We start from the raw sequence: 72,089 nt of genomic DNA on the forward strand, positions 1-72,089 counted from the left end.
ATGTATATGCACATATTTATGTTATAAATTTATAGTTAAATATCTTTATGTTTAATAATTAAAGAGATTAAAATGATGCATTAAAACCAATTATTTAGACGAAAATAATAATAATAATAATAATAATAATAATAATAATAATAATATACATTTCCATGTACCGCATTCATTTGAAACTCACACTACAACTTAAGAGTTTTCTAATTTATGTATATTTATTAGTTACAACTCAAGATTTTTTAACTTAAGATTATTAATTAGTAAGCACTAATAACTTTTCATTTTCCTTTCTTTTATAAGGTTGTAAAATTTTTCTCATTAAAAACATTAATGTATTTGAAGAGATTTGTGATTTAAATATGAAGAGTTAATATAAATGTTATAATAGATGTTTTAGTGTTTTTATATTATTAAAAGTTATAGTGTTTATTTTTCATATTTTTTATTATTCGTTGTATATATATCTTTTTTAATACAAATGTTATAATAGATGTTTTTCTATTTTTATGTTACTAAAAGTTGCAGTTCATATTTTTGTTCATACGTTTTGTTACCCGTTATATTATCAGTCGTTTAATATATAATTTACACAATTTTAAACGGTTTGTAAAATTATCAAATAATTGTATATATCACAATGACTTAAAAATGAAACTATAATGTTTAATAAAAATAATATGTTAACTATATGTTTGCTTTACTAGTAACATTTTGTTTCCAAGTAGAATTATTAATTAATAATTTGGTAAAAGTTATTATTTTAACTATATAATTCTATTCTCGCGCAACGCATAGGGATTCACGTAGTATACTTATAAATGAAACATTTTTCCTTTCACCACATTCATTTGCAACTCCCATGTATTTTTCCTTTCACCACATTCATTTGAAAGTCCCGTGACTTTCCAATTTCTTCGTAATATTAATTATAATTTATTTAATTAGGTTAAATAAATATCAAACCTAAAGTGTAATCATATATAAACTAAATTTCAATATTAAAATAATATTTTTACTTCTACTTATAAGGTTATGTTTTTTTAACTTATAACATATTATACTTGATTTATTAGTTTTAATATATTGTTGGGTGTAAACTCTTATCATTTTAAAGATACAATTTTGGAACAATTTGTAAAAAATAGTTCAATTATTAATTTAAATATAACATTGCAGGGTCAACAAAAATATAAATTTTAGTTTAACTTAAACAACCCAAAGAATATTTTGTAAATAGTTAAAAGTGATAAATTGTATTGTCTTTCTAATAATGATTATGAATTGGTTAATAAGCTTAAATAAATATCAAACCTAAAGTGTAATCATAAATAAACTAAATTTCAATTTTAAAATAATATATTTACTTTTACTTATAAAGTTATGTCTTTAACTTTTAATATATTACACTTAATTTATTAGATTTATATGTTATTATATGTAAACCATTATCAGTTTAAAGCTACAACTTTTAAACAGTTTTGACAAATTACTTAAATTGTTAAGTTAAATATAACATTACAATGTCAACTTAAATATGAATTTCAGTTCAACCTAAAAAACCACAGAATATTTTGTAAATAGTTAAAAGTGATAAATGCAAAAACTAAATTGTAATCTCAATTTAACTAAAATATTTCATAAACATATTTTTATAATCGTTAAAAGTTTTCAAATAAGTAGCTTAAGATAACTTACAATAACAATAGTTAAAAATAACTCTATATAAATGATTATATTGTTATCTTTAAAATCAAAAATAATGTTTGATGTTTTAAATAATTATAATGGTAGAAATTAAAACATTAAACAAATAAACTTAAAAAAAACTAACAATAACAACTATAAATAACATTAAACAATATATTATATTTAATTTTATTCATGCGTAACTCGCAGGTAGAAGTCATTCAAACGACTAAGATTATGAAGTTATAATAGATGTATATATTATCATATAATTAAAATAATTAATATATTATATCAGTTTAGTATACAAATAATTATATCAAATTTAACAACAATATTATTGTTATATTTAAAAAAAACATATATTTGTAAAGACTTCAACTATATATGTGTTTATGTGCATTACAATGTCAACTTAAATAAAAATTTCAGTTCCACTTAAAAAACTAAAGAATATTATGTAAATAATTAAAAGTGATAAATTGTAGTGATAAATGCAAAAACTAAATTGTAATCTCAATTTAACTAAAATATTTCCTAAAGATATTTTTATAATCGTAAAAAGTTTCCAAATAAGTTGCTTCAAATTACTTACAATAACAATAGTTAAAAATAACTTTATATAAACGATAATATTGTTACCTTTAAAAAAACGAATAATGTTTGATGTTTTAAATAATTATAATGATAGAAACTAAAACAATAATCAAATAAATTTTAAAAAATTAATTAACAATAACAACAACTATAAATAACATTAAACCATATATTATATTTAATTTTATTCACGTGTTACTCGCGGGTAGAAGTCATTCAAACAATTAAGATTATGAAGTTATAATAGATGTATATATTATCATATAATTCAAAATAATCAATATATTATATCAATTTAGTATACAAATTATTATATCAAATTTAACAACAACGTTACTATTATATTTAGAAAAAAAACATATATTTATAAATATTTCAACTATATAGGTATTTCTGTGCAACGCGTATGTATCATACTATCCTTATAAATGAAGCATTTTTCCTTACACCAATAAATTTGAAACTTTCAACTTTTCATATTTCTCTATAATATACTTTCTAATTTAAATTTGTTATTAAATATAAATATTATCATAAATGGAAGACTTCTTGAAATATCAATAACTTCAATATAATGTTAAATGCATAACCGAAATTAATATATCAAACAAACTTAAAAATATAGTATAAAATTTAAAACCTTAAGTAAAATATCAAATAAAGTTTTAAAAAAACTCAATGTATATTTTCTAAAAGAGTTAAAAGGAAAATATTAAATATAATAAACATAAAAGAACATAAATCTAAAAGAAAAATTAACTAATAGATCTCAAAAAACTATTTTTTATAATAACTGAAATTTTGTTAGTTTTTTTTTAAAATTAATTTATATTAATAATAATATTTAAAATAACATAAAGTTATAAATTAAATGTTCAATGCATAACCTAAATTAATATATCAAACAAACTTAAAATATAGTGTAAAATTTAAAACCTAAAGTAAAATATCAAATAAAGTTTTTTAAAAAACTCAATGTATATTTTTTGCAAGAGTTAAAAGTAAAATATTAAATATAATAAACATAAAAAAACATAAATCTAAAAGCAAATTAACTAAAAGATCTTCAAAAACTATTTTTTATAATACCTGAAATTCTGTTAAATTTTTATTAAAATTAATTTATAATAATAATAATATTTAAAATAACATGAAGTTATAAATTAAATTATATTACATCACAAACAATCATCATCATGAAATTAAAATGTTGCATTAGTTAATTAAAATAGATAATAAATATAACTAATTTTATACACACGTAAAATATTTTTCCTTTCACCACATCAATTTCAAACTCTAAACTTTTCATATTTTCTTACAATATACTTTCTCACTTAAATATTTTATTAATTATAAATATTATAATATATGGAAGACTTTTTGAAATATCAATAACTTCTTTATAGTGTTAAATGCATAACCTAAAATAATATATCAAACAAATTTAAAAATATAGTGTAAAATTTAAAACCTAAAGTAAAATATCAAATAAGATTGTAAAAAAACTCAATGTATATTTTTTACAAGAGTTAAAAGGAAAGTATTAAATATAATAAACGTAAAAGAACATAAATCTAAAAGTAAAATTAACTAAAAGATCTCTAAAAACTATTTTTTATAATAACTAAAATTACGTTAAGTTTTTTTAAAAATTAATTTATAATAATAATATTTTAAAAAAACATAAAGTTATAAATTAAGTTATATTACATCACAAACAATGATTGATAATTTAAATAATCATCAGGATGCAATTAAAATGTCGTCAATTTTTTTAAAGTTAATGAATCATTACATTAGTTAATTAAGATGGATAAGAAATATAACTAATTATATACACACGTAAAGCGTGAGTAGATATCATTAAATGATTCGATTTTAGTAAATGTTATATTATCTATTGTTCAAATTAGTTATAATGTTACATTAACTAATTGTCTAAATGTAATAATAATTATTTTTAGTTAATACAAATGACAAAAATATTTTCAATGACATATGATTACTAAATGGTTAACTTTATAATTTTATTTCGCGCAACGCGCGAATATTCGCCTAGTAAAAATTTAAACCTGTCTTGTAATTAACAATATATTTATCAAACCAGACCTAAAACCCTGGTGTCGTCTCTATATAGCTTTCAACCAATTGGAACTTGGAAGCAACCACCTTTCTTATTCTACGTGGTCCATTTTTTTATTAAAGGAAAATCTTCGGAAAGGTCATAATATTTCACCATAATTTACGAAAAAATTTCAAAGTAAAATTTGTTTACAAAAAAGTCCTAATTACCGGTAAAAATGACGATTTGACAATTTTTTCCGGTTTATCGGTTTCAATACTTATCCGTGTCATTAAAATCCCATTATTTTACCATAATTTCATTAAAGTCCCATTATTTTACCAAAATTTGGGACTTATTCGTAAATTATGGTAAAATAATGGGACTTTAATAAAACCGGGTAAGTAATGAAACCGGTAAATCGGGAAAAATTGGTTAAATCGTCGTTTTTACCGGTAATTGAGATTTTTTCGTAAATTAGGGTAAAATATTGAGATTTTTCCGAAGATTTCCCTTTATAAAAAAAAAGTGGTAATGCTTAGACTTTGTTTCAAGATGATAGTTTAATAAACACCTCTCTATCATCATCTTTAATAGCAAAAACATCTTTAATAGCAAAAAAGATGACCCATTTAATTAGGTTAAGTGTATGGTTATTACAGTCTCATTCAGAAAATGACATCACATCTACGCCACATCATCTTCATTACATTCTTACTACCACACCACTAACATTTGAAAATGGTTACCACTACACATCATTTATACTTTTTATTTATTATTTGTTTTTTAATATTAGATTAAATAAAAAACATAATTTAAACTTAGATAAACATTTTACTAATAAAAAAATTACATTAAAAATTAAAGCCTACATTACTAGTAAAAAACATAGAAATTAAAACATACATTACTAATAAAAACATTGAAATTAAACTAGAAAATAGAAAATACTACTCGTCGTCGTCATCCCCGTTGTAACACCCGGTTCTTGGTACGTATTTAATTCCAATTATTATTGTATTTTACTCTGGGACTCAGCGGGTTGAACGCCCGACTCATCAAGTAGACTCGACATTATGCGCGGATGTTAAGTGACCAACTTGATGAGTCGGGAGACCGACTCGATGAGTAGGAACAGTCTAGACAAAACCCTAATATTTAAGGTTTGCGTCCTATTTAAACACCTTAAGTGGTTCCCTTCACAGCCTCCAACACCCTCACACCATCCCTACGAAACCCTAACCGTTTTTGAGTAATTTTAAGCTCTTTGTGCCATTTTGTGCAAGTTAGAAGGTTGAAGAGAAGAAGAAGGAGCTTAGGATTTCAGAAGGAGCAAGGAGATCCAGAGATTTTGCTTCATTTCCTATTTGTTGGAGGTAAAGAGTCCAGACCTTGCTTCTCCTTTCATTAGATACTCTTTTTGGAGTAACTTAGGGTTCTTGGATGCCATTTTGGAGCCATTCTTGGATGCAACCACAATTTTAGGATAAGGACATATGTGACATCCCCAAATTTCACGGCCAGAAAAGATCGATTTGTTTATGCTTTATTTTTAAAATCAGAGTAATCGTTTAAAGAAAATTATTGCGGAATTTGTTCCCAAAAACAAAAATATGATAACCATTTATCAAAACATTTCTCAAAGAGAATGTATTTTCATTAAATAATAAAACCTCGGGATGTCATGTTCGATACAGACCAAAATCATAAACAATATAAAATAAACCTTACAACAGTTATTTATAACTACTGATCTATAATCCAAAATCTCTCGTCAAGTCCGCCAACTTATACCCTTGTGCCATTACCTGTAATGCAAAGAAAACTGAGTGGGTCAGGCTTGGGAGCCTGGTGAGCATATAGGGTTTTCAACCCACAATAATACATTTATTATATTCAATTATCAAACAATCAACCTAAATACCCATCCCCATATCTCCTTTATTTTCTCAAGGGTTTACCCTAAGAATCCACTATCCTTCATTCATTCATTCCTAAGGATTTACCTAAGGAATTGGCACAAGGTCCATTTGCTTCCACGGTTTATACAACAGGCACTACGTCACATAGTCACCAAGGTTTATATAATAGACACTACATCTCATAGTCACTAAGGTTTACACAACATGCACGAAGTCACATCATCACCAAGGTTTATCAAAGTGACACGAAGTCGCATCGTCACCAAAGCTTACTCAATAGGCACGAAGTCGTATCGTCACCAAAGCTTTACTTAATAGGCACGAAGTCGCATCGTCACCAAAGCTTACTCAATAGGCACGAAGTCGCATCGTCACCAAAGCTTTACTTAATAGGCACGAAGTCGCATCATCACCAAAGCTTTACTTAATAGGCATGAAGTCGCATCGTCACCAACTTTTCCATCTACCCATGTTCTACCCAACATTTTTGTAGATATAAAAGCAAGCACAATTTAAATCATTTAACACCCGTATAAAAACATCAATTCCAAGTCCATCTCAAATAGACAATTTAATATATAACACATAACACGTATTTCATAGCTAATACTTTATATTTATGTGTTAGAAGAAAGTAACTATACACTCACTTGATCAGAAGATGATCGGACAACACTACGGCTTGTAAAAGTAGTATTCTTCGGTAGATCTGGAAGATCTTCACAAAAACCGGGCTCCTTGCGGGCAGAGCTTCGGCTCGGGAATTTCACTTCTCGGGATCTTCGGGGGCTCGGGAATGATACCAGGGCTTCGGGATAATTCTTGCACGAAAAACGATGCAAAAACGCGAGATAAAGAAGAGAAATGAGCAAATGAATCGGCTGCACTCGACTCCCTTTTATAGGATCTGGATTCATGATTTACGCTGGGCGTAATCTTAGGTTACGCTGGGCGTAACCTGGATAAGCCCGGTGACTCCCCCCTTGGATAATATCAAAAATATTTAATAAACTTCAAAAATTCATATCTTCCTCATACGAACTCCATTTTCGACGTTCTTTATATCCCCGCGTAGGTGAGACTACGCTCTACAACTTTCATTTAGACTCCGTCGGCTAATTTTGATTTATTTTTATTATTTATTTTTAGTAAGCCGGGACAGGAAAACTCCGTTATAAATTCATAACTTCATCATCCGACGTCCGTTTTCGCCTATCTTTTTATCGTTTCACTACAATTAACGACATCTTCGATTCTCGTTTAGATTGTTTTGGCTTAAAACCGCTCGGTCTCAAATCGAGTATTCGGGCTGCATACTGCTAAGTCGAAACTTAGAAAAATCATAACTTCCTCATACGAAGTCAGATTTGGACGTTCTTTTTATGCACGCTCACGGTTTAACGTATTCTACGACTTTCATTTAGATTGCTAAGGCTAAATATCGCTCTAACGTAAATTCACTTTTTACGTCACGTTGTGTCGTGCCGGTTCTGTCGCGAAACTTCGACATGTCATAACTTCTTCGTTATAACTCGGATTTCGGCGTTCTTTATATGTACGGAATCCTTGTAACATATACTACAAATTAGTTAAGATTATTCATTCTAAATAATCTTCTATAAAAAAGACATTTTTGACGCTTATCGTCTCTAAATTGACTAGCCCTGATCTACAGGCGTTACAACTTCAGATTTGGAACCATTGAGGGTTCCCATGGCATAAAGGTGCCAAATTTATGGCCATGGGATACCCATGCTTCATATAAACCCCTTTTTATGGATTTTTGAGCCAAAAGCCCCATGTATGGACATCAAGTTTTGATGCGTTAAGACCCATTATAATCGACTGTATAGTTTTGGACAAAGAGGGACTCGACGAGTCACTTGGGTGACTCGGCGAGTCGGGACGCTTTTTCCCCCAACTCGTCTTCTGGAAATGGTTTTGGTTGAGTGGAAGGAACACTCAACCTGCTAGGGGTTTGTTTTGGACCTGGAAATCATAGGACTCGGCGAGTGTATGAGCATATTCGGCGAGTCCAAGGCAATGTCCCAACGTCATGAAGATGGACTCGACGAGTTCATGGAGAACTCGGCGATTCAGAGGCTACATTCATTCGGATGAAGATGAACTCGGTGAGTTAAAGAACGAACTCGGCGAGTCAATTGAAGATAGTCAAAAGGTGTTGTTGAAGGTGAATTCGTCGAGCTTTTGCTAGACTCAGCGAGTAAGGACGGGATTATGGAAGTAAGGGGACGAGGGGACTCGACGAGTTGAGTCAATCAGAAGTTGAATTTGACCATGACTTTGACTTGGATTTGGGTTGACCCTTGTAAGGGTTATGAGTATGTAATAGTAATCGAGAAAGGTTGTTGTGTAGGGATTGAGGAGTAGAGACGAGTTGATTTCCGTGCCGAGGACTGTGTAGATACTACACTACATCGAGGTGAGTTACCTTCTAGTAGAAATGGGTCTAAGGCCATAATGCTGACCCATCATCAAGAGTTGCTTGATAGATGATTGTCTGTGTGATAATTATCTAGGTTTGCTATTATTTGTTATGATTTATGTGCTAGCATGATATGACGTTATGTGATAGTGGTAGTAGGGGGAATAGTCCTCGGCTACCGGTCGATAGAGAAAAAGGGGTAGCCTAGTACCTAGCTATGCTAGACAGTATGTTTATGCTATGTGATGTTATTATGTGGTGGTGGTTGGAGGTGAAATAGTCCTCGTAACCAGTTAAGATACACTGGAGGGTAGGTCGGGCACCCAGATATGCCTGATAGGGTAGGTCGGGCACCCAGATATGCCTGACAGTATGTGATTTGTATAGTATGTGGTATGATGGAGGAACTTACTAAGCTTCGTGCTTACAGTTTTTAGTTTTATTTCAGGTACCTCTTCAGCAAAGGGGAAAGAGTCGGCGTGGTAGTTGCACATCAACTTTCCGCACTGTGTGATTCATGGGATTGTACTCTGATTTTTTTACTGATCGATGTTTTGATTTTGAGACATGTTCATGATGGTTTATGGATTGATATGATATCGAAAATGTTTTCTGTAAACGATTTTATAAACTACTTAATTAAAAACGAAATTTTTGGACTCGAAATTTGGGATGTTACACCCGTCCTCATCATCTTCGTCGGCATTGTTATTGTTGTGTTTGATGTTTTTCTCATATATGTTCAGTCAAATCGTAACTTGTATTAGTGCAGGTGGATTAAGTATATCGTTCGGACTATACATACAAATAGCCAGGGGCGGATGCATGATTTCGTAGTAAGTGTTGCTAGTGGCATATTTTTTTTACGTAGTGACACAATAGCAAAAAAAAAAAAAAAACGAAAAATTCAAAAATTTTACATTGCGTCTGAAAAAAGTAGGGTTGTCGGTGCCACTATAGGTACCATAGTGAAACCGCCCCTGCAAATAGCCCTACTATCTCGTCTATTATAATGTTATGTAAAATAACACAAGCGGTCAACACCTTCGTTAATTTTTGCCATATCCCATGATCGTGTCGAGTATTTGATTATGTGTAACTTGCTTTTGAGGACTTAAAACGTCCGTTCCACATCATTCGTTGTTGATTCCTTTACTAACTTGAATAATTTTTATTTATCATTGGTCGAATATTAGTATGACTTGAGAAATGTAGTGTGCTTTGGATATATCCCATCACCAAGGTAATACCCAAAATTATAATCATGTCTATTCACAACATATAACACGTTTGGAGCTTTACCCAGCAAAATGTCGTTAAATATCAGAGACGCTCCAAGCACATTCGGTTCGTTGTTTGACCCCACTATACCAAAGAATGAATGCCAAAATCATATGTCTTGTGAAGCAACTGCTTCTAGTATACTAGTCAGCACGTCATGATCACCTCGCGTGAATTGACCTCGTCATGCATTGGAATAATTTGACCACTCCTAAAGTGCACAATCAATGTTACCAAACATTCTTGTAAACCGTGTTTAGCTTGATGTGCGACATACAATTGTTCGACGTCACTTCTAGTTGGCTTCCGCAAATATATGTCACCGTAAAGTTCTACAACATACTCACAAAAAATGTGCACATTTTCGACCCGTCCTCTCATAAATTTTGAAATACTTATATGATGCGTCTGCAGTTATGTCGAATGTCAATTGTCTAAGTACGACTATGTATTTTTGTATTGCAGTAAAATCATGTGTACCTAATCTCAATTGAGAAAAGTCATTTTTCTAATCTCTAGCTATACATAGGAATAGTTTTCTACTAATACGAAAACATTCAAATTTCGATAGGTTGTATAAACTATCAGAAGTAAAGTCATCACGTACCAAAAGTTCGTTTGATGCGATACGATCCCTGTTGATCGAATTTCTTCTCATCGTTTTGACATTTGAACTTCTGGCTTCTTGACGCAACATTTCGCTTGCCGTTAGCATGAACGTGTGCATAAACAGAGTTCATCATCATCGGATCGGATGAAGAAGAAAAACTTGACAATAAACAATTATTCATGTTTAAAGAATATGTTTGTAGTGTGAAAAAATATATATATAAGTGCTGGTATTTCTAAATAAATGAGGTTTGCTTTTTATTTTAAAGCATAATAACATTATTTTTTTCATTGCCCAACGGTCCTTTCAAACAGTCACAAAACTCCACCAATCACATTGCCTGTAATCGTCCGTCAAGATAACCAATCCACAACACACCTACTAGACTAGGATTTCACGCGTAGAAATCCCACCTATACCGAGGAGTCTTATTGTAAATAAGCTTAGGGGTGACAATAGATAATACGATACGACAAAAATACGTGACACGAAACGAAATTAGGACGAAACTGAAATTCGAATTCATGTTCGTGTCAAGCGTAAAAAACACGATGTCGTGTTCTTGTTCAAAATTCGAAACAAAATTGACACAATTTAGCATTCGTTTATCGTATTTTTCGTGTTTATCGTATTATGTATGATTAAATATTAATTAAATAAACTAATTATTATGTTATGTAATCTTTGTCATGTTGCGTTGTTTTTGTCATTTTTTAATTGATTCGTTTTCGTGTTAGTTAAAAAAAACGTAACATCGTGTCGTGTCGTGTTTGTGTTATATAAAAATATGTTGTGTCGTGTCAGACAAAAACACGAAACAATTCCCGATTTACCACCTCTAAATAAACTCTTTCCATGGATCTCGATGACAAGTTGACCATAAATACCAAAGTGCATAATTTATAAAGCAATAATTTAGTTTATCTTTCATAACATTTTTTTCGATTGTATTAAAAAGAATATATTTTAAAAACTAACCCATCAAATTATCATGCCCAAAATTTTCAAAGAAGACAAATATCAAGTTCTGTTGTTTTATGATTTGTATATTTAATAATCTAACTAAAATATGCCAAAAGAAATTAAAAATAGTAAATTAGATTTTCAACTTTTAAGAAAAACAATATTTAATCAAACTAAGAAGAAAATAAAATATTACAAATGTAAAAGCAAACCTTATTCTAGTTCTCGTGGTTGAAAATCAATATTGATAAAGGTAAGATATTAAACAACGAAATAGATGATGGAGGACTAAAGATGCAACCAGACGAAAAATGTAGGGTTTGCTTGGATAATTAAGTATAAATATTGACTTGGACGAATATGATGTGTGTCTGTGTGGAGTCCACATGGAATGATGACTAGTTCTCCGATTGGAATCCAGCACACAGAGAGTGACACCGTGGGGTTGAACCGGTAGACGTGGCTGCACCTGATGCTGACTTGTGTCCTAATCACCATCCTCCTGGGTGGACTCAGTTCACCATTATCCATCCACATAAACACCACCTCGGAATTTTATTTTTATACAAACATTTCACTTTCTATATACATATTTACCATTTAATAAACATCCGGAAACCTAAATTTTGATTTCATATTGTAATTTATCAGCATAAATTCACAATATGATGGACACGTAAGTGACATAAAACACGTGACGTCATACTCGCTTTATGTCGGAAGTTGTGCTTTACCAATGTGATCCTTGAGTTGTACGTGAAAATTTCCATTGAGGTCTTTCGGTATACGTGGAATGAGGTGGCTGGTGGACCACGATCACGGTCGTGCACACCATCCTGGCCGGTCGTGGTCGTTATGGTCCGTGTTCCCGAAGACAAATAAAACGCCTAATCAAATCGTTTTCCTTTCTTTTGACCGTTCAACGGTCAATTTGTTAAGTTAAATTTTTTTTTTGATTTTTTAATTTATTTTTCAAAAACTTAATAACTATATAAATCTAATAAAATCCTTACATTTTACTCTCATTCTAAACGAAAAAACACATGGGGGATTTGGAAGTGTTAAATTTTTTTGACTTGGATGATGACGGAGAATTCATTTCGATCTTGTTCAAAGTTATGCAATACATTCACGATGAAGAAACTTCGAATGTTGCTCGTATAAGGACGGTTGTCAATCATGATCGTCAAGCTGCGCACGACTTACTGGTACGTGATTACTTCGCCGATAATTGTCTTTACAATGATGATGTATTCGAACGTCGTTTCCGTCTAAATAATGCGATATTTTTACGTATTAATAATGCTTTAGATGCCCGTTATGATTTTCCAAACAAAAACCCGAAGCTAGAGGAAAAATAAGTTTTAGTAGTATATGCGGCTGCGCTTAGGTATTTGGGATATGGTATAACATTTGATTCATCTGACGAATACTTCAAAATATCCGAGAGGACCGCAATTGATTGTGTAGATTGGTTTTGCCCATGTGTGTATGAGGTTTTTCATTAAGACTATTTGCGTAAACCAACTTCACGTGATATTGAGAGATTATATTCGACTCATGAAGAGAGACATGTATTTTCGGGTATGCTTGGTAGTCTAGATTGTACGCATGTGGCTTTGAAAAAATGTCCAAATGCATGGCATGGTCAATTCACTCGAGGAGATATAGGTGGCCCAAGTATAATCCTAGAAGCTGTCGCATCTTAGGCTTTATGGATATGGCATTCTTTTTTTTTTGGAGTCGCGGGATCTACAACGACATTAACGTTCTTGGCCAGTCTCCACTTTTTAACGATCTTTGGACCGGCAAAGCACCTAATATGACGTTCACGGTGAATGGACATTCGTACAAATACGATTACTACCTTTGTGATGAGATATATCCGGATTATTCTACACTTATGAAGGCATATTCGGTTCCTCGAAGTGAAAATGCAAAGTTGTTCACAAAGAGACAGGAATCAACGAGGAAGGATATCGAGAGGGCATTTGGAGTCCTCAAGCAGACGTGACGTGTAGTGAAATACGAACCGGACGATGTCGTCATCCCGCTTGAAGAGTCCGTACCCGAAACGGATGATTTTTTATCACGAGTTGTTGAAATTCATAACAGCAAAACGTGTTTCAATCTTCGAGAAGATGTCGCAGATCATTTGTACCAACTCAACATGAACGAATGTTAGAATTTTTTTATTTTATTTTATTTTATTTTTTTACTTATGTTTGTTTGTTTTTTTTTTTTTAATTTGGGTTATGTAAGTTATTGTAATGTTTTTTTATTCGAGGTTAATTAAGTAATGTAGTTTGAAGTTGTATTTTTATTTTTTGTATTTTAATTAATGTAATTTGGTATTTTAAATTAATGAAAATTAGTATTTTAAACAATTATATGATTTTTTATGTATTTTTTTATTTAAATTTAATTAAAAGGAGTGATGTGTTTAGTGGTAGGTATCCCATGGTTAGTGGTAGAAAATGTGGTAATGATGTGGCACCCACCACTATAATGGTTAGTGGTGGGTATAAGGGATGACTTAATAGGAGCACCACCACAACATGCTATGGTTCTATGATCTGTGATACTGTGGTGAAAACCGTCCCTACCAATGTGTGGTGATGCGGTATCTACCTCTGGCATGAGACGGTTTTACCCCATGTGCTGCTCCTCACAAATGATCAATCTTCTAACCCTTCAAACATGGCTTCAGCCATTTGTACATCTATCAATAAAACTTGTATAATCTCTCTTTTTGACTCATAATAAATAAATAAAGTGAGAGATAATGATGGGTGACCAGAAATGTGGTAAAGTAAATTTTTTTGGAAAAACGACCATACTTTAAAAAAATGCCCCAGTCGAGCAAGAAACTAGACAGGGGCAAAAATGGGAAAACATTACAAGAACGTCCAAGAGATGTTTACATAACAGAAAAAGGAGACAATCTCCACTCGTCCCAATTGCAAAGATTACCGGAACCTCTCACTTTGATCCATAGGAACGACATTGACTTGATAATTTCCACTCCCTTGCTTGGTGTTGTGAATGTGCCATTGAATATTCTGTCATTCCTAAATTTCCAAATCCCCCATAATAGTCCATAACATATGACTATGAATCTCCTTCTTTGCTTCATACAGTTTCCCCATGTGCCTGCAAATTGAATTAATTCACCTACGCCTGTAATTGTAGGGGGGCAAATTCCACACCAGGTAAAAATCATCTATCGCACATAAGTAGCAAAAGGACAGTTAACTAACAGGTGATCAACCTGTTCGTCAGCACCAACACAAGATCCACATAGAGAGGATGGAATGTTGATACCCCGACTCATTAAAGCTGATGATGTAGGAATCCGACCCAAAGAAGCTCTCCATATAAATGCTACTACCTTAATTGGTGCAAGTTTGCACCAAATGATCGAAGGTTGTGAAGTATGATGAGATGTAAGATCAATTTTTTTACGAAGTGACTCCACAGTATACACTCCATCTGTTGTCAATTTGCATCTCCAATGATCGTCACCTGGTGTAAGGGGGCTGGAAAACAAGTCGCTATATAACGAACTAAGATCTTGTGCGAGGCCTAATGACAAAGGGCATGATTTCCACTGCCATGCATTATGATTACTTGCAGTCTTTTGGGCTACAGAACAGTTTTTGTTTGGTTCGATAGCATACAGGTTTGGATATTTGTGTCTAAAATTGTCAGATCCTATCCAAGTATCATTCCAGAATGAGGTTTTGTCTCCTGATCTTACTACATATTTGAAGATGTTGTCGATATTGATATTCTGTTTGCTGATTTGAGAGCTATGTTTAGACCTTCCATCGCAATAAAATGACATCTTATATGTAAGTTTTGCTATTTTTGTACCTTTATGTACAATTGATGTATGAGGCTTTTTAAATAATAAGTATATATAAATCACATAACTATAAGATTATTGGGTATGACTATTTACTTTACCATATTTCGGTCTGGCACATCATTGATCATATGACAATGAGTTGTGAAATAAATAATATAAATCAATGTTTTTAGTTGTAAATAGACCATTTAGTTATTAATACATTTAAATTAATAGTGAATAATAACTTTTATTTATTTTTCATATTTAAACATAATGTTTAATATAATAACTCATTGTTTTATATAATTTATTTTATATAACTAATACACATAAATATTAAAGACTTATAATTAAATATCATAAATATCAATTAAGTATCATAAATAGAAAAACTTTTTAGTTATAATGGTTTAATTCTATGTAACCTTTATTTAAAATTAAAAAAGTAGTATATTATTAAAACTTCGATGTAGTAGCACATTAATACTCATATATAGTTTTAACAAAAATTTGGTTTTACTAAAAGTTTTAGTTTTGGCAAAATAGTATGACTTTTTTTTGAAAAAGAAAATAAAAAATATTAAAGTAAAATACAAAAGATTTTTTTGGCAATGAGTAATAAAATAAACTAGATTATAGCCCGCGTTAAACGCGGGAAACGCATAAAAAACATATAACCGTTTATAGATATTGTATAATGATTATAAAAAAATATATGGTTATTGGTATTATTGAAATGTGTAGAAAATACATTGAAAACGATATATATATATATATATATATATATATATATATATATATATATATAATCATTGAAAGATCTCTTTGTAGACATTATTTTTTGTTTTATTAGTTGAACGACTTTTCTCGTCTCATATAGTTATGATATTTATATATTTATAAGCATTTTAATTAGACGTTCCTTGCATAATAATGTTACTTAATTTAAACATATATTAATAATCAATATACCGTTTTTTCTATTGCATTAAATATTAACAACTATTTTATTTATTCAAATAAAGTTATGTAATATAATTTATAAAATGTTAAATGTTATATATATTTAATTTTAGTATGTCATCAATGGAGATTCTTTTCTAAATCATGATTGGTTTATTTTAAATTGATTATAAATATAAATGCTAGCTTTTATGTTTGTTCTTATTTATTTAGTGTTCGCAAGAACTTTGCATTAGTTTTGGCGCAACTTTGAATAATTTTAGTATATCATCAATGTAATTTGATATAGCTGTCAATTATATGAAATATCAAATAATGACATTTCATTACTATTATGATAATTTAGTGTATATGTTGTATTTTCACTAATCTTAACGGTCTTATTTTTTCTAATAACCGTAACGCTTTTACTAAATGTACTTTTTACAAATCTCCTACTATTTTATAATTTTTATCTTACTTTATAATTTTTTCATAACTATGTTATTTTCAAGATTGACTGCTTTAATAGTGTTTTTTTTTTTCAGTCTATTCAATTTTATATTTCATTGTACAACATCATCGTTTGTATGTATTCTGAAATTTCACTTTAAAAATGCTTAATGTTTACACCTTGATATTAGTTTTTTTAATAAACTAATGTAATAATTATGGAATATATATCCCATTTTAATTAACATTCACTTCCTTTATTATATCAAATTCTTCATTAAACGGATAAACTTTTGGAAAATAATAATTATAATAGGGCAGCATTATCTAAGACGTAAATGTTTGATATACTTTTGGAGAAAAAAAATCATGATCATTAAAAAAATTTATATAAAGAAAATACAAATTTAAATTTATTGAAATTATGGATGAAATTACCGGCGAAAATTTATTTTGGAGGGAGTTGTATTTTGTAAGGTATAATAATATTACAAAATTTGAAATATATATATTTGTTGTGTAAATTAATAAATTTTATTGTTACTATACGAAAATAAAAAAAGTAGGTTGATATGATATACAAAAACATAATAATTTCAATGATATTTTAAAATCATGTCAAAATTAACCGGATTCTTATGACATAAAAATTAAAAAAAAAAGCATAATCATCTCTAATATATAAAAGTAACATTTTCGTAATTAATGTCAGTTCCCAAGATAGTTAATTTTTGTTTTGTTAAAAGTACCAAATATCTTTTCATGTTTATTTGAAAAGTTTCAGAAAAGTAGTTAACTGATTTCATGTAATTTTTACAAAGAAAATCGAAATATATGAATACATACATTTGATATATGAACAAAAAATAATCGAAAAAAATATAAAAAAGCGAAAGAAGGTACTGACCTTCTAGCGCACAAGAGCGAATGTTTATAGCAGAGATTGATGATGAAAGTTATAATCAATATTAACGATGTTGTAGGAGAAGGTTTGAAGAAAAGAAACGATTGAAAATAAATGTGAGTCGTGGATTCAATGATGAATCGTATATGTATGTGATAATTTGAATATGATTTTCGGTATTAATGATTTCCTAATAAAAAAGATTTTATATTAATGGTTTACTAATATAAACAGATTTATATTAATGGTTGATATTAAGACCTTGATTGAAATGATTTGTTAGTAACATGTTTTTAAAATTGACCATATTAAAATCTTTATAACTGAAAATTCAAGATGTGAAATATGGAAAGCTTTTATTGGAATTAAATAAATTCCATTTCAACGAATGTAAGTTATTGATTGATGATTGGAAAGCATTTATTGGAATTTAATACATTCCATATAGGGAAGATGATGTCAGCAGTTTGATCTAAGGGTAGAAAAAATAAGATTGAAATACAATCAATGGTCCAGATTATTTAAGATGATGTCATAAGGTTTCTCTTTTAGTAATATTTAAGATAGTCAAAGGGAATGTTTTAGTTACAAATACATCACTTGTTTATTAATTTAGTCGGTTAATAGAAAATCAATATTTTTATTTATTTTAGATTTAAACTAGAATGTATTATATAACAACACATAATCATATAAAAATTATTTTATATAAATAATAGGTTGACACATTCCCACGTCATGGCAGAGTTTTTCATCGCAATGGTGGATTCCTATACGAGACGGTGTGACATGATCGACACTTTCCCATGTCATGACTACTGTTAATTTCAATTTTTTCCAATCTTTTGCGCCATATTTCAGAAGTTGGTGATTTTGATCATTTTCCGGCATATTAAGAAGCAGAAAAATTCAGTTTCCAGCTTACAAATTTGAGATGTCAACGTTTTCCCCACAACAATCAAGTAGATCTCGCCATTACTAACATAGGGGAGTTTGTTTCTTTTTCTTTTTCTTTTTATTTTCTTTTATGTGTTTTATTTATTTTATGCATACAATGATTGACACTATATGAAATAAATGTAGGGTAGGGGTCGAGAAAGGATTTCAAACTTTAAATAGTTTTATTATTGAAAAATGGTAGATTTTAAATTTTTTAAGTATATTATATAGACTTGCAAAAATAGTCTAATTTGAAAAATCTAGTACATTTTAAAAGTTTGATATTATTGCGTTAGAACTAGTTTGCTAGTGATAATTCAATGAGAACTCTAAGATTTAGTTAACCTAATTTTGTAACACCCAAAGTCAGGAAGGCAAAGAAAGGAAAGGAAACCCTAAGCTTAAGGGTCGACTCGGCGAGTCCAAGGAGGAACTCGGCAAGTCCGAGCGGGATCCGGGTTGAGGAGTAAGTGACCGACTCGGCGAGTCGGCCAAGGAGACTCGGCGAGTCTGGTTTGTACGAGGAAAACCCTAAACTCGGGACTTGGTGCCTATTTAAACGTCTCATTCTCTCCCCTAGGGTTCCTTTACTGCCTCTCTCACCTAGAATACGAACCATAAGTCTCCATTGTTGTGCATTCAAGCTTCCAAGCCATTTTTGGGTGATTTGAAGGAAGAGGAAAGAGGGGAATCATTGGAGCTTCAAGGGTTGGCCTTAGATTTGCAGTTTGTGGAACCTTTCTGAGTTATTGAAGGTATTAAGCCGTTTCCTTCCTTTAGATCTTCTATGGTTGTGAGATTTGGGGCTTTTTAAGCCATGGTTAGTCATCCATTCGAGTTAGAAATCGGATCTGGAGTTGCTACTTCAGACCTAAACATATTTTGGTCTTGAGAAGCAAAAGTATCTGCCCATGAGTTGGTTATGGAGCCTCTTTGCTTTAAACCCTAGTTTATGGTGTATTTAGCCTAGATCTCCTTCTCTACATGTGACAAATAGGCTTGGGAAGGGTAGATCTACAGTTTGGAGTCCATGCATGACTCAAAAGTCCTCTGCATGTTTGAAGATCTGAATGGACTCGGCGAGTCCTTTGAGTGGACTCGGCTAGTAGCATGAAGATCTGGAGAAACTCGACGAGTGGGATGAACAACTTGTTGAGTTGGATGAAGTTGGGCAGGAACTCAGCAAGTTTGAAGAACAACTCGGCGAGTCTGTTGAAGGCTGTCTTGGACTCGACGAGTCTGTTCTTAGACTCGGCGAGTCAAGTCGCGAAACCCCAAACCCTTCGAGTTGAGACTCGATCAGTGAGTCGAATGAAGACTCGGTGAGTTGGACAAGTCAGGAGTCGGAAATCGATAGATTCGGCGAGTCATGGACTGACTTGGCGAGTCGAGTCGCGAATGGAAGGACTCTGAGCTTATGAACTCGGCGAGTCGGTAGGCCAACTCGGCGAGTAGGGTTGACCTGGGAGATTGACTTTGACCAGGACTTTGACTTTGACCAGAGTTGACTTGGTTGTCTTTCGGGGGTCAGTCGGACTAAGTGTTGCATTGATATTGATAACTCGGGGAGCTAGTGGAGCAGGAGTTCAGAGAGTGGCCGGGCAGCAGCTAGCGGGATCATCAGCGTGTTCAGCCAGTGCAGGTGAGTTTTCCTTTTTGTGTGAATGGGTCTACGGCCACAATGTCGGCCCATGTAGTTATGAGTAGAAGACCTGGGGGTTAGCCCTAGGCACAGTATGCTAGTATGATATTCAGGACGAGGTCCAATGATAGCGGGCAGGTGCCCAAGGAATGGTTTATGTGATACTTGTATGTGCCTGGTAGGGAGGTGAGTGTGGGCGAGGTCCCGTATCTCACCAATAGCAGAGTGTGGATGGTGTTCCACATCTCATTAGCAGCAGATCAGGGGCGAGGCCCAAGTTAGGGAAAGAGTGAGTGTGGGCTGGGCCCGTATCTCACTATCAGTAGGAGCATGGACGGGGTTCCATGACTCATCAGTAGCAGGACATGGACGAGGCCCAGGACAGGCGAGGCCTTTGGACAGGATCCGTTAGTATGTGTTTAGCTTATGTGTTGTGAGATGTTTATGTGTTATTATATGTTAGCGGGCGAGGCCCTATGACAGGCAGGCCTAAGTGAAACAGATCTGTATCCGAGCGGGGCTCGAAGCCAGGCGGGGACTGGAGCGGCGGGGCCGTTGTAGCGGGCGAGGCCCAGTATGTTCAGTATGTGGTTATGCATGGTATGTGGTAAGGTGGGGAACTCACTAAGATTCGTGCTTACGGTTTTCAGTTTTGGTTTCAGGTACTTCCGGTAGCGGAGGGAAGAGCTCGGGGTGATCGCATGGCACACACCATAGATTAGGCAGCCTGGGAATGTTTTACTCTGATAACGAACATGTGATTTGGAAACTAATACTCTGATTATGTTTTGAGTCGAAAATTTTGCTTTAAGTAATGTTTTATTAAAAGAAATTTTTAGTCTTGAATTTTGGGACGTTACAAATTTGTTATAGAGTATTTGTGTCTTCACTGTTATAGTGAAATCATGAGACAAAAACACAACATTATGTAGTGTTTGGGACATAATAAGTTTTGATTTGTGAATAACTAATCCCAATAAAAAATACTTGTGACGATTTATCTCCTTAAGTCATTTATGTTAAAATAAAGCGAGTGAATGTTCCAAGTATTATCTGTTTAAATTTCTGCATTTTGAGTCTAGTTATATATAATTGAATCTAGTACTAATAATTTGAGCTATAATTGCTAGTATTATGCGGGATGATCCGATGAAAGTTCAAATGTTTAGTTGAGCCAATACACGTTATAGTGCATTTGTGGCTTCCCTTATTTTAGTGAAATCATGGAACAAAAACATAACCCCGCTTGGTCTGAGGGATGCAATAGGTTTAGCAGCCTAAACCTGAAATGTATCCAGGAAAATTATTATCATTAACCAATAAAGGTTGAGGTTGAGCGCCTCTGCTTAAGCATGTAGGGTTTTAAGTGAAAAAAAAAGTGAGTTACATGTGAAAGAAAAAAAAAAAAGAAAAGAAAAAAAGAGAATTACGAGTAAAGTTTGAAGAATTTTGGAGCAAATAAAGGGAAGATCAAAAGATCAAAATTCTGAAGAAATCCAAAAAGTTGAAGATACCCAAAAAAATCAAACAAAGGTGGTGAATTCAAAGAAACTAAAGATCAAATGTCAAAGAAATGAAGAATTCAAATAAAGCTCCATAGTGGTATCGAAAAATTGTAATTCTAGGTTATGTACGCTTAGGTTGCTCAACTAAAAATACCTTGAGGTTGGGAGGTTTTCTGCGGATGGATTCGGAGGGTTGCATAAAATGAGCATTGTTCGGAAAAAGTGGGTGAGTGTTTATGAAGATTGTGAGTATTTAAAGTATGGGGGTACTTTAGGAGAATTTTAGACACAAATGCATGCGTTGAGGTTTTGGCATAATGGCTGAACTAGAGTCGGATTGTTCTGTGTAGTTTTAGTAATTAAGAATTAAGTTGAAATTTGCTTGAGGGCAAGCAAAACCTAAGTGTGGGGTATTTTGATATTGCCATATTTACACTTATTTTTAGGCAGTATTTAAGTACATTTTTATTAATAAATTGATAATATGTTTAGAATAAAGATACTTATGAGTTTAAATTGTTATTTTCAGTCAATACAAAGGATTTTCGAAGAAAGGGACCAAAGGTGACAAAATGGGGAACATGGGAGGCTTGGAAGACAAGAAAATAATAAATTCACGATAAGAGCTAATTTCACGACGTGGCGATGAATCCCACAACGTGGCATGGGTGTTCAGAAGATAAGCATCGCGACGCGGAGGATTTCCTTGAAGGATACGGATTGCTTGAAGCCCACGACGTGGCGCAACCTGGCCACGACGTGGCGCGAGTTTTTAAGCATTATATAAGTTCTGATGATTATTACGAAAGGAGAGACTTTTGGCAGAAGAGAAAGAGTTCCAGAAGACGAATAAGAACGAAAGAAAGGCTCTGGAAGAGGGTTTTCAACACCAAAAGAAGTAAAGGTTTATTTTTAGAACATGTCTTTCATTAGTTTTAGCTGTGTTAGTTTAATTACTATAATGAGCAGCTGAATCTAGCTACTCTTGTTTAGCTAGATGAAGCTTTGAACTTATGAATAGTTATATGATTATGGATTAAGCTTAGTTGGTGAAAATTTGCTTGTGTTTGATTTGTATGACCTAGCATGTTAATATTTGTTTATCTAATTGTTTAATTACATGTTCTGTGTAGCTTAGTGACCATTAAACTGCATGAACCTGTTTACCTAATAATTTAGTGAACATTGAATTGTTAGAGCTAGGATTGACCAATCTTAGTTAATAATTAGAATAAATAAAGTTTAGCTGTGCTAGAGAACGAGAATTGTGATCATAATTGCGTTTACACAACAAATCTTATATAGCATATTTTCAACTATAATTGGTTCTGTGTTTAATTATGTGTGAACATACATGGTTTGACATGAATTAGTTAAATATTGGTAAGATAGAACTAAATTACTAATATAATTAAAAACCAACTTAGTAATCCGTAATTGTTAGCTAGCCATAAGGGAAAAGTGGATTCAATCTAAACAAGAGTGTGTGTTTTTACTTATTGAATTGGATTTAAGTTCATCTGATCTTGTAAAATCAGATAAAACCCTTCATTAAATTTGTTAATAAATTAGGTTAATTTAATAGTAAGTAAATTAATTAGAACACCGTTCCCTGGGATCGACACCCGACTTACCTAAGCTATACTGTAATCTGACTAGGTACACTGCCTATAAGTGCATAGATAGTCTAAGTTTGTTAGGTTATAAATATTAAAATTAGTGGGTACTTTTGTGCACATCAAGTTTTTGGCGCCGTTGCCGGGGAACGGCTTAGTTTTTAGTTTAATTATTTGCATTAAATTAATCGATCCTTCTTGTGGGATCACAGCCACAAAAAGTTAATTTTTCAGCAAAAATAAAAATTTTTACAGAGTCCACGACGTGGCCACATACTTGCCACGACGTGGACAGGCAAAATTTTTAAATTTTTTTTTATTTGGTAGTTAGTTTTTCTTATTTTAGTTCAGTTTTACGTTTTAGTTTAGCAAGTTGCAGGAGTTCATGACCAGAAGCTCAAACACACACTTGGTGCCACCACTGGAAGACCCCGAATCTGCACTTCACAAGAAAAAGACGCCCTTGCAAGAATTGAAGTCAGCCTTTTCTAGGAAGTCGGGAAAGAAGACAGGAGAGTCCAGCTCATCAGCGAAGCACAAGAGCAATTTTGAGCATTTGGAACACACACCCGTGCAAACCGAGTCCGAAAGCGATACCGAGCCAGAATTTGAAGAACACACAAGTGAACCCGAGAACGAGCCAAGGAACGAGATGGCAGCGATTGAAGAAATGTCCATGGGAGCATACAAAAAGCGGATCCGAGATGACATGGGTCCTGGGTTAGTCCAACCCGCAATTCCTGCCACTGCCACATTCGAACTAAAGGGACACATATTGACAGCACTGAAGGACATCCCATTTTTCGGGAAGGATCATGAGGATGCTTTTAAGCATCTAGACGAAGTCAACGACATTGCTGATTACTTCAATGTCCCAAATGTCACAAGAAATACAGTCTTGCTTAGGATGCTTCCTATCACTTTCAAAGGAGCTGCTAAGGAGTGGTTAAAAGCACTCCCACCAGGTACAATCACTACTTGGGCTCAAATGCGTGAGCAATTCCTGGACCAGTTCTGCCCGCCATCCAAGATAGCCAAACTCAAGAAGGCGATAACCAACTTTGAGCAACAACCGGGGGAGTCACTATACGAAGCATGGGAGCGGTACAAGGGCCTACTCAGAAATTGCCCTCAACATGACCTAAATGTGCAGCAAGAGATGTCAATCTTTTATGATGGGGTCAATGTAATGACAAGACAACTCCTTGATTCTCAAGGACCGTTGACAAAGAAAAATCCAAGGGAGGTCAAGGAGCTCATCGAAGAATTCGCGAAACACTCTCGCGAGTACCATAACCCGAGGCAAGACGGAAGTAAAGGCGGTGGAGGGACCCAAACTGAAGAAATTGCAGCTGTCATGGCCATGCTAAATAACATGGATCGCCGGATAACACAAATGGACCAGTCGATACATGCCATAAGAGTGGGGTGCGAGCGATGCAGTGGTCCACACTTGACCAAGGACTGCAATATGGATGAGTCTGGGAACAGAAAAGCTCAAGTGTGCTACTCTAGTGGGGATAAGTTTGATGACGACTGGAGGAAACCAAAGAAGGAGTGGCTGCCCTATGAAGAGTATAAAAAGCAAAAAGAAGAGAAGTATAGGCAGACAGGTCGAGGCTTTTACCAAAAGGAGCAGCCACCAATCGAGAAGAAACCCGACCTAGAGACCATTTTGATGAAGTTTATGGAGGCTTCGGAGAAGAGACATGATGCCACGGATTCCGCTATCATGGAACAACAAACCTTGATGAAGAACCAGCAAGCCTCCATCCACAACCTTGAAGTACAACTTGGTCAACTAGCCACTTTAGTCCATGAAAAATTGTCCCCGAAGAATCCCGAAGTAAAAGCCCAATCTCACGTAATGGCCATCGATACTGAAGAAGATACAATATCCGAGTTCCTGGAGGCGTTGGAAGAACAACCGCAGCAGCCCAAGAAATCAAGGATCGAAAATGGAAAGAATGCTGAACCAGGCTCGCCACGACGTGGCACGCCTCTGGACACGACGTGGCGCAAGTCTGAGCAAAAATCTGTTGAGCCTATTCCAGATTATCATCCACCTATGCCATTTCCCACCCGTGCAGCACTTAGTCAACTGGAGAAGGAACATTTAGAGTTTGTGAAGCATGTGAAAGGGATTCCAATTAATACTCCCTTTGTTGAGTCCTTATCCAAAGCTTCCGAGAACCAGAAATTACTGCAAGACTTGATAGATACGCGAAGGCAATTAAAGAAACAGTCTACAGTGATTCTAAGTGAGCAAATTTCAAAAGTTGTGTTGGGAGAAACACCAGAAAAGATGGGGGATCCTGGACGCCTCACTCTTCCATGCGAGTTTGGGAATAAAATGAAGGTTAATGCTTTAGCCGATTCCGGGGCTAGCATTAATCTAATGCCTTTTTCATTTTATCAAAAATTGGAGATTCAGAAGATGAAGGCTACAAAGATGAAGATTCACATGGCGAACCGTTCAGTGACACAACCCCGAGGCATAGTGGAGGATATTTTGGTGAAAATCGGAAAATTTGTTTTTCCAATAGATTTTGTAGTCTTGGACATGAAAGAAGACACGGATGTTCCGATAATCCTTGGTCGGCCATTTCTTAACACTGCTGGTGCCCTGGTTGATATCCGCGAGTCCAAGCTCACTTTGAGGGTTGGAGATGAACAAGAAGTCTTCGGGATAAGAAATGATTTTCAAGAAGATAAAGAAGAAGTGTTCACGATTAATGAGGAGAATGAACTAGAAGAGTTGGAAAAGCTTATGGAAGAAGAGATAAAGGTAGTTCATCAAGCCAAGAGGACAAAACCCAGGGCATCTGTTCCGTATTTGATTGAAGTCATAGCTTACAAGAACCCACCTTCTTGGGTGAGCGAAGAGGACGAGGAAATGACAAGTGATGAAGAGGAAGTCACTTCAAAAGAAACAAGGCCGGAGGTGAAAAAAGAGGGGAACGCTATGGAGAGTGAGGAACACACAAAGGGCACAAAACGAAAGCATGAAGAAGATGGAAAAACTAAAAAAGAAAATTCAAAGAAGGCGTATAAAAGGAGAGTTCAAGCTTATAAACGGCGGTTCAAGGAACAAAAGATCCTGGTGGTAGACTCTTCCGAAGAGTCAACGTAGAAGACACGGAGTCTAGCTCAAGACTCCAAGAAAAAGAAGCGCTTCTCGGGAGGCAACCCGAGTTTGGTTTGCAATTTTCTTTTTCTATTTATTTTCTTTTTAATTAGGAAAGACATCAATTCATCATCTAAAAACCGGTAATAAGCAGAGAAATAGCTGTAGGGGACTTTAAATAATGAAATATTTGCAAAGAAATTAGTCAATTAGATGAATATTATTAAAATTTGGCATCTGACAGCTCTCACGACGTGGGCATAGCCAGCCACGTCGTGGGCTTAATAATAATTCGCGATCTGAGGAAATTTAAGGTCCACGACGTGGGCAAAGCCCGCCACGTCGTGGCCTTTAAAAATCAGGGGGGGGGGGGACCAATCGCTTAAAACCCTTTGACCAAGAAACCCCTTATCCCCCACTTGGAAGACTGCCGCACTCACGGGAACATCACGACCCTACTGCCAATTTCTTATTATACTTCTAAATTCGTTGCAAGATCTTGCTAATTACTCCATTTGGTACGTGTTTTATTTATTATTTTGCAATTATTTCTTCCAATTTCAAGTTGTCGTGATTAGGGTTTGAATGATTCACGAAATTGGTTGAATCTAGTGTCCGATTTTAGTTTCCATGTTATTTAAAAGTCCATAGGAACAAACCCCAAGAATTATTTTTATGGAAATCGCACGTAAACATGTCCGATTCAGCATTTGGGTTCGACAAGCTCCACGACGTGGCGCAGCCTGGCCACGTCGTGACTTCTGGCAGGCCCTTTTATATATGTTTTAATGTGTTATTTGTTTGCTGCTTTGCTTTGCTCTTGTTTGCAGAAATGGGACCACGACGAGCTGTCCAGCAGGAAGAGGGCCCGATAGATGTAGCAAGCATACATCCTCTATATCAATTCCCTCAAAACATTCCCCGACCGTTGCTAACAACCTACGAGAATCGACTTGGATGGTTATACAATAGGGAGTTTGCAATAGCCCCGATTATTGATTGGGGATGGCTGGGTAGAGTGGGAATGGTAGTGGAACTGGAACGTTATTGGTCGAAGACTTATGTTGAAGATCAATTTTCGTTCACTTGTCACGGGTGGAGGAATCTATTCGCCATTCAAGAACCCGTGTTCCGGGAATTGTCGGTAGAATTTTTTTCTACCGTTTGTTTTGAAGAGCGCACCCTTGATGTCACCTACAATAGGGCACTTGTGTTTCGTCTTGGAGGTGTATATCGTGAGTGTAGTCTTCGGGAGTTTGCTTGGCGTATGGGACTCTATACGGAAGTGGAGACGCAATCTCCATTTTTTATTCCTTTCTTGCTTGGATGTGTGCGGGATTTTACTCCAGGTACTTTGGATGTGCAGTTTTGGCGGGGCATTTCTAACCATGAGTACAACACTCGTGACTCGAGTGAGTCACAAATACGGAATCCTGTGTTCTGATTTTTGCACCGCCTTATCACGTTTTCAATCAATCACAAGCATCATGGTGATAAGGTCCCCATCCAGAATCTATTTTATTTATGGACACTTATTACCCCGGGGGTTTGTTGTGATCTGCCTTATATGTTGGCAAGGTTTATGGGGAAGAAAGCGGCCAATTCTAGGCCTGGGAGCCCGATTACTGGGGGGCATTTGGTTACTCGCCTGGCTAGGTCATATCAAATTTTGAACCCTGACTTTGTGAGGAATCTCACTCGATTCCCGGACACAGACTTGACCATTCAAGTCTTGGGTGTGATGCGCGCGGTGGTGAATATCGGGGGTCGCTTTGTTATACCACCGATCGATGACGAACAGGAGGAAGTGCAGCCGGGACAGCAGCCACCAGCTAGGCCGAGGCGTCGGAATGTGCGGGCTAGAGGTGAGGTCGAACGAGAGCGTGCTGCTTCGCAGTATGTGCAAGGAGTGCCCACCGACCCTTTTCAGAGTCGGGTGGGAACATATTTGGATAATCTACGAGGTCATGCTATTTACCATACCCAGCTTACTGAGGGTATCTATTCACATTTGGGTGTGACCCGACCACCTTCTATGCCACCATAATATCCCTATTTTCTGACATGGGAGGAGCTATGGCGTCCACAAGATGATAGAGCAGGGCCGAGTGGAGCACAAGATCAAGATGATGATTGATTTTATTTGTTCTGTTTTTGAGTTTTTTTTTTTTTAACTTTAGTATGTGATGTAAAACTTTATTAAGACTATTATGTTACTTTATTTTTCTTTTGGGTTGATCTCATTTTTCAGATTAGCGTTGGAATTCTAAGGAGCATAGAAGGTTAACTTTCGAGTCGTGTTTGTCTAGTCAAAGAAGCTAAGAGTCGTGAGTCGGAACCACAATTCAAGATAAGCGTGGGGTCTATTAGGAGAGAGGTTATAGTTGGGAAATATATTTGCATAGAAGCGTCGGCAACCAGTTAGTCATTGGTCAAAGCTGCTAGAGTAAATAAAGCAAACAACTCATTTTCTGCTGAGGTTCAGTTTCCACGACGTGGACTCCTTGTGCCACGTCGTGGCGCTCTTGAAATTTTTGGTAGTTTAGTTTTTTTTTTGTGTTTGCGGTGTCAACCCATATCACGATGAGATCCAGTTTATCATTGGCACATTTTTCCTTACAAATACACACTTTGACGAATTGAAGTTTCGAGTGCGGTTCGTGGTTTATTTACGTATTCAACCAGTTTTCCACCGGGTTTCGATTTTTGAAAGTCCAATTGTACTTTGTCCACGCTTTTGGAGATGCTCACGCCACTATCCCAGGGGAGTCTGTTCCTTTTTCTCCCTTGTCTTTAATTTTGATTTGTTTTATACATACAATGAGGGCATTGTATGAAATAAGTGTGGGGTAGGGGTAGAAACAGTAAATTGCTAGTAAATTGCCAGAAAATTTGGAAAATTGAAATTACTTGAATCTAGTACTAATAATTTGAGCTATAATTGCTAGTATTATGCGGGATGATCCGATGAAAGTTCAAATGTTTAGTTGAGCCAATACACGTTATAGTGCATTTGTGGCTTCCCTTATTTTAGTGAAATCATGGAACAAAAACATAACCCCGCTTGGTCTGAGGGATGCAATAGGTTTAGCAGCCTAAACCTGAAATGTATCCAGGAAAATTATTATCATTAACCAATAAAGGTTGAGGTTGAGCGCCTCTACTTAAGCATGTAGGCTTTTAAGTGAAAAAAAAAGTGAGTTACATGTGAAAGAAAAAAAAAAGAAAAGAAAAAAAGAGAATTACGAGTAAAGTTTGAAGAATTTTGGAGCAAATAAAGGGAAGATCAAAAGATCAAAATTCTGAAGAAATCCAAAAGGTTGAAGATACCCAGAAAAATCAAACAAAGGTGGTGAATTCAAAGAAACTAAAGATCAAATGTCAAAGAAATGAAGAATTCAAATAAAGCTCCATAGTGGTATCGAAAAATTGTAATTCTAGGTTATGTACGCTTAGGTTGCTCAACTAAAAATACCTTGAGGTTGGGAGGTTTTCTGCGGATGGATTCGGAGGGTTGCATAAAATGAGCATTGTTCGGAAAAAGTGGGTGAGTGTTTATGAAGATTGTGAGTATTTAAAGTATGGGGGTACTTTAGGAGAATTTTAGACACAAATGCATGCGTTGAGGTTTTGGCATAATGGCTGAACTAGAGTCGGATTGTTCTGTGTAGTTTTAGTAATTAAGAATTAAGTTGAAATTTGCTTGAGGGCAAGCAAAACCTAAGTGTGGGGTATTTTGATATTGCCATATTTACACTTATTTTTAGGCAGTATTTAAGTACATTTTTATTAATAAATTGATAATATGTTTAGAATAAAGATACTTATGAGTTTAAATTGTTATTTTCAGTCAATACAAAGGATTTTCGAAGAAAGGGACCAAAGGTGACAAAATGGGGAACATGGGAGGCTTGGAAGACAAGAAAATAATAAATTCACGATAAGAGCTAATTTCACGACGTGGCGATGAATCCCACAACGTGGCATGGGTGTTCAGAAGATAAGCATCGCGACGCGGAGGATTTCCTTGAAGGATACGGATTGCTTGAAGCCCACGACGTGGCGCAACCTGGCCACGACGTGGCGCGAGTTTTTAAGCATTATATAAGTTCTGATGATTATTACGAAAGGAGAGACTTTTGGCAGAAGAGAAAGAGTTCCAGAAGACGAATAAGAACGAAAGAAAGGCTCTGGAAGAGGGTTTTCAACACCAAAAGAAGTAAAGGTTTATTTTTAGAACATGTCTTTCATTAGTTTTAGCTGTGTTAGTTTAATTACTATAATGAGCAGCTGAATCTAGCTACTCTTGTTTAGCTAGATGAAGTTTTGAACTTATGAATAGTTATATGATTATGGATTAAGCTTAGTTGGTGAAAATTTGCTTGTGTTTGATTTGTATGACCTAGCATGTTAATATTTGTTTATCTAATTGTTTAATTACATGTTCTGTGTAGCTTAGTGACCATTAAACTGCATGAACCTGTTTACCTAATAATTTAGTGAACATTGAATTGTTAGAGCTAGGATTGACCAATCTTAGTTAATAATTAGAATAAATAAAGTTTAGCTGTGCTAGAGAACGAGAATTGTGATCATAATTGCGTTTACACAACAAATCTTATATAGCATATTTTCAACTATAATTGGTTCTGTGTTTAATTATGTGTGAACATACATGGTTTGACATGAATTAGTTAAATATTGGTAAGATAGAACTAAATTACTAATATAATTAAAAACCAACTTAGTAATCCATAATTGTTAGCTAGCCATAAGGGAAAAGTGGATTCAATCTAAACAAGAGTGTGTGTTTTTACTTATTGAATTGGATTTAAGTTCATCTGATCTTGTAAAATCAGATAAAACCCTTCATTAAATTTGTTAATAAATTAGGTTAATTTAATAGTAAGTAAATTAATTAGAACACCGTTCCCTGGGATCGACACCCGACTTACCTAAGCTATACTGTAATCTGACTAGGTACACTGCCTATAAGTGCATAGATAGTCTAAGTTTGTTAGGTTATAAATATTAAAATTAGTGGGTACTTTTGTGCACATCAAGTTTTTGGCGCCGTTGCCGGGGAACGGCTTAGTTTTTAGTTTAATTATTTGCATTAAATTAATCGATCCTTCTTGTGGGATCACAGCCACAAAAAGTTAATTTTTCAGCAAAAATAAAAATTTTTACAGAGTCCACGACGTGGCCACATACTTGCCACGACGTGGACAGGCAAAATTTTTAAATTTTTTTTTATTTGGTAGTTAGTTTTTCTTATTTTAGTTCAGTTTTACGTTTTAGTTTAGCAAGTTGCAGGAGTTCATGACCAGAAGCTCAAACACACACTTGGTGCCACCACTGGAAGACCCCGAATCTGCACTTCACAAGAAAAAGACGCCCTTGCAAGAATTGAAGTCAGCCTTTTCTAGGAAGTCGGGAAAGAAGACAGGAGAGTCCAGCTCATCAGCGAAGCACAAGAGCAATTTTGAGCATTTGGAACACACACCCGTGCAAACCGAGTCCGAAAGCGATACCGAGCCAGAATTTGAAGAACACACAAGTGAACCCGAGAACGAGCCAAGGAACGAGATGGCAGCGATTGAAGAAATGTCCATGGGAGCATACAAAAAGCGGATCCGAGATGACATGGGTCCTGGGTTAGTCCAACCCGCAATTCCTGCCACTGCCACATTCGAACTAAAGGGACACATATTGACAGCACTGAAGGACATCCCATTTTTCGGGAAGGATCATGAGGATGCTTTTAAGCATCTAGACGAAGTCAACGACATTGCTGATTACTTCAATGTCCCAAATGTCACAAGAAATACAGTCTTGCTTAGGATGCTTCCTATCACTTTCAAAGGAGCTGCTAAGGAGTGGTTAAAAGCACTCCCACCAGGTACAATCACTACTTGGGCTCAAATGCGTGAGCAATTCCTGGACCAGTTCTGCCCGCCATCCAAGATAGCCAAACTCAAGAAGGCGATAACCAACTTTGAGCAACAACCGGGGGAGTCACTATACGAAGCATGGGAGCGGTACAAGGGCCTACTCAGAAATTGCCCTCAACATGACCTAAATGTGCAGCAAGAGATGTCAATCTTTTATGATGGGGTCAATGTAATGACAAGACAACTCCTTGATTCTCAAGGACCGTTGACAAAGAAAAATCCAAGGGAGGTCAAGGAGCTCATCGAAGAATTCGCGAAACACTCTCGCGAGTACCATAACCCGAGGCAAGACGGAAGTAAAGGCGGTGGAGGGACCCAAACTGAAGAAATTGCAGCTGTCATGGCCATGCTAAATAACATGGATCGCCGGATAACACAAATGGACCAGTCGATACATGCCATAAGAGTGGGGTGCGAGCGATGCAGTGGTCCACACTTGACCAAGGACTGCAATATGGATGAGTCTGGGAACAGAAAAGCTCAAGTGTGCTACTCTAGTGGGGATAAGTTTGATGACGACTGGAGGAAACCAAAGAAGGAGTGGCTGCCCTATGAAGAGTATAAAAAGCAAAAAGAAGAGAAGTATAGGCAGACAGGTCGAGGCTTTTACCAAAAGGAGCAGCCACCAATCGAGAAGAAACCCGACCTAGAGACCATTTTGATGAAGTTTATGGAGGCTTCGGAGAAGAGACATGATGCCACGGATTCCGCTATCATGGAACAACAAACCTTGATGAAGAACCAGCAAGCCTCCATCCACAACCTTGAAGTACAACTTGGTCAACTAGCCACTTTAGTCCATGAAAAATTGTCCCCGAAGAATCCCGAAGTAAAAGCCCAATCTCACGTAATGGCCATCGATACTGAAGAAGATACAATATCCGAGTTCCTGGAGGCGTTGGAAGAACAACCGCAGCAGCCCAAGAAATCAAGGATCGAAAATGGAAAGAATGCTGAACCAGGCTCGCCACGACGTGGCACGCCTCTGGACACGACGTGGCGCAAGTCTGAGCAAAAATCTGTTGAGCCTATTCCAGATTATCATCCACCTATGCCATTTCCCACCCGTGCAGCACTTAGTCAACTGGAGAAGGAACATTTAGAGTTTGTGAAGCATGTGAAAGGGATTCCAATTAATACTCCCTTTGTTGAGTCCTTATCCAAAGCTTCCGAGAACCAGAAATTACTGCAAGACTTGATAGATACGCGAAGGCAATTAAAGAAACAGTCTACAGTGATTCTAAGTGAGCAAATTTCAAAAGTTGTGTTGGGAGAAACACCAGAAAAGATGGGGGATCCTGGACGCCTCACTCTTCCATGCGAGTTTGGGAATAAAATGAAGGTTAATGCTTTAGCCGATTCCGGGGCTAGCATTAATCTAATGCCTTTTTCATTTTATCAAAAATTGGAGATTCAGAAGATGAAGGCTACAAAGATGAAGATTCACATGGCGAACCGTTCAGTGACACAACCCCGAGGCATAGTGGAGGATATTTTGGTGAAAATCGGAAAATTTGTTTTTCCAATAGATTTTGTAGTCTTGGACATGAAAGAAGACACGGATGTTCCGATAATCCTTGGTCGGCCATTTCTTAACACTGCTGGTGCCCTGGTTGATATCCGCGAGTCCAAGCTCACTTTGAGGGTTGGAGATGAACAAGAAGTCTTCGGGATAAGAAATGATTTTCAAGAAGATAAAGAAGAAGTGTTCACGATTAATGAGGAGAATGAACTAGAAGAGTTGGAAAAGCTTATGGAATAAGAGATAAAGGTAGTTCATCAAGCCAAGAGGACAAAACCCAGGGCATCTGTTCCGTATTTGATTGAAGTCATAGCTTACAAGAACCCACCTTCTTGGGTGAGCGAAGAGGACGAGGAAATGACAAGTGATGAAGAGGAAGTCACTTCAAAAGAAACAAGGCCGGAGGTGAAAAAAGAGGGGAACGCTATGGAGAGTGAGGAACACACAAAGGGCACAAAACGAAAGCATGAAGAAGATGGAAAAACTAAAAAAGAAAATTCAAAGAAGGCGTATAAAAGGAGAGTTCAAGCTTATAAACGGCGGTTCAAGGAACAAAAGATCCTGGTGGTAGACTCTTCCGAAGAGTCAACGTAGAAGACACGGAGTCCAGCTCAAGACTCCAAGAAAAAGAAGCGCTTCTCGGGAGGCAACCCGAGTTTGGTTTGCAATTTTCTTTTTCTATTTATTTTCTTTTTAATTAGGAAAGACATCAATTCATCATCTAAAAACCGGTAATAAGCAGAGAAATAGCTGTAGGGGACTTTAAATAATGAAATATTTGCAAAGAAATTAGTCAATTAGATGAATATTATTAAAATTTGGCATCTGACAGCTCTCACGACGTGGGCATAGCCAGCCACGTCGTGGGCTTAATAATAATTCGCGATCTGAGGAAATTTAAGGTCCACGACGTGGGCAAAGCCCGCCACGTCGTGGCCTTTAAAAATCAGGGGGGGGGGACCAATCGCTTAAAACCCTTTGACCGAGAAACCCCTTATCCCCCACTTGGAAGACTGCCGCACTCACGGGAACATCACGACCCTACTGCCAATTTCTTATTATACTTCTAAATTCGTTGCAAGATCTTGCTAATTACTCCATTTGGTACGTGTTTTATTTATTATTTTGCAATTATTTCTTCCAATTTCAAGTTGTCGTGATTAGGGTTTGAATGATTCACGAAATTGGTTGAATCTAGTGTCCGATTTTAGTTTCCATGTTATTTAAAAGTCCATAGGAACAAACCCCAAGAATTATTTTTATGGAAATCGCACGTAAACATGTCCGATTCAGCATTTGGGTTCGACAAGCTCCACGACGTGGCGCAGCCTGGCCACGTCGTGACTTCTGGCAGGCCCTTTTATATATGTTTTAATGTGTTATTTGTTTGCTGCTTTGCTTTGCTCTTGTTTGCAGAAATGGGACCACGACGAGCTGTCCAGCAGGAAGAGGGCCCGATAGATGTAGCAAGCATACATCCTCTATATCAATTCCCTCAAAACATTCCCCGACCGTTGCTAACAACCTACGAGAATCGACTTGGATGGTTATACAATAGGGAGTTTGCAATAGCCCCAATTATTGATTGGGGATGGCTGGGTAGAGTGGGAATGGTAGTGGAACTGGAACGTTATTGGTCGAAGACTTATGTTGAAGATCAATTTCCGTTCACTTGTCACGGGTGGAGGAATCTATTCGCCATTCAAGAACCCGTGTTCCGGGAATTGTCGGTAGAATTTTTTTCTACCGTTTGTTTTGAAGAGCGCACCCTTGATGTCACCTACAATAGGGCACTTGTGTTTCGTCTTGGAGGTGTATATCGTGAGTGTAGTCTTCGGGAGTTTGCTTGGCGTATGGGACTCTATACGGAAGTGGAGACGCAATCTCCATTTTTTATTCCTTTCTTGCTTGGATGTGTGCAGGATTTTACTCCAGGTACTTTGGATGTGCAGTTTTGGCGGGGCATTTCTAACCATGAGTACAACACTCGTGACTCGAGTGAGTCACAAATACGGAATCCTGTGTTCTGATTTTTGCACCGCCTTATCACGTTTTCAATCAATCACAAGCATCATGGTGATAAGGTCCCCATCCAGAATCTATTTTATTTATGGACACTTATTACCCCGGGGGTTTGTTGTGATCTGCCTTATATGTTGGCAAGGTTTATGGGGAAGAAAGCGGCCAATTCTAGGCCTGGGAGCCCGATTACTGGGGGGCATTTGGTTACTCGCCTGGCTAGGTCATATCAAATTTTGAACCCTGACTTTGTGAGGAATCTCACTCGATTCCCGGACACAGACTTGACCATTCAAGTCTTGGGTGTGATGCGCGCGGTGGTGAATGTCGGGGGTCGCTTTGTTATACCACCGATCGATGACGAACAGGAGGAAGTGCAGCCGGGACAGCAGCCACCAGCTAGGCCGAGGCGTCGGAATGTGCGGGCTAGAGGTGAGGTCGAACGAGAGCGTGCTGCTTCGCAGTATGTGCAAGGAGTGCCCACCGACCCTTTTCAGAGTCGGGTGGGAACATATTTGGATAATCTACGAGGTCATGCTATTTACCATACCCAGCTTACTGAGGGTATCTATTCACATTTGGGTGTGACCCGACCACCTTCTATGCCACCACAATATCCCTATTTTCTGACATGGGAGGAGCTATGGCGTCCACAAGATGATAGAGCAGGGCCGAGTGGAGCACAAGATCAAGATGATGATTGATTTTATTTGTTCTGTTTTTGAGTTTTTTTTTTTTAACTTTAGTATGTGATGTAAAACTTTATTAAGACTATTATGTTACTTTATTTTTCTTTTGGGTTGATCTCATTTTTCAGATTAGCGTTGGAATTCTAAGGAGCATAGAAGGTTAACTTTCGAGTCGTGTTTGTCTAGTCAAAGAAGCTAAGAGTCGTGAGTCGGAACCACAATTCAAGATAAGTGTGGGGTCTATTAGGAGAGAGGTTATAGTTGGGAAATATATTTGCATAGAAGCGTCGGCAACCAGTTAGTCATTGGTCAAAGCTGCTAGAGTAAATAAAGCAAACAACTCATTTTCTGCTGAGGTTCAGTTTCCACGACGTGGACTCCTTGTGCCACGTCGTGGCGCTCTTGAAATTTTTGGTAGTTTAATTTTTTTTTGTGTTTGCGGTGTCAACCCATATCACGATGAGATCCAGTTTATCATTGCCACATTTTTCCTTACAAATACACACTTTGACGAATTGAAGTTTCGAGTGCGGTTCGTGGTTTATTTACGTATTCAACCAGTTTTCCACCGGGTTTCGATTTTTGAAAGTCCAATTGTACTTTGTCCACGCTTTTGGAGATGCTCACGCCACTATCCCAGGGGAGTCTGTTCCTTTTTCTCCCTTGTCTTTAATTTTGATTTGTTTTATACATACAATGAGGGCATTGTATGAAATAAGTGTGGGGTAGGGGTAGAAACAGTAAATTGCTAGTAAATTGCCAGAAAATTTGGAAAATTGAAATTAATTGAATCTAGTACTAATAATTTGAGCTATAATTGCTAGTATTATGCGGGATGATCCGATGAAAGTTCAAATGTTTAGTTGAGCCAATACACGTTATAGTGCATTTGTGGCTTCCCTTATTTTAGTGGAATCATGGAACAAAAACATAACCCCGCTTGGTCTGAGGGATGCAATAGGTTTAGCAGCCTAAACCTGAAATGTATCCAGGAAAATTATTATCATTAACCAATAAAGGTTGAGGTTGAGCGCCTCTGCTTAAGCATGTAGGCTTTTAAGTGAAAAAAAAGTGAGTTACATGTGAAAGAAAAAAAAAAGAAAAGAAAAAAAGAGAATTACGAGTAAAGTTTGAAGAATTTTGGAGCAAATAAAGGGAAGATCAAAAGATCAAAATTCCGAAGAAATCCAAAAGGTTGAAGATACCCAAAAATATCAAACAAAGGTGGTGAATTCAAAGAAACTAAAGATCAAATGTCAAAGAAATGAAGAATTCAAATAAAGCTCCATAGTGGTATCGAAAAATTGTAATTCTAGGTTATGTACGCTTAGGTTGCTCAACTAAAAATACCTTGAGGTTGGGAGGTTTTCTGCGGATGGATTCGGAGGGTTGCATAAAATGAGCATTGTTCGGAAAAAGTGGGTGAGTGTTTATGAAGATTGTGAGTATTTAAAGTATGGGGGTACTTTAGGAGAATTTTAGACACAAATGCATGCGTTGAGGTTTTGGCATAATGGCTGAACTAGAGTCGGATTGTTCTGTGTAGTTTTAGTAATTAAGAATTAAGTTGAAATTTGCTTGAGGGCAAGCAAAACCTAAGTGTGGGGTATTTTGATATTGCCATATTTACACTTATTTTTAGGCAGTATTTAAGTACATTTTTATTAATAAATTGATAATATGTTTAGAATAAAGATACTTATGAGTTTAAATTGTTATTTTCAGTCAATACAAAGGATTTTCGAAGAAAGGGACCAAAGGTGACAAAATGGGGAACATGGGAGGCTTGGAAGACAAGAAAATAATAAATTCACGATAAGAGCTAATTTCACGACGTGGCGATGAATCCCACGACGTGGCATGGGTGTTCAGAAGATAAGCATCGCGACGCGGAGGATTTCCTTGAAGGATACGGATTGCTTGAAGCCCACGACGTGGCGCAACCTGGCCACGACGTGGCGCGAGTTTTTAAGCATTATATAAGTTCTGATGATTATTACGAAAGGAGAGACTTTTGGCAGAAGAGAAAGAGTTCCAGAAGACGAATAAGAACGAAAGAAAGGCTCTGGAAGAGGGTTTTCAACACCAAAAGAAGTAAAGGTTTATTTTTAGAACATGTCTTTCATTAGTTTTAGCTGTGTTAGTTTAATTACTATAATGAGCAGCTGAATCTAGCTACTCTTGTTTAGCTAGATGAAGCTTTGAACTTATGAATAGTTATATGATTATGGATTAAGCTTAGTTGGTGAAAATTTGCTTGTGTTTGATTTGTATGACCTAGCATGTTAATATTTGTTTATCTAATTGTTTAATTACATGTTCTGTGTAGCTTAGTGACCATTAAACTGCATGAACCTGTTTACCTAATAATTTAGTGAACATTGAATTGTTAGAGCTAGGATTGACCAATCTTAGTTAATAATTAGAATAAATAAAGTTTAGCTGTGCTAGAGAACGAGAATTGTGATCATAATTGCGTTTACACAACAAATCTTATATAGCATATTTTCAACTATAATTGGTTCTGTGTTTAATTATGTGTGAACATACATGGTTTGACATGAATTAGTTAAATATTGGTAAGATAGAACTAAATTACTAATATAATTAAAAACCAACTTAGTAATCCGTAATTGTTAGCTAGCCATAAGGGAAAAGTGGATTCAATCTAAACAAGAGTGTGTGTTTTTACTTATTGAATTGGATTTAAGTTCATCTGATCTTGTAAAATCAGATAAAACCCTTCATTAAATTTGTTAATAAATTAGGTTAATTTAATAGTAAGTAAATTAATTAGAACACCGTTCCCTGGGATCGACACCCGACTTACCTAAGCTATACTGTAATCTGACTAGGTACACTGCCTATAAGTGCATAGATAGTCTAAGTTTGTTAGGTTATAAATATTAAAATTAGTGGGTACTTTTGTGCACATCAAGTTTTTGGCGCCGTTGCCGGGGAACGGCTTAGTTTTTAGTTTAATTATTTGCATTAAATTAATCGATCCTTCTTGTGGGATCACAGCCACAAAAAGTTAATTTTTCAGCAAAAATAAAAATTTTTACAGAGTCCACGACGTGGCCACATACTTGCCACGACGTGGACAGGCAAAATTTTTAAATTTTTTTTTATTTGGTAGTTAGTTTTTCTTATTTTAGTTCAGTTTTACGTTTTAGTTTAGCAAGTTGCAGGAGTTCATGACCAGAAGCTCAAACACACACTTGGTGCCACCACTGGAAGACCCCGAATCTGCACTTCACAAGAAAAAGACGCCCTTGCAAGAATTGAAGTCAGCCTTTTCTAGGAAGTCGGGAAAGAAGACAGGAGAGTCCAGCTCATCAGCGAAGCACAAGAGCAATTTTGAGCATTTGGAACACACACCCGTGCAAACCGAGTCCGAAAGCGATACCGAGCCAGAATTTGAAGAACACACAAGTGAACCCGAGAACGAGCCAAGGAACGAGATGGCAGCGATTGAAGAAATGTCCATGGGAGCATACAAAAAGCGGATACGAGATGACATGGGTCCTGGGTTAGTCCAACCCGCAATTCCTGCCACTGCCACATTCGAACTAAAGGGACACATATTGACAGCACTGAAGGACATCCCATTTTTCGGGAAGGATCATGAGGATGCTTTTAAGCATCTAGACGAAGTCAACGACATTGCTGATTACTTCAATGTCCCAAATGTCACAAGAAATACAGTCTTGCTTAGGATGCTTCCTATCACTTTCAAAGGAGCTGCTAAGGAGTGGTTAAAAGCACTCCCACCAGGTACAATCACTACTTGGGCTCAAATGCGTGAGCAATTCCTGGACCAGTTCTGCCCGCCATCCAAGATAGCCAAACTCAAGAAGGCGATAACCAACTTTGAGCAACAACCGGGGGAGTCACTATACGAAGCATGGGAGCGGTACAAGGGCCTACTCAGAAATTGCCCTCAACATGACCTAAATGTGCAGCAAGAGATGTCAATCTTTTATGATGGGGTCAATGTAATGACAAGACAACTCCTTGATTCTCAAGGACCGTTGACAAAGAAAAATCCAAGGGAGGTCAAGGAGCTCATCGAAGAATTCGCGAAACACTCTCGCGAGTACCATAACCCGAGGCAAGACGGAAGTAAAGGCGGTGGAGGGACCCAAACTGAAGAAATTGCAGCTGTCATGGCCATGCTAAATAACATGGATCGCCGGATAACACAAATGGACCAGTCGATACATGCCATAAGAGTGGGGTGCGAGCGATGCAGTGGTCCACACTTGACCAAGGACTGCAATATGGATGAGTCTGGGAACAGAAAAGCTCAAGTGTGCTACTCTAGTGGGGATAAGTTTGATGACGACTGGAGGAAACCAAAGAAGGAGTGGCTGCCCTATGAAGAGTATAAAAAGCAAAAAGAAGAGAAGTATAGGCAGACAGGTCGAGGCTTTTACCAAAAGGAGCAGCCACCAATCGAGAAGAAACCCGACCTAGAGACCATTTTGATGAAGTTTATGGAGGCTTCGGAGAAGAGACATGATGCCACGGATTCCGCTATCATGGAACAACAAACCTTGATGAAGAACCAGCAAGCCTCCATCCACAACCTTGAAGTACAACTTGGTCAACTAGCCACTTTAGTCCATGAAAAATTGTCCCCGAAGAATCCCGAAGTAAAAGCCCAATCTCACGTAATGGCCATCGATACTGAAGAAGATACAATATCCGAGTTCCTGGAGGCGTTGGAAGAACAACCGCAGCAGCCCAAGAAATCAAGGATCGAAAATGGAAAGAATGCTGAACCAGGCTCGCCACGACGTGGCACGCCTCTGGACACGACGTGGCGCAAGTCTGAGCAAAAATCTGTTGAGCCTATTCCAGATTATCATCCACCTATGCCATTTCCCACCCGTGCAGCACTTAGTCAACTGGAGAAGGAACATTTAGAGTTTGTGAAGCATGTGAAAGGGATTCCAATTAATACTCCCTTTGTTGAGTCCTTATCCAAAGCTTCCGAGAACCAGAAATTACTGCAAGACTTGATAGATACGCGAAGGCAATTAAAGAAACAGTCTACAGTGATTCTAAGTGAGCAAATTTCAAAAGTTGTGTTGGGAGAAACACCAGAAAAGATGGGGGATCCTGGACGCCTCACTCTTCCATGCGAGTTTGGGAATAAAATGAAGGTTAATGCTTTAGCCGATTCCGGGGCTAGCATTAATCTAATGCCTTTTTCATTTTATCAAAAATTGGAGATTCAGAAGATGAAGGCTACAAAGATGAAGATTCACATGGCGAACCGTTCAGTGACACAACCCCGAGGCATAGTGGAGGATATTTTGGTGAAAATCGGAAAATTTGTTTTTCCAATAGATTTTGTAGTCTTGGACATGAAAGAAGACACGGATGTTCCGATAATCCTTGGTCGGCCATTTCTTAACACTGCTGGTGCCCTGGTTGATATCCGCGAGTCCAAGCTCACTTTGAGGGTTGGAGATGAACAAGAAGTCTTCGGGATAAGAAATGATTTTCAAGAAGATAAAGAAGAAGTGTTCACGATTAATGAGGAGAATGAACTAGAAGAGTTGGAAAAGCTTATGGAAGAAGAGATAAAGGTAGTTCATCAAGCCAAGAGGACAAAACCCAGGGCATCTGTTCCGTATTTGATTGAAGTCATAGCTTACAAGAACCCACCTTCTTGGGTGAGCGAAGAGGACGAGGAAATGACAAGTGATGAAGAGGAAGTCACTTCAAAAGAAACAAGGCCGGAGGTGAAAAAAGAGGGGAACGCTATGGAGAGCGAGGAACACACAAAGGGCACAAAACGAAAGCATGAAGAATATGGAAAAACTAAAAAAGAAAATTCAAAGAAGGCGTATAAAAGGAGAGTTCAAGCTTATAAACGGCGGTTCAAGGAACAAAAGATCCTGGTGGTAGACTCTTCCGAAGAGTCAACGTAGAAGACACGGAGTCCAGCTCAAGACTCCAAGAAAAAGAAGCGCTTCTCGGGAGGCAACCCGAGTTTGGTTTGCAATTTTCTTTTTCTATTTATTTTCTTTTTAATTAGGAAAGACATCAATTCATCATCTAAAAACCGGTAATAAGCAGAGAAATAGCTGTAGGGGACTTTAAATAATGAAATATTTGCAAAGAAATTAGTCAATTAGATGAATATTATTAAAATTTGGCATCTGACAGCTCTCACGACGTGGGCATAGCCAGCCACGTCGTGGGCTTAATAATAATTCGCGATCTGAGGAAATTTAAGGTCCACGACGTGGGCAAAGCCCGCCACGTCGTGGCCTTTAAAAATCAGGGGGGGGGGACCAATCGCTTAAAACCCTTTGACCGTGAAACCCCTTATCCCCCACTTGGAAGACTGCCGCACTCACGGGAACATCACGACCCTACTGCCAATTTCTTATTATACTTCTAAATTCGTTGCAAGATCTTGCTAATTACTCCATTTGGTACGTGTTTTATTTATTATTTTGCAATTATTTCTTCCAATTTCAAGTTGTCGTGATTAGGGTTTGAATGATTCACGAAATTGGTTGAATCTAGTGTCCGATTTTAGTTTCCATGTTATTTAAAAGTCCATAGGAACAAACCCCAAGAATTATTTTTATGGAAATCGCACGTAAACATGTCCGATTCAGCATTTGGGTTCGACAAGCTCCACGACGTGGCGCAGCCTGGCCACGTCGTGACTTCTGGCAGGCCCTTTTATATATGTTTTAATGTGTTATTTGTTTGCTGCTTTGCTTTGCTCTTGTTTGCAGAAATGGGACCACGACGAGCTGTCCAGCAGGAAGAGGGCCCGATAGATGTAGCAAGCATACATCCTCTATATCAATTCCCTCAAAACATTCCCCGACCGTTGCTAACAACCTACGAGAATCGACTTGGATGGTTATACAATAGGGAGTTTGCAATAGCCCCAATTATTGATTGGGGATGGCTGGGTAGAGTGGGAATGGTAGTGGAACTGGAACGTTATTGGTCGAAGACTTATGTTGAAGATCAATTTTCGTTCACTTGTCACGGGTGGAGGAATCTATTCGCCATTCAAGAACCCGTGTTCCGGGAATTGTCGGTAGAATTTTTTTCTACCGTTTGTTTTGAAGAGCGCACCCTTGATGTCACCTACAATAGGGCACTTGTGTTTCGTCTTGGAGGTGTATATCGTGAGTGTAGTCTTCGGGAGTTTGCTTGGCGTATGGGACTCTATACGGAAGTGGAGACGCAATCTCCATTTTTTATTCCTTTCTTGCTTGGATGTGTGCGGGATTTTACTCCAGGTACTTTGGATGTGCAGTTTTGGCGGGGCATTTCTAACCATGAGTACAACACTCGTGACTCGAGTGAGTCACAAATACGGAATCCTGTGTTCTGATTTTTGCACCGCCTTATCACGTTTTCAATCAATCACAAGCATCATGGTGATAAGGTCCCCATCCAGAATCTATTTTATTTATGGACACTTATTACCCCGGGGGTTTGTTGTGATCTGCCTTATATGTTGGCAAGGTTTATGGGGAAGAAAGCGGCCAATTCTAGGCCTGGGAGCCCGATTACTGGGGGGCATTTGGTTACTCGCCTGGCTAGGTCATATCAAATTTTGAACCCTGACTTTGTGAGGAATCTCACTCGATTCCCGGACACAGACTTGACCATTCAAGTCTTGGGTGTGATGCGCGCGGTGGTGAATATCGGGGGTCGCTTTGTTATACCACCGATCGATGACGAACAGGAGGAAGTGCAGCCGGGACAGCAGCCACCAGCTAGGCCGAGGCGTCGGAATGTGCGGGCTAGAGGTGAGGTCGAACGAGAGCGTGCTGCTTCGCAGTATGTGCAAGGAGTGCCCACCGACCCTTTTCAGAGTCGGGTGGGAACATATTTGGATAATCTACGAGGTCATGCTATTTACCATACCCAGCTTACTGAGGGTATCTATTCACATTTGGGTGTGACCCGACCACCTTCTATGCCACCACAATATCCCTATTTTCTGACATGGGAGGAGCTATGGCGTCCACAAGATGATAGAGCAGGGCCGAGTGGAGCACAAGATCAAGATGATGATTGATTTTATTTGTTCTGTTTTTGAGTTTTTTTTTTTTAACTTTAGTATGTGATGTAAAACTTTATTAAGACTATTATGTTACTTTATTTTTCTTTTGGGTTGATCTCATTTTTCAGATTAGCGTTGGAATTCTAAGGAGCATAGAAGGTTAACTTTCGAGTCGTGTTTGTCTAGTCAAAGAAGCTAAGAGTCGTGAGTCGGAACCACAATTCAAGATAAGTGTGGGGTCTATTAGGAGAGAGGTTATAGTTGGGAAATATATTTGCATAGAAGCGTCGGCAACCAGTTAGTCATTGGTCAAAGCTGCTAGAGTAAATAAAGCAAACAACTCATTTTCTGCTGAGGTTCAGTTTCCACGACGTGGACTCCTTGTGCCACGTCGTGGCGCTCTTGAAATTTTTGGTAGTTTAGTTTTTTTTTGTGTTTGCGGTGTCAACCCATATCACGATGAGATCCAGTTTATCATTGCCACATTTTTCCTTACAAATACACACTTTGACGAATTGAAGTTTCGAGTGCGGTTCGTGGTTTATTTACGTATTCAACCAGTTTTCCACCGGGTTTCGATTTTTGAAAGTCCAATTGTACTTTGTCCACGCTTTTGGAGATGCTCACGCCACTATCCCAGGGGAGTCTGTTCCTTTTTCTCCCTTGTCTTTAATTTTGATTTGTTTTATACATACAATGAGGGCATTGTATGAAATAAGTGTGGGGTAGGGGTAGAAACAGTAAATTGCTAGTAAATTGCCAGAAAATTTGGAAAATTGAAATTACTTGAATCTAGTACTAATAATTTGAGCTATAATTGCTAGTATTATGCGGGATGATCCGATGAAAGTTCAAATGTTTAGTTGAGCCAATACACGTTATAGTGCATTTGTGGCTTCCCTTATTTTAGTGAAATCATGGAACAAAAACATAACCCCGCTTGGTCTGAGGGATGCAATAGGTTTAGCAGCCTAAACCTGAAATGTATCCAGGAAAATTATTATCATTAACCAATAAAGGTTGAGGTTGAGCGCCTCTGCTTAAGCATGTAGGCTTTTAAGTGAAAAAAAAAGTGAGTTACATGTGAAAGAAAAAAAAAAGAAAAGAAAAAAAGAGAATTACGAGTAAAGTTTGAAGAATTTTGGAGCAAATAAAGGGAAGATCAAAAGATCAAAATTCTGAAGAAATCCAAAAGGTTGAAGATACCCAAAAATATCAAACAAAGGTGGTGAATTCAAAGAAACTAAAGATCAAATGTCAAAGAAATGAAGAATTCAAATAAAGCTCCATAGTGGTATCGAAAAATTGTAATTCTAGGTTATGTACGCTTAGGTTGCTCAACTAAAAATACCTTGAGGTTGGGAGGTTTTCTGCGGATGGATTCGGAGGGTTGCATAAAATGAGCATTGTTCGGAAAAAGTGGGTGAGTGTTTATGAAGATTGTGAGTATTTAAAGTATGGGGGTACTTTAGGAGAATTTTAGACACAAATGCATGCGTTGAGGTTTTGGCATAATGGCTGAACTAGAGTCGGATTGTTCTGTGTAGTTTTAGTAATTAAGAATTAAGTTGAAATTTGCTTGAGGGCAAGCAAAACCTAAGTGTGGGGTATTTTGATATTGCCATATTTACACTTATTTTTAGGCAGTATTTAAGTACATTTTTATTAATAAATTGATAATATGTTTAGAATAAAGATACTTATGAGTTTAAATTGTTATTTTCAGTCAATACAAAGGATTTTCGAAGAAAGGGACCAAAGGTGACAAAATGGGGAACATGGGAGGCTTGGAAGACAAGAAAATAATAAATTCACGATAAGAGCTAATTTCACGACGTGGCGATGAATCCCACGACGTGGCATGGGTGTTCAGAAGATAAGCATCGCGACGCGGAGGATTTCCTTGAAGGATACGGATTGCTTGAAGCCCACGACGTGGCGCAACCTGGCCACGACGTGGCGCGAGTTTTTAAGCATTATATAAGTTCTGATGATTATTACGAAAGGAGAGACTTTTGGCAGAAGAGAAAGAGTTCCAGAAGACGAATAAGAACGAAAGAAAGGCTCTGGAAGAGGGTTTTCAACACCAAAAGAAGTAAAGGTTTATTTTTAGAACATGTCTTTCATTAGTTTTAGCTGTGTTAGTTTAATTACTATAATGAGCAGCTGAATCTAGCTACTCTTGTTTAGCTAGATGAAGCTTTGAACTTATGAATAGTTATATGATTATGGATTAAGCTTAGTTGGTGAAAATTTGCTTGTGTTTGATTTGTATGACCTAGCATGTTAATATTTGTTTATCTAATTGTTTAATTACATGTTCTGTGTAGCTTAGTGACCATTAAACTGCATGAACCTGTTTACCTAATAATTTAGTGAACATTGAATTGTTAGAGCTAGGATTGACCAATCTTAGTTAATAATTAGAATAAATAAAGTTTAGCTGTGCTAGAGAACGAGAATTGTGATCATAATTGCGTTTACACAACAAATCTTATATAGCATATTTTCAACTATAATTGGTTCTGTGTTTAATTATGTGTGAACATACATGGTTTGACATGAATTAGTTAAATATTGGTAAGATAGAACTAAATTACTAATATAATTAAAAACCAACTTAGTAATCCGTAATTGTTAGCTAGCCATAAGGGAAAAGTGGATTCAATCTAAACAAGAGTGTGTGTTTTTACTTATTGAATTGGATTTAAGTTCATCTGATCTTGTAAAATCAGATAAAACCCTTCATTAAATTTGTTAATAAATTAGGTTAATTTAATAGTAAGTAAATTAATTAGAACACCGTTCCCTGGGATCGACACCCGACTTACCTAAGCTATACTGTAATCTGACTAGGTACACTGCCTATAAGTGCATAGATAGTCTAAGTTTGTTAGGTTATAAATATTAAAATTAGTGGGTACTTTTGTGCACATCAAGTTTTTGGCGCCGTTGCCGGGGAACGGCTTAGTTTTTAGTTTAATTATTTGCATTAAATTAATCGATCCTTCTTGTGGGATCACAGCCACAAAAAGTTAATTTTTCAGCAAAAATAAAAATTTTTACAGAGTCCACGACGTGGCCACATACTTGCCACGACGTGGACAGGCAAAATTTTTAAATTTTTTTTTATTTGGTAGTTAGTTTTTCTTATTTTAGTTCAGTTTTACGTTTTAGTTTAGCAAGTTGCAGGAGTTCATGACCAGAAGCTCAAACACACACTTGGTGCCACCACTGGAAGACCCCGAATCTGCACTTCACAAGAAAAAGACGCCCTTGCAAGAATTGAAGTCAGCCTTTTCTAGGAAGTCGGGAAAGAAGACAGGAGAGTCCAGCTCATCAGCGAAGCACAAGAGCAATTTTGAGCATTTGGAACACACACCCGTGCAAACCGAGTCCGAAAGCGATACCGAGCCAGAATTTGAAGAACACACAAGTGAACCCGAGAACGAGCCAAGGAACGAGATGGCAGCGATTGAAGAAATGTCCATGGGAGCATACAAAAAGCGGATACGAGATGACATGGGTCCTGGGTTAGTCCAACCCGCAATTCCTGCCACTGCCACATTCGAACTAAAGGGACACATATTGACAGCACTGAAGGACATCCCATTTTTCGGGAAGGATCATGAGGATGCTTTTAAGCATCTAGACGAAGTCAACGACATTGCTGATTACTTCAATGTCCCAAATGTCACAAGAAATACAGTCTTGCTTAGGATGCTTCCTATCACTTTCAAAGGAGCTGCTAAGGAGTGGTTAAAAGCACTCCCACCAGGTACAATCACTACTTGGGCTCAAATGCGTGAGCAATTCCTGGACCAGTTCTGCCCGCCATCCAAGATAGCCAAACTCAAGAAGGCGATAACCAACTTTGAGCAACAACCGGGGGAGTCACTATACGAAGCATGGGAGCGGTACAAGGGCCTACTCAGAAATTGCCCTCAACATGACCTAAATGTGCAGCAAGAGATGTCAATCTTTTATGATGGGGTCAATGTAATGACAAGACAACTCCTTGATTCTCAAGGACCGTTGACAAAGAAAAATCCAAGGGAGGTCAAGGAGCTCATCGAAGAATTCGTGAAACACTCTCGCGAGTACCATAACCCGAGGCAAGACGGAAGTAAAGGCGGTGGAGGGACCCAAACTGAAGAAATTGCAGCTGTCATGGCCATGCTAAATAACATGGATCGCCGGATAACACAAATGGACCAGTCGATACATGCCATAAGAGTGGGGTGCGAGCGATGCAGTGGTCCACACTTGACCAAGGACTGCAATATGGATGAGTCTGGGAACAGAAAAGCTCAAGTGTGCTACTCTAGTGGGGATAAGTTTGATGACGACTGGAGGAAACCAAAGAAGGAGTGGCTGCCCTATGAAGAGTATAAAAAGCAAAAAGAAGAGAAGTATAGGCAGACAGGTCGAGGCTTTTACCAAAAGGAGCAGCCACCAATCGAGAAGAAACCCGACCTAGAGACCATTTTGATGAAGTTTATGGAGGCTTCGGAGAAGAGACATGATGCCACGGATTCCGCTATCATGGAACAACAAACCTTGATGAAGAACCAGCAAGCCTCCATCCACAACCTTGAAGTACAACTTGGTCAACTAGCCACTTTAGTCCATGAAAAATTGTCCCCGAAGAATCCCGAAGTAAAAGCCCAATCTCACGTAATGGCCATCGATACTGAAGAAGATACAATATCCGAGTTCCTGGAGGCGTTGGAAGAACAACCGCAGCAGCCCAAGAAATCAAGGATCGAAAATGGAAAGAATGCTGAACCAGGCTCGCCACGACGTGGCACGCCTCTGGACACGACGTGGCGCAAGTCTGAGCAAAAATCTGTTGAGCCTATTCCAGATTATCATCCACCTATGCCATTTCCCACCCGTGCAGCACTTAGTCAACTGGAGAAGGAACATTTAGAGTTTGTGAAGCATGTGAAAGGGATTCCAATTAATACTCCCTTTGTTGAGTCCTTATCCAAAGCTTCCGAGAACCAGAAATTACTGCAAGACTTGATAGATACGCGAAGGCAATTAAAGAAACAGTCTACAGTGATTCTAAGTGAGCAAATTTCAAAAGTTGTGTTGGGAGAAACACCAGAAAAGATGGGGGATCCTGGACGCCTCACTCTTCCATGCGAGTTTGGGAATAAAATGAAGGTTAATGCTTTAGCCGATTCCGGGGCTAGCATTAATCTAATGCCTTTTTCATTTTATCAAAAATTGGAGATTCAGAAGATGAAGGCTACAAAGATGAAGATTCACATGGCGAACCGTTCAGTGACACAACCCCGAGGCATAGTGGAGGATATTTTGGTGAAAATCGGAAAATTTGTTTTTCCAATAGATTTTGTAGTCTTGGACATGAAAGAAGACACGGATGTTCCGATAATCCTTGGTCGGCCATTTCTTAACACTGCTGGTGCCCTGGTTGATATCCGCGAGTCCAAGCTCACTTTGAGGGTTGGAGATGAACAAGAAGTCTTCGGGATAAGAAATGATTTTCAAGAAGATAAAGAAGAAGTGTTCACGATTAATGAGGAGAATGAACTAGAAGAGTTGGAAAAGCTTATGGAAGAAGAGATAAAGGTAGTTCATCAAGCCAAGAGGACAAAACCCAGGGCATCTGTTCCGTATTTGATTGAAGTCATAGCTTACAAGAACCCACCTTCTTGGGTGAGCGAAGAGGACGAGGAAATGACAAGTGATGAAGAGGAAGTCACTTCAAAAGAAACAAGGCCGGAGGTGAAAAAAGAGGGGAACGCTATGGAGAGCGAGGAACACACAAAGGGCACAAAACGAAAGCATGAAGAATATGGAAAAACTAAAAAAGAAAATTCAAAGAAGGCGTATAAAAGGAGAGTTCAAGCTTATAAACGGCGGTTCAAGGAACAAAAGATCCTGGTGGTAGACTCTTCCGAAGAGTCAACGTAGAAGACACGGAGTCCAGCTCAAGACTCCAAGAAAAAGAAGCGCTTCTCGGGAGGCAACCCGAGTTTGGTTTGCAATTTTCTTTTTCTATTTATTTTCTTTTTAATTAGGAAAGACATCAATTCATCATCTAAAAACCGGTAATAAGCAGAGAAATAGCTGTAGGGGACTTTAAATAATGAAATATTTGCAAAGAAATTAGTCAATTAGATGAATATTATTAAAATTTGGCATCTGACAGCTCTCACGACGTGGGCATAGCCAGCCACGTCGTGGGCTTAATAATAATTCGCGATCTGAGGAAATTTAAGGTCCACGACGTGGGCAAAGCCCGCCACGTCGTGGCCTTTAAAAATCAGGGGGGGGGACCAATCGCTTAAAACCCTTTGACCGTGAAACCCCTTATCCCCCACTTGGAAGACTGCCGCACTCACGGGAACATCACGACCCTACTGCCAATTTCTTATTATACTTCTAAATTCGTTGCAAGATCTTGCTAATTACTCCATTTGGTACGTGTTTTATTTATTATTTTGCAATTATTTCTTCCAATTTCAAGTTGTCGTGATTAGGGTTTGAATGATTCACGAAATTGGTTGAATCTAGTGTCCGATTTTAGTTTCCATGTTATTTAAAAGTCCATAGGAACAAACCCCAAGAATTATTTTTATGGAAATCGCACGTAAACATGTCCGATTCAGCATTTGGGTTCGACAAGCTCCACGACGTGGCGCAGCCTGGCCACGTCGTGACTTCTGGCAGGCCCTTTTATATATGTTTTAATGTGTTATTTGTTTGCTGCTTTGCTTTGCTCTTGTTTGCAGAAATGGGACCACGACGAGCTGTCCAGCAGGAAGAGGGCCCGATAGATGTAGCAAGCATACATCCTCTATATCAATTCCCTCAAAACATTCCCCGACCGTTGCTAACAACCTACGAGAATCGACTTGGATGGTTATACAATAGGGAGTTTGCAATAGCCCCAATTATTGATTGGGGATGGCTGGGTAGAGTGGGAATGGTAGTGGAACTGGAACGTTATTGGTCGAAGACTTATGTTGAAGATCAATTTTCGTTCACTTGTCACGGGTGGAGGAATCTATTCGCCATTCAAGAACCCGTGTTCCGGGAATTGTCGGTAGAATTTTTTTCTACCGTTTGTTTTGAAGAGCGCACCCTTGATGTCACCTACAATAGGGCACTTGTGTTTCGTCTTGGAGGTGTATATCGTGAGTGTAGTCTTCGGGAGTTTGCTTGGCGTATGGGACTCTATACGGAAGTGGAGACGCAATCTCCATTTTTTATTCCTTTCTTGCTTGGATGTGTGCGGGATTTTACTCCAGGTACTTTGGATGTGCAGTTTTGGCGGGGCATTTCTAACCATGAGTACAACACTCGTGACTCGAGTGAGTCACAAATACGAAATCCTGTGTTCTGATTTTTGCACCGCCTTATCACGTTTTCAATCAATCACAAGCATCATGGTGATAAGGTCCCCATCCAGAATCTATTTTATTTATGGACACTTATTACCCCGGGGGTTTGTTGTGATCTGCCTTATATGTTGGCAAGGTTTATGGGGAAGAAAGCGGCCAATTCTAGGCCTGGGAGCCCGATTACTGGGGGGCATTTGGTTACTCGCCTGGCTAGGTCATATCAAATTTTGAACCCTGACTTTGTGAGGAATCTCACTCGATTCCCGGACACAGACTTGACCATTCAAGTCTTGGGTGTGATGCGCGCGGTGGTGAATATCGGGGGTCGCTTTGTTATACCACCGATCGATGACGAACAGGAGGAAGTGCAGCCGGGACAGCAGCCACCAGCTAGGCCGAGGCGTCGGAATGTGCGGGCTAGAGGTGAGGTCGAACGAGAGCGTGCTGCTTCGCAGTATGTGCAAGGAGTGCCCACCGACCCTTTTCAGAGTCGGGTGGGAACATATTTGGATAATCTACGAGGTCATGCTATTTACCATACCCAGCTTACTGAGGGTATCTATTCACATTTGGGTGTGACCCGACCACCTTCTATGCCACCACAATATCCCTATTTTCTGACATGGGAGGAGCTATGGCGTCCACAAGATGATAGAGCAGGGCCGAGTGGAGCACAAGATCAAGATGATGATTGATTTTATTTGTTCTGTTTTTGAGTTTTTTTTTTTTTTTTTTAACTTTAGTATGTGATGTAAAACTTTATTAAGACTATTATGTTACTTTATTTTTCTTTTGGGTTGATCTCATTTTTCAGATTAGCGTTGGAATTCTAAGGAGCATAGAAGGTTAACTTTCGAGTCGTGTTTGTCTAGTCAAAGAAGCTAAGAGTCGTGAGTCGGAACCACAATTCAAGATAAGTGTGGGGTCTATTAGGAGAGAGGTTATAGTTGGTAAATATATTTGAATAGAAGCGTCGGCAACCAGTTAGTCATTGGTCAAAGCTGCTAGAGTAAATAAAGCAAACAACTCATTTTCTGCTGAGGTTCAGTTTCCACGACGTGGACTCCTTGTGCCACGTCGTGGCGCTCTTGAAATTTTTGGTAGTTTAGTTTTTTTTTGTGTTTGCGGTGTCAACCCATATCACGATGAGATCCAGTTTATCATTGCCACATTTTTCCTTACAAATACACACTTTGACGAATTGAAGTTTCGAGTGCGGTTCGTGGTTTATTTACGTATTCAACCAATTTTCCACCGGGTTTCGATTTTTGAAAGTCCAATTGTACTTTGTCCACGCTTTTGGAGATGCTCACGCCACTATCCCAGGGGAGTCTGTTCCTTTTTCTCCCTTGTCTTTAATTTTGATTTGTTTTATACATACAATGAGGGCATTGTATGAAATAAGTGTGGGGTAGGGGTAGAAACAGTAAATTGCTAATAAATTGCCAGAAAATTTGGAAAATTGAAATTAATTGAATCTAGTACTAATAATTTGAGCTATAATTGCTAGTATTATGCGGGATGATCCGATGAAAGTTCAAATGTTTAGTTGAGCCAATACACGTTATAGTGCATTTGTGGCTTCCCTTATTTTAGTGGAATCATGGAACAAAAACATAACCCCGCTTGGTCTGAGGGATGCAATAGGTTTAGCAGCCTAAACCTGAAATGTATCCAGGAAAATTATTATCATTAACCAATAAAGGTTGAGGTTGAGCGCCTCTGCTTAAGCATGTAGGCTTTTAAGTGAAAAAAAAGTGAGTTACATGTGAAAGAAAAAAAAAAGAAAAGAAAAAAAGAGAATTACGAGTAAAGTTTGAAGAATTTTGGAGCAAATAAAGGGAAGATCAAAAGATCAAAATTCCGAAGAAATCCAAAAGGTTGAAGATACCCAAAAATATCAAACAAAGGTGGTGAATTCAAAGAAACTAAAGATCAAATGTCAAAGAAATGAAGAATTCAAATAAAGCTCCATAGTGGTATCGAAAAATTGTAATTCTAGGTTATGTACGCTTAGGTTGCTCAACTAAAAATACCTTGAGGTTGGGAGGTTTTCTGCGGATGGATTCGGAGGGTTGCATAAAATGAGCATTGTTCGGAAAAAGTGGGTGAGTGTTTATGAAGATTGTGAGTATTTAAAGTATGGGGGTACTTTAGGAGAATTTTAGACACAAATGCATGCGTTGAGGTTTTGGCATAATGGCTGAACTAGAGTCGGATTGTTCTGTGTAGTTTTAGTAATTAAGAATTAAGTTGAAATTTGCTTGAGGGCAAGCAAAACCTAAGTGTGGGGTATTTTGATATTGCCATATTTACACTTATTTTTAGGCAGTATTTAAGTACATTTTTATTAATAAATTGATAATATGTTTAGAATAAAGATACTTATGAGTTTAAATTGTTATTTTCAGTCAATACAAAGGATTTTCGAAGAAAGGGACCAAAGGTGACAAAATGGGGAACATGGGAGGCTTGGAAGACAAGAAAATAATAAATTCACGATAAGAGCTAATTTCACGACGTGGCGATGAATCCCACAACGTGGCATGGGTGTTCAGAAGATAAGCATCGCGACGCGGAGGATTTCCTTGAAGGATACGGATTGCTTGAAGCCCACGACGTGGCGCAACCTGGCCACGACGTGGCGCGAGTTTTTAAGCATTATATAAGTTCTGATGATTATTACGAAAGGAGAGACTTTTGGCAGAAGAGAAAGAGTTCCAGAAGACGAATAAGAACGAAAGAAAGGCTCTGGAAGAGGGTTTTCAACACCAAAAGAAGTAAAGGTTTATTTTTAGAACATGTCTTTCATTAGTTTTAGCTGTGTTAGTTTAATTACTATAATGAGCAGCCGAATCTAGCTACTCTTGTTTAGCTAGATGAAGCTTTGAACTTATGAATAGTTATATGATTATGGATTAAGCTTAGTTGGTGAAAATTTGCTTGTGTTTGATTTGTATGACCTAGCATGTTAATATTTGTTTATCTAATTGTTTAATTACATGTTCTGTGTAGCTTAGTGACCATTAAACTGCATGAACCTGTTTACCTAATAATTTAGTGAACATTAAATTGTTAGAGCTAGGATTGACCAATCTTAGTTAATAATTAGAATAAATAAAGTTTAGCTGTGCTAGAGAACGAGAATTGTGATCATAATTGCGTTTACACAACAAATCTTATATAGCATATTTTCAACTATAATTGGTTCTGTGTTTAATTATGTGTGAACATACATGGTTTGACATGAATTAGTTAAATATTGGTAAGATAGAACTAAATTACTAATATAATTAAAAACCAACTTAGTAATCCGTAATTGTTAGCTAGCCATAAGGGAAAAGTGGATTCAATCTAAACAAGAGTGTGTGTTTTTACTTATTGAATTGGATTTAAGTTCATCTGATCTTGTAAAATCAGATAAAACCCTTCATTAAATTTGTTAATAAATTAGGTTAATTTAATAGTAAGTAAATTAATTAGAACACCGTTCCCTGGGATCGACACCCGACTTACCTAAGCTATACTGTAATCTGACTAGGTACACTGCCTATAAGTGCATAGATAGTCTAAGTTTGTTAGGTTATAAATATTAAAATTAGTGGGTACTTTTGTGCACATCAAGTTTTTGGCGCCGTTGCCGGGGAACGGCTTAGTTTTTAGTTTAATTATTTGCATTAAATTAATCGATCCTTCTTGTGGGATCACAGCCACAAAAAGTTAATTTTTCAGCAAAAATAAAAATTTTTACAGAGTCCACGACGTGGCCACATACTTGCCACGACGTGGACAGGCAAAATTTTTAAATTTTTTTTTATTTGGTAGTTAGTTTTTCTTATTTTAGTTCAGTTTTACGTTTTAGTTTAGCAAGTTGCAGGAGTTCATGACCAGAAGCTCAAACACACACTTGGTGCCACCACTGGAAGACCCCGAATCTGCACTTCACAAGAAAAAGACGCCCTTGCAAGAATTGAAGTCAGCCTTTTCTAGGAAGTCGGGAAAGAAGACAGGAGAGTCCAGCTCATCAGCGAAGCACAAGAGCAATTTTGAGCATTTGGAACACACACCCGTGCAAACCGAGTCCGAAAGCGATACCGAGCCAGAATTTGAAGAACACACAAGTGAACCCGAGAACGAGCCAAGGAACGAGATGGCAGCGATTGAAGAAATGTCCATGGGAGCATACAAAAAGCGGATACGAGATGACATGGGTCCTGGGTTAGTCCAACCCGCAATTCCTGCCACTGCCACATTCGAACTAAAGGGACACATATTGACAGCACTGAAGGACATCCCATTTTTCGGGAAGGATCATGAGGATGCTTTTAAGCATCTAGACGAAGTCAACGACATTGCTGATTACTTCAATGTCCCAAATGTCACAAGAAATACAGTCTTGCTTAGGATGCTTCCTATCACTTTCAAAGGAGCTGCTAAGGAGTGGTTAAAAGCACTCCCACCAGGTACAATCACTACTTGGGCTCAAATGCGTGAGCAATTCCTGGACCAGTTCTGCCCGCCATCCAAGATAGCCAAACTCAAGAAGGCGATAACCAACTTTGAGCAACAACCGGGGGAGTCACTATACGAAGCATGGGAGCGGTACAAGGGCCTACTCAGAAATTGCCCTCAACATGACCTAAATGTGCAGCAAGAGATGTCAATCTTTTATGATGGGGTCAATGTAATGACAAGACAACTCCTTGATTCTCAAGGACCGTTGACAAAGAAAAATCCAAGGGAGGTCAAGGAGCTCATCGAAGAATTCGTGAAACACTCTCGCGAGTACCATAACCCGAGGCAAGACGGAAGTAAAGGCGGTGGAGGGACCCAAACTGAAGAAATTGCAGCTGTCATGGCCATGCTAAATAACATGGATCGCCGGATAACACAAATGGACCAGTCGATACATGCCATAAGAGTGGGGTGCGAGCGATGCAGTGGTCCACACTTGACCAAGGACTGCAATATGGATGAGTCTGGGAACAGAAAAGCTCAAGTGTGCTACTCTAGTGGGGATAAGTTTGATGACGACTGGAGGAAACCAAAGAAGGAGTGGCTGCCCTATGAAGAGTATAAAAAGCAAAAAGAAGAGAAGTATAGGCAGACAGGTCGAGGCTTTTACCAAAAGGAGCAGCCACCAATCGAGAAGAAACCCGACCTAGAGACCATTTTGATGAAGTTTATGGAGGCTTCGGAGAAGAGACATGATGCCACGGATTCCGCTATCATGGAACAACAAACCTTGATGAAGAACCAGCAAGCCTCCATCCACAACCTTGAAGTACAACTTGGTCAACTAGCCACTTTAGTCCATGAAAAATTGTCCCCGAAGAATCCCGAAGTAAAAGCCCAATCTCACGTAATGGCCATCGATACTGAAGAAGATACAATATCCGAGTTCCTGGAGGCGTTGGAAGAACAACCGCAGCAGCCCAAGAAATCAAGGATCGAAAATGGAAAGAATGCTGAACCAGGCTCGCCACGACGTGGCACGCCTCTGGACACGACGTGGCGCAAGTCTGAGCAAAAATCTGTTGAGCCTATTCCAGATTATCATCCACCTATGCCATTTCCCACCCGTGCAGCACTTAGTCAACTGGAGAAGGAACATTTAGAGTTTGTGAAGCATGTGAAAGGGATTCCAATTAATACTCCCTTTGTTGAGTCCTTATCCAAAGCTTCCGAGAACCAGAAATTACTGCAAGACTTGATAGATACGCGAAGGCAATTAAAGAAACAGTCTACAGTGATTCTAAGTGAGCAAATTTCAAAAGTTGTGTTGGGAGAAACACCAGAAAAGATGGGGGATCCTGGACGCCTCACTCTTCCATGCGAGTTTGGGAATAAAATGAAGGTTAATGCTTTAGCCGATTCCGGGGCTAGCATTAATCTAATGCCTTTTTCATTTTATCAAAAATTGGAGATTCAGAAGATGAAGGCTACAAAGATGAAGATTCACATGGCGAACCGTTCAGTGACACAACCCCGAGGCATAGTGGAGGATATTTTGGTGAAAATCGGAAAATTTGTTTTTCCAATAGATTTTGTAGTCTTGGACATGAAAGAAGACACGGATGTTCCGATAATCCTTGGTCGGCCATTTCTTAACACTGCTGGTGCCCTGGTTGATATCCGCGAGTCCAAGCTCACTTTGAGGGTTGGAGATGAACAAGAAGTCTTCGGGATAAGAAATGATTTTCAAGAAGATAAAGAAGAAGTGTTCACGATTAATGAGGAGAATGAACTAGAAGAGTTGGAAAAGCTTATGGAAGAAGAGATAAAGGTAGTTCATCAAGCCAAGAGGACAAAACCCAGGGCATCTGTTCCGTATTTGATTGAAGTCATAGCTTACAAGAACCCACCTTCTTGGGTGAGCGAAGAGGACGAGGAAATGACAAGTGATGAAGAGGAAGTCACTTCAAAAGAAACAAGGCCGGAGGTGAAAAAAGAGGGGAACGCTATGGAGAGCGAGGAACACACAAAGGGCACAAAACGAAAGCATGAAGAAGATGGAAAAACTAAAAAAGAAAATTCAAAGAAGGCGTATAAAAGGAGAGTTCAAGCTTATAAACGGCGGTTCAAGGAACAAAAGATCCTGGTGGTAGACTCTTCCGAAGAGTCAACGTAGAAGACACGGAGTCCAGCTCAAGACTCCAAGAAAAAGAAGCGCTTCTCGGGAGGCAACCCGAGTTTGGTTTGCAATTTTCTTTTTCTATTTATTTTCTTTTTAATTAGGAAAGACATCAATTCATCATCTAAAAACCGGTAATAAGCAGAGAAATAGCTGTAGGGGACTTTAAATAATGAAATATTTGCAAAGAAATTAGTCAATTAGATGAATATTATTAAAATTTGGCATCTGACAGCTCTCACGACGTGGGCATAGCCAGCCACGTCGTGGGCTTAATAATAATTCGCGATCTGAGGAAATTTAAGGTCCACGACGTGGGCAAAGCCCGCCACGTCGTGGCCTTTAAAAATCAGGGGGGGGGGACCAATCGCTTAAAACCCTTTGACCGAGAAACCCCTTATCCCCCACTTGGAAGACTGCCGCACTCACGGGAACATCACGACCCTACTGCCAATTTCTTATTATACTTCTAAATTCGTTGCAAGATCTTGCTAATTACTCCATTTGGTACGTGTTTTATTTATTATTTTGCAATTATTTCTTCCAATTTCAAGTTGTCGTGATTAGGGTTTGAATGATTCACGAAATTGGTTGAATCTAGTGTCCGATTTTAGTTTCCATGTTATTTAAAAGTCCATAGGAACAAACCCCAAGAATTATTTTTATGGAAATCGCACGTAAACATGTCCGATTCAGCATTTGGGTTCGACAAGCTCCACGACGTGGCGCAGCCTGGCCACGTCGTGACTTCTGGCAGGCCCTTTTATATATGTTTTAATGTGTTATTTGTTTGCTGCTTTGCTTTGCTCTTGTTTGCAGAAATGGGACCACGACGAGCTGTCCAGCAGGAAGAGGGCCCGATAGATGTAGCAAGCATACATCCTCTATATCAATTCCCTCAAAACATTCCCCGACCGTTGCTAACAACCTACGAGAATCGACTTGGATGGTTATACAATAGGGAGTTTGCAATAGCCCCAATTATTGATTGGGGATGGCTGGGTAGAGTGGGAATGGTAGTGGAACTGGAACGTTATTGGTCGAAGACTTATGTTGAAGATCAATTTTCGTTCACTTGTCACGGGTGGAGGAATCTATTCGCCATTCAAGAACCCGTGTTCCGGGAATTGTCGGTAGAATTTTTTTCTACCGTTTGTTTTGAAGAGCGCACCCTTGATGTCACCTACAATAGGGCACTTGTGTTTCGTCTTGGAGGTGTATATCGTGAGTGTAGTCTTCGGGAGTTTGCTTGGCGTATGGGACTCTATACGGAAGTGGAGACGCAATCTCCATTTTTTATTCCTTTCTTGCTTGGATGTGTGCGGGATTTTACTCCAGGTACTTTGGATGTGCAGTTTTGGCGGGGCATTTCTAACCATGAGTACAACACTCGTGACTCGAGTGAGTCACAAATACGGAATCCTGTGTTCTGATTTTTGCACCGCCTTATCACGTTTTCAATCAATCACAAGCATCATGGTGATAAGGTCCCCATCCAGAATCTATTTTATTTATGGACACTTATTACCCCGGGGGTTTGTTGTGATCTGCCTTATATGTTGGCAAGGTTTATGGGGAAGAAAGCGGCCAATTCTAGGCCTGGGAGCCCGATTACTGGGGGGCATTTAGTTACTCGCCTGGCTAGGTCATATCAAATTTTGAACCCTGACTTTGTGAGGAATCTCACTCGATTCCCGGACACAGACTTGACCATTCAAGTCTTGGGTGTGATGCGCGCAGTGGTGAATATCGGGGGTCGCTTTGTTATACCACCGATCGATGACGAACAGGAGGAAGTGCAGCCGGGACAGCAGCCACCAGCTAGGCCGAGGCGTCGGAATGTGCGGGCTAGAGGTGAGGTCGAACGAGAGCGTGCTGCTTCGCAGTATGTGCAAGGAGTGCCCACCGACCCTTTTCAGAGTCGGGTGGGAACATATTTGGATAATCTACGAGGTCATGCTATTTACCATACCCAGCTTACTGAGGGTATCTATTCACATTTGGGTGTGACCCGACCACCTTCTATGCCACCACAATATCCCTATTTTCTGACATGGGAGGAGCTATGGCGTCCACAAGATGATAGAGCAGGGCCGAGTGGAGCACAAGATCAAGATGATGATTGATTTTATTTGTTCTGTTTTTGAGTTTTTTTTTTTTTTTTTAACTTTAGTATGTGATGTAAAACTTTATTAAGACTATTATGTTACTTTATTTTTCTTTTGGGTTGATCTCATTTTTCAGATTAGCGTTGGAATTCTAAGGAGCATAGAAGGTTAACTTTCGAGTCGTGTTTGTCTAGTCAAAGAAGCTAAGAGTCGTGAGTCGGAACCACAATTCAAGATAAGTGTGGGGTCTATTAGGAGAGAGGTTATAGTTGGGAAATATATTTGCATAGAAGCATCGGCAACCAGTTAGTCATTGGTCAAAGCTGCTAGAGTAAATAAAGCAAACAACTCATTTTCTGCTGAGGTTCAGTTTCCACGACGTGGACTCCTTGTGCCACGTCGTGGCGCTCTTGAAATTTTTGGTAGTTTAGTTTTTTTTGTGTTTGCGGTGTCAACCCATATCACGATGAGATCCAGTTTATCATTGCCACATTTTTCCTTACAAATACACACTTTGACGAATTGAAGTTTCGAGTGCGGTTCGTGGTTTATTTACGTATTCAACAAGTTTTCCACCGGGTTTCGATTTTTGAAAGTCCAATTGTACTTTGTCCACGCTTTTGGAGATGCTCACGCCACTATCCCAGGGGAGTCTGTTCCTTTTTCTCCCTTGTCTTTAATTTTGATTTGTTTTATACATACAATGAGGGCATTGTATGAAATAAGTGTGGGGTAGGGGTAGAAACAGTAAATTGCTAGTAAATTGCCAGAAAATTTGGAAAATTGAAATTAATTGAATCTAGTACTAATAATTTGAGCTATAATTGCTAGTATTATGCGGGATGATCCGATGAAAGTTCAAATGTTTAGTTGAGCCAATACACGTTATAGTGCATTTGTGGCTTCCCTTATTTTAGTGGAATCATGGAACAAAAACATAACCCCGCTTGGTCTGAGGGATGCAATAGGTTTAGCAGCCTAAACCTGAAATGTATCCAGGAAAATTATTATCATTAACCAATAAAGGTTGAGGTTGAGCGCCTCTGCTTAAGCATGTAGGCTTTTAAGTGAAAAAAAAAGTGAGTTACATGTGAAAGAAAAAAAAAAGAAAAGAAAAAAAGAGAATTACGAGTAAAGTTTGAAGAATTTTGGAGCAAATAAAGGGAAGATCAAAAGATCAAAATTCTGAAGAAATCCAAAAGGTTGAAGATACCCAAAAAAATCAAACAAAGGTGGTGAATTCAAAGAAACTAAAGATCAAATGTCAAAGAAATGAAGAATTCAAATAAAGCTCCATAGTGGTATCGAAAAATTGTAATTCTAGGTTATGTACGCTTAGGTTGCTCAACTAAAAATACCTTGAGGCTGGGAGGTTTTCTGCGGATGGATTCGGAGGGTTGCATAAAATGAGCATTGTTCGGAAAAAGTGGGTGAGTGTTTATGAAGATTGTGAGTATTTAAAGTATGGGGGTACTTTAGGAGAATTTTAGACACAAATGCATGCGTTGAGGTTTTGGCATAATGGCTGAACTAGAGTCGGATTGTTCTGTGTAGTTTTAGTAATTAAGAATTAAGTTGAAATTTGCTTGAGGGCAAGCAAAACCTAAGTGTGGGGTATTTTGATATTGCCATATTTACACTTATTTTTAGGCAGTATTTAAGTACATTTTTATTAATAAATTGATAATATGTTTAGAATAAAGATACTTATGAGTTTAAATTGTTATTTTCAGTCAATACAAAGGATTTTCGAAGAAAGGGACCAAAGGTGACAAAATGGGGAACATGGGAGGCTTGGAAGACAAGAAAATAATAAATTCACGATAAGAGCTAATTTCACGACGTGGCGATGAATCCCACGACGTGGCATGGGTGTTCAGAAGATAAGCATCGCGACGCGGAGGATTTCCTTGAAGGATACGGATTGCTTGAAGCCCACGATGTGGCGCAACCTGGCCACGACGTGGCGCGAGTTTTTAAGCATTATATAAGTTCTGATGATTATTACGAAAGGAGAGACTTTTGGCAGAAGAGAAAGAGTTCCAGAAGACGAATAAGAACGAAAGAAAGGCTCTGGAAGAGGGTTTTCAACACCAAAAGAAGTAAAGGTTTATTTTTAGAACATGTCTTTCATTAGTTTTAGCTGTGTTAGTTTAATTACTATAATGAGCAGCTGAATCTAGCTACTCTTGTTTAGCTAGATGAAGCTTTGAACTTATGAATAGTTATATGATTATGGATTAAGCTTAGTTGGTGAAAATTTGCTTGTGTTTGATTTGTATGACCTAGCATGTTAATATTTGTTTATCTAATTGTTTAATTACATGTTCTGTGTAGCTTAGTGACCATTAAACTGCATGAACCTGTTTACCTAATAATTTAGTGAACATTGAATTGTTAGAGCTAGGATTGACCAATCTTAGTTAATAATTAGAATAAATAAAGTTTAGCTGTGCTAGAGAACGAGAATTGTGATCATAATTGCGTTTACACAACAAATCTTATATAGCATATTTTCAACTATAATTGGTTCTGTGTTTAATTATGTGTGAACATACATGGTTTGACATGAATTAGTTAAATATTGGTAAGATAGAACTAAATTACTAATATAATTAAAAACCAACTTAGTAATCCGTAATTGTTAGCTAGCCATAAGGGAAAAGTGGATTCAATCTAAACAAGAGTGTGTGTTTTTACTTATTGAATTGGATTTAAGTTCATCTGATCTTGTAAAATCAGATAAAACCCTTCATTAAATTTGTTAATAAATTAGGTTAATTTAATAGTAAGTAAATTAATTAGAACACCGTTCCCTGTGATCGACACCCGACTTACCTAAGCTATACTGTAATCTGACTAGGTACACTGCCTATAAGTGCATAGATAGTCTAAGTTTGTTAGGTTATAAATATTAAAATTAGTGGGTACTTTTGTGCACATCAGTCATGTCCTTACATTGGCCATGTCGTGGCAGCGTAAAGACAAAATAGTCAAGTCATTACCCAGTCACCACGCCAAAGGCCACGCCGTGGGGACTAGTTTGAACAACTTAACATATTAAGCTATTTCCCAACAATTCCAAGAGCTCCAAAGCTTAGATATGGTCCTCCCAGTGGTCTTGATGGATATAGTTTCCAATTTTATCCATTAAGACATCTCAATAAGTCAATATCTCAAACCCTAAATCCTTAAAGGCAACTCAAGACATGTAAACACCCATTAAGCACTTAATCACTAGAGTTACTCCTCCAAAGTTTCCAGAAGGGTTTCCTACACCATAAAATCGTAGTTTTATGGACATACATGCCCTTTCCATTTTAGATAAAAAAAAACATAGCAAATGTGAACTCAAAGCTTGTGCATGGGACCAAAACTCAGGATCCTCAGATCTGGAACATATAACACTAAGATGACCATAAAGATCTATAAAGTTTCCAACTTTATGGAATCCAACCTTCCAAACTTCCAAACCAAGAAGATTAAGGGACAAAAGGCCTAGATCTAGAAACAAGTAACAAAAGATTGGATCTTGGATAATTACAAAGGTCCAGAGAATACACAAGAGGGGGATGATGAGGCTTGCTTGTTGTATTAACACATTAGAACGCTTTCTTTTTCTTCTTCTTCAAGCTATCAAAAGTACCAAAATGAACCAAAAATCTTAAAAGGAGGCTAGGGGTTTAAGGTAGAGGGTTGGAGGTAGAAGAGGATACCCTAATCCTCTGGAAATGTTGCTTAAATATGGGAGGAAACCCTAAAATTATGGGCTTGGGCCAGAATAGCTACGACGTCGTGGCCAACCTACTACCACGCCATGACACTCATCAAAAACACGCGATCCAATTAATCCATGCCACGTGATGGGCATCCTTGCACCATATCGTGGCATAGAGTTTTTTTTCCAAAACTCCGTCCTTGGTCCCTGATAAATAGTAAGCTAACCCAATCTGGAACATGTGTGTTACAGAAAGTCACGAACTATAGCATAGTAGAAATAAAGTTTAAGTTATTTGTTTGCTTATTTATGTGAAAATTGAAGTATTGAGAAAAGAAAAAATGGAAATTTTTGTGAAAAATAAAAAAAATGTGAAAAGAGTAAAAGTTCCACAAGAATATGAAGTTTCAATAAAGTATAGTTATATTTTAGGACAATTATATTATATATTATTTTTCTTTTTAAAGTCGTGTCACTTATAATTTGGCAATAACTTTTGAAACGTAAGGGGGTAAATAAAAGGGTATAGGTGGTAGGACTGCCAAAAATGAATGTTGTTCAAAATAAGCGGGAAACGTTTATGAAGATTGTGAGTATTTAAGATATGGAAGTAATTAGGTAAAAATTAGACACAAATACATGCATTTAGACAAGACGAAATTAGTGAGTTCAAATTGGATTGTTTTGTGTGATATTGGTATACAATGTTTTGATGTGATGTATTGAAAAAAAAATTTGCTTAGGGAAAATCAAAAGACAAGTGTGGGGTATTTTGATATTGCCATATTTATAAAAATCAAAAGACATGTGTGGGGTAATTTGATATCGCCATATTTATACATATATTTATGTGTTATTTAAATACATTTTAGCCGTAATTTGGTTAAATACAAAGATTTTGGATACATATAAGTATAAATTCTATTTTGTAGCCAAAGAAGGACAATCTTAAAAAAAGGACCAAAACTAGAAAAGCTAGAAACTTGGAGGTTAAAGCATGCTTAAAGAAGAAAAATGGAGAGAAGTGCATTCATAATGAAGATTGCATGACGTGGTTAACTTTGGTCTAGGCCGCGTCCATGTCGAAAGTTCTCGACTAATTTGTTGAAGACTTGTTGCATACGTGTTTTAAATGGTTTCCACGGTGTGGCAAGCATATGGCCACGACATGGAAGATAGTTTTTGGCAGGTTTAAATACCGATAATTAGGCCAATTTAGGATGAGAGTTGTTGAGATTTTCAATAAGAAGCAAACCAAAAACCTACGAGAAAACCTTGGAGATCAGACTTCGATTTTAGAGAAAGTATTAGAAAGAGTGAAGTAAAGATCTACAATTAATGATTCGGTTTGCATAGTTTTTAACATGTTTAATCTAGCTTACTCTTTTATTAAGTGTTTTTCTATTGTAATCATGGACTAATAACCCTTTGTTTTCGTTTAGACTAGATGAACCCTAATACTATGTGCTAATTTTTGCTTTTATGGATTATTGAAGTTTGATTTAGCTTATGTTTGATATATCATCATCTTAGCATGTTAAAAGTTCCTATTTTATTACTTTGCCCTCAATTTTTTTGTAGTTAAGTGGTCATTTATTGCATGAACTAGTTTTTCCTAGTTGTTTATGATTATTAAATTGCAAGCTATAGGTTCATCCTACCATAGTATAAGTGGTAAAGTTACTTGCTTAATTGTGTTAAAGAGCATTATTTGATCATAATATTTGCTTGATTGTTTATCTTGATCATGGATAGATATTTCTTAGATCTATTCATTCATAGCCTAAGTATATCTTAGAATCAATTTGGTGTTCTTAATTTGCATGATCATTGTTGTAACATCCCAAAAATCATGAAAAAATTTTCATTATTAAAACCATTTCAAAATCCATAATTCACACAAAACATAGTTACCAAAACCATAAGTATAAATCTAAATATCCCTAAATCATAAGTCAAATAAACATACAGGATAATATGCGTAATTACACCTTCGCCTTGCCCCTTTCCTCTGATGTACCTGAAACCATAAAGTCAAACTATAAGCCAAAGCTTAGTGAGTTCCCCTAAAGTACCACATACAACAACATAGTACAGTACACGCAACTAGGCATGCAGGACTAGGCTAGACCACCACCAACCCTTCAGCTTGTAACACACATACAATTTGAGCCAAATTAAAACATTTTAATTCATTAAAAAACCATTAAGTTCATACATCTTGTTTTCAAAATAGTTTAAACATCAGAGTATCCCCCATAACCATATCACATAAATCATAAAACATGAGGAGCGGTACGATCACGCCTTCACCTTGCCACGATCACCTGAAGTACCTGAAACAATACACTAAACTGTAAGACCGAAAGCTTAATGAGTTACCCCTAAAATACCAACCACACATAAACATACTCATAACATATTACAAATAGAACAACCATGCACATCGGGTCTACTGTGTGACTGGTCCGCCCGCACTGGGCCTTCAGTCCACCTGGTCCACCCTTCGAGTCTAGCCATATACATTGAGTCTACAGTGTGATTGGTCCGCCCGCTTCGGGCCTTCAATCCACCTGGTCCACTCTCTGAGTCTACAGTGTGATTGGTCCGCCCACACCGAGCCTTCAGTCGGCTTGGTCCACTCTCCGAACCTCGGCACGTCTGGTCCGCCCTCTTGGGGCCTTCAGCCTATCCGGACCGCTCGCTGGGCCTTCGGAATATCCGGTCCACCCTGGGTATGTTGGCCTACAGCATAAAACAGGACCCGCCTCAACCCAACCCCCGTCAAACAACCATGTGCACATAAAACAATTAATCACATAACAAATCCTTAACCAGACAAACAGTCTAACAGATCACATAGCATATCAACATCCTAACAGGATTCCGACCTAACCGGTCACTAGCATAACATTACCCTATATACCGGGTACCGACCATAACCAGGTCACTAACATAGCATTACCCTAAATACTGGGTACCGAAATTTACCAGGTCACTAACATAACACCATCCTAAATACGAGGATGCAGATCTAGCAAAGCAATAACATAACAAACAATACCCAGATTTCCATCCGATAAAGGGCCGGTCTTGGTGCCGTATACCCTGTCGATATAGTAAGGATAACTCACCTGCAATTGCCGACTGAAGAGATAAGACCAAGCTGCTTCGACCATCGACATGAAATTCACCACAGAACACTACCAAAGAACCAATTCCATAAATACCAAAATTACCAAAATACCCTCGGAAGTTAAACTGGTCAACTCTTGGTCAAAGTCAGAGTCCTCAGTCAAAGTCAACCTTCCTGGTTAACTCTACTCGCCGAGTCAACCTGTCGACTCCTCGAGTTCTTATACTTAGAAAATTCCCATAACACGACTCAACTCGCCGAGTCGCCCCAAGACTCGTCGAGTTCAATGATCTCGAAATTCCATCCTGTCTAACTCACTGAGTCACCCACCGACTCACTAATTCAAAGCTTTAACCAAAAGAGGTTGGGTTCTGCGACCAAACTCGCCGAGTCCAAGAACAGAATCGCCGAGTCCAATACAATCTTCAAAAGACTCGCCGAGTTGTTCTTCCAACTCGCCGAGTCCATGCACATGTTCATACAACTCGTCGAGTACACCCATGTGACTCGCCGAGTCTCTCTAGTTCTCAATCCATACAGTGACTTTTCGAGTCATGCAAGGGCTCCAATCCATAGATCCACTCTTCTACAGTCTAACCCTCACATAAAGTTGCAAACTTTACCTGAAACCAAGGAGATATAGGCCCAAAACACACTAGGGCTAGGGTTAAGGACTAGGGGCTTCACCAACAACTCTTAAACTAAAGCTTTATGACATTTTGGACCATCACAAGCCTAGATCTGGAGTAGCAACCTCAGATCTAAACTTCAAACCCAAATAGATCTCAAGCAAGCTAAGGAACTCCAAATCAACCACCAAGGATGAACCAAAAGGAAATATCTTAAGATAATGGCTCCTTACCTCTGAGATTTGCCCAAACTGATGTAGATCCCAGGTCTACACGAGCCCCTTGATGCTAGCCTCTAATTCCTCAAGCTCCTTACACCAAATTCCTCTTCCAAGCTCCAATTTCCTCAACAATGAAGTCTCACACGAAAATTAGGGTTTTCTAGAACTCTCAGGGGGAATAGGAGGCTGGGAGAAGGACATAAAGTCCTTTAAATATGGTGCAACCCTCGGGATTAGGGTTTTCTCATTCCAGCACCAACTCGTCGAGTACATCTTCCGACTCGTCCAGTTGGCCACTTAACCCGCGATCAAATCCCGCTCCGACTCGACGAGTAGCATACCTACTCGTCAAGTAGCTTCCTTAATTTACACTTAGCACCCTTCAACTTCTTGCTTTTGAACTTGGGATGTTACAATTCTCCCCCACTTAAATTAGGCTTCGTCCTCGAAGCCTGCGGCAACACAAACTTCCGGATGATACTCCCACAATGCATCCACTGATCTCAAACCGACCCAGATTCCTTCAAACACTGCTATCGAAACCCTAAAATCCATCTCTTCCTTTGCAGGGTCCTGATCAACTGCTTCAAGCCGACCACCAGCTTCTTTTCTCTGATGACAACACTCGTCAACTAAGTGCCACCAGAAGACAGTACCTTACTTCCGTCTTACACATTCATTCGCCACCTGTGAAAACTGGATACCATTCTCTTCCACCAGGTCTTGACCCAGTATTAACTCGCTATCTTTCGCCCAACTGGCGCTACCTCTATTAACTTGCACCGATGGAAACTCATCCCATTTCCTCCCTAGATCAAATCCCTTACCGCGCTGACATGATGGAGCATTTCACTGCTTCCAAGCAACCCTCTTGAATACCCAAATAGAACGTTCATACACATCGTACCTGTACCAATCAGCCTTGGGCTGGAAAACCAGGCATGCCTACGATGGTCCAGCCATCCCTAGGATGGAACACCACTACATCCATAGCTCATGACCAAAACCATGATTCGGGATCCAAAGATCTACCCTTGCATCACTTCCAAGCTCCTCTGACTCCACGTCAGTGCTAACTGTTCCACAACCTCAAGGGGCATCCAACCCGTATGTGCTTCCATACATCTGGTACAATCTCGGTGCTTATCACCAACAACTGAAGCACTTTCGATCATCCATTTACTCGACTGCCTTCCTTTCAGAGGACCCACACTCCTTTCGGAGCTATATACCTTTCCTTTCCAGGAAGTCTACTCAACAACCCTTACCGCACCTATAAGTGCCACTGAGCTAAACTCCACTCTACACTATCCATGTAGAGCAATTGCTATTCTCAAACTCCCATATACTCCAAATCTGATCACATAACTAACAAGGCCCACGCACGACCTTTAGCTAACCCCATCATCATGATCAATACTTGGGTCCAGACCATATCGATTACTATTGCATGGTGACATATTCACTCATTCTCTGCATACAGATCTACTAACACATACATGGTCTTCAGCTTAACTGGACCGCCTTACCAGGCCTTCAGCCTATCTGGACCACTCTCATAACCTTCTCCATGTTTGGACTGCCCTCCTGGGCCTTCAGCCTGTTTGGACCGTTCCCCGAGCCTTCGGTCTGACTGGTACGCCTTCCGGCCTTCAGTCTATCTAGACCGCTCAAAACTGTCGTACGTCACCATGAACCATCCTTCCTGGGAATCTCTCCCATGAAGTCTGTTCTTGCCCTCTTGGGGTTCCAAACTCCAGTTCCGTTCCCGGAATCCTTTCCATGGCCTAACCCAAGCCTCACATCGACCAACTACCTTTCCATAAACCATGGTCTGTTCCCTGCCCCACTTGACTACCACTTGCTCTAATCATGCCACACCCTGGGCCAACAACACTGATAAATCTAAGCAGCTAACCAACCCTGGATACTTGCTATTTTACCGGAGAGTTTTCCAATTCTCCCCACTTAGTGTACCAACTACTAACTTCCACAGAACACTCTCCCGACATCGCACATCCCGAACTCCAAGGAAATTTGAATCCCAACTGAACACTTTTCGCATCGCAGTTCCTATTCCTAGCAACGAGATCGTATATCCTATCTTTCGATCACCTATCCTCTTGGATGCTAACCGACTACAACCCCTAACTACTAAGATCCTTAATCATACCATGAATCATGCGAAAAAGGCTAATATATTTACAATACCACATAATGAACAAAATAACAAGATATCAAAATGGAAACATACCCGCAGCTGCATCCGGCTCTGCCCTGACCTCCTTTGTTGTAAGCTGGAAAGCGAGTCCCTGAGCCCTCAGAGGCTCCGCTCCACCCTGACCTCCACTCGTACTCCTCAAAGTGGCTGGTGCTAGAGCCTACATCGGCCTTGCAACATGTTGTGGACAGTTGACCCTCAAGTGTCCAATCTGATGACAATGATAACAAATCCTTATATCCTGAGTCGGGACCGACTGACGGCAATCCCTCGCATAATGCCCCTCTTTCCCATACTTGTGACACGCACCACCAGACCTACAAACTGCGACATGACCCTTCCCACACTTCTCACAAGTGTGGCTGCTCTGACCTCCAATCCTAGAGTCAACGGATTTGGACCGTTTCGGTGCCGGCTGCGACTGCACCCGGGCCTGCCTCTGCTCCTGTAACTGCAACTCCATCTCTAACTCACGCTGCCTGGCGGCCTCCTGCAGCTCTAACAAGGTATAACACCTCTGCGTGGACACAAACTGTCTGATGTCCCTCTTGAGCATACTCAGATATCGGGACATTTGAGCCTGCTCCGAAGCAAACTCCGGGCAAAACATCGCCCTCTCAGTGAACATCCTGGTGATCTCCGTCACCGAATCTGAATCCTGATTCAGCTCCAGGAACTCCGGAACTGATCCCACGAAACCGCAGTCCGCTGTGCATCAGAATAAGATCACATAGTCAACCTCCACCAATCTTTCGCCCCAAGCCTCAAAAGGTTTAGAGCACACCTCACTCTCTGATCCGCAGGGCATGAACACGTGAAAAAACAACCCCCCACGTTTGACAACCATCTCATAGCAACGATCGGATCCTGAACTCCATCAAAAGTAAGGGGCTCCATATTATCGAAGTCCCGATTCTGAAAACCTCGACCGGTTCCTCCCCCTGCCATTGTAGCTGCCGCGACAGCCGTCTGCATAACACCTGCATAACGCTCATCAAAGTACTCAACCATAGCGGTCTAGATCGACCCAAACATCTTCGGCAACTCAGCTCGGAACATAGCAGCAACCTCATCATGCAGGATCTCATGAATCCTGGCATCCAACTCATCCGTACTCATCTGCCAATGACCTCGGGTGGTACTGATCCATCCTGATCACCCTCTCCTGATCCCGATCCCGAACCGAATCCTGCCCTGAGACGTCTCGTAATCTCCATACTGAAAATACGCCGGAAGATATTAGGCA

At 38.2% G+C, this 72,089-nt stretch overlaps 1 protein-coding gene and 5 non-coding genes across 6 annotated transcripts; all 6 read right to left on the bottom strand.

Moving 5' to 3' along the window:
- Positions 1-14,796: 14,796 nt before the first annotated feature.
- Positions 14,797-15,420, bottom strand: LOC145090048 (uncharacterized). Its single transcript, XM_079028403.1, has one exon. The coding sequence runs from the start codon at positions 15,418-15,420 to the stop codon at positions 14,797-14,799; it is 624 nt and encodes a 207-aa protein (XP_078884529.1).
- Positions 15,421-24,463: 9,043 nt separating this feature from the next.
- Positions 24,464-24,570, bottom strand: LOC145091102 (small nucleolar RNA R71). The gene has a single exon (XR_013701990.1). It is a non-coding gene; the product is annotated as a small nucleolar RNA R71 (small nucleolar RNA).
- Positions 24,571-32,527: 7,957 nt separating this feature from the next.
- On the bottom strand, positions 32,528-32,634 carry LOC145091103 (small nucleolar RNA R71). Its single transcript, XR_013701991.1, has one exon. It is a non-coding gene; the product is annotated as a small nucleolar RNA R71 (small nucleolar RNA).
- Positions 32,635-40,586: 7,952 nt separating this feature from the next.
- Positions 40,587-40,693, bottom strand: LOC145091104 (small nucleolar RNA R71). The gene has a single exon (XR_013701992.1). It is a non-coding gene; the product is annotated as a small nucleolar RNA R71 (small nucleolar RNA).
- Positions 40,694-48,646: 7,953 nt separating this feature from the next.
- Positions 48,647-48,753, bottom strand: LOC145091105 (small nucleolar RNA R71). The gene has a single exon (XR_013701993.1). It is a non-coding gene; the product is annotated as a small nucleolar RNA R71 (small nucleolar RNA).
- Positions 48,754-56,710: 7,957 nt separating this feature from the next.
- On the bottom strand, positions 56,711-56,817 carry LOC145091106 (small nucleolar RNA R71). Its single transcript, XR_013701994.1, has one exon. It is a non-coding gene; the product is annotated as a small nucleolar RNA R71 (small nucleolar RNA).
- Between the last annotated feature and the right edge of the window lie 15,272 nt (positions 56,818-72,089).

Source organism: Lactuca serriola, chromosome 2 (genome assembly GCF_051521515.1).
Source record: "Lactuca serriola cultivar US96UC23 chromosome 2, Lser_US96UC23_V15, whole genome shotgun sequence".
NCBI lineage: Eukaryota > Viridiplantae > Streptophyta > Magnoliopsida > Asterales > Asteraceae > Lactuca > Lactuca serriola.

Bases quoted from the DNA above. Each gene is read 5' to 3' on its own strand.
- LOC145090048 (XM_079028403.1), bottom strand. From the start codon at position 15,420: ATGTCATTTTATTGCGATGGAAGGTCTAAACATAGCTCTCAAATCAGC.